The sequence below is a fragment of the Protopterus annectens genome, chromosome 4.part1, assembly GCF_019279795.1.
Source record: "Protopterus annectens isolate FY-2018-M chromosome 4.part1, PAN1.0, whole genome shotgun sequence".
NCBI classification, from domain to species: domain Eukaryota; kingdom Metazoa; phylum Chordata; order Ceratodontiformes; family Protopteridae; genus Protopterus; species Protopterus annectens.
The window spans coordinates 195245511-195317599 of NC_056734.1; positions in this window are offsets into that span (position 1 = coordinate 195245511).

Sequence of the window (72089 nt, forward strand, 5' to 3'; positions counted from 1 at the left end):
GAATAGAAGGGTTTTCATATTCTACACAACTTCCATGATTAATGTGCTTCAGTGACTTTACGGTATAAAACTGGCTTGGGTTAGGAACTATCAGTAAATTCTGTTGGTCTTCACAGTATGCAGTCTACTTTACCATTTTACTTTGCAAGACTTCTCGTGGTTGGAAGGGGATGTGATGGGGAGAAAATGTTTTTTTCCCCAAATTTTGTACAAGGCTAATGATTCTTGCAAGACTGTAGTAACATCACTTATATCTAACACTTCACCTAAAAACCTGACTTAATATGCCCAGTAGCTTATGTTACTCTTTCAGGAAATGTGTGACCTTCTTTGACCGTAGAAGGTCACACACATTTCCTGAAAGAGTAACATGCATAATTTTGGAAGACTATTTATCAAGATGTGGGATTAAATGGAATAAACACACTGCTTCGTCTTGTGAAAGTAAGCATTTTTGCAACAGTGTATTTGTGATGATACTAAGAATTTTTTTTGAAGAAGTGAAAGGGTATGTTATGTGGAAAAAATAAAATGACATTGTTTTTAAGCAACTTAGGCCAGAAAGACATATTTATACATTTGTGTTCTGTTAGAAATCATGTTGCAGCTATGTATTGCAGGTTTAGATGAAGCTAAACTCTAATTTGAAATTAAAGGAATATTTCCATTTATTTCAATAGTGAGACAGAGAGAATATTTGAACTTTGTATGCAAAAGCTGCAGAGTGAACAAAAGAAACCGTTGAGTGTAATCAGACAGACTGCCATTGTGCTTGCAAACTTGGATGTAACAGATGCTGCATGAATAAATGTGCAACAGAAAATTACTGCACGTGAGTTCATAGGGAGGCTGCTCAGAGTCTGAGAGCATTCTAAAATGTAACAGTCAGGGCTGTTATTAGACGGCTGCATGATGTTGCTGTCGTCTTAGGAATCTGAATTATGACTGGAAGAATATTAAAGAAGGTAACACCTAAGCAGAAAATACTTTGATTTATGTGTATATGTTAATCTTTCTAATCTGCTGCGTTAGATTTGCTTCTTGTGCAACCTCAGTAGTTACTAATCTATTCTGGAAAATAAAACGTGTTGCCTCAACATGACTTTATATCTCAGATAATTTATTTTGAGGCAGACAAAATTCAGAATATTTTACAGGCTAGTAAATTAGACTTTTCTTGGTTACAGACACACCTCAATACATGAAAACACCATAATCTTAACATATAAACTGTTAACACATAAGTGCAATTTGTGAATAAATAAATGCAGTCTGTTTTTATTCATTCATCAGTTAACTGGGTTGGTCCAAGGATGCTTTACAGCCAAGACCCAGGCCACAGGTCAAATGTACTAGTACAAATTTATTAACAAAACATGCTAAACAGTAACATAACACATGCATTAGATACAGATGCAAACAAATAATATACAAGGGGAGTGCAAATGAATACTCATGGCACAATGCAAACCTAAAACAAGCAAGTGTTTAGTTCAAATTACAACATCAGGAAGTAACATACACTGAATAGTCAAGTGGAATCATGGTACTTACCTAGAAAAAAGTGTGGGAATCTTAAGAAGAAATACATTAGATGAGTAAGGGAAACAGAGTTTAAAATTAGTTACCCACTGGGTTTAAAACAGCGAAAAAAGGTAAATGTTGGGGATTTTTATGTACAAAAGAAGAGAGTTACAGAATACATGAGCCAGTTTAGAGAAATCTTCTGAAGTACTTAATATAAAAAGAGGCCTTCAAAGTGTAATGATATCCAGCTGGTTTAATCTAGGTGCATGAAAGAGTGCTGTTCCAGTAACTGAAAGAGTGTTTGCAGCTTCAAGCTGGAGGCAGTGGTCCAATGTACAGTGTAGTAGTGTTTGGCAAGCTGATGAAATAACACATTTTATATATTACATTTTGAAAAACAACAGGACTGTCTGAAGTACAAAGGGTAAAGCTATGTTGTCAAGTTCCTGATTTTGCCTAATATTTTTGCCCTGTCCCTTGTGCACATTTTGATTCCCTGGTAAATCACAGGAGATTATTGTCTGTCAGCCATATCAGACATGACAGGTTTTATACAGCTTATTGTTTAGAAAATGATGCTGATTTAAAATATTTTGTTTTATTAGCTTTTTAAGGTTCATAAGTGATTACTGGGCTAATGACCCCAGAAGGCCTTTTTAAGTCTATCAATGCTTCCAAAGGCGAAAATCAAACCCTGTACCTTGTGTCTGTGACGTAAGCACCTTATGCATTTATGACAACTCCCAACCCCATAACGGTGTCTTTCATAACTCTCATAGGCAAATACTAGGCTAGGTGCTATTGTGGGTCATTTTAAGCCTAGCCAATTTCCCTCAAATGCGAGAATCAAACCCTGTACCTTGTACTTGTGAGATAAACACCTTAACCATGCCAACACGAAAATGAAAATATTTTTTGTAAAAGTTGTCCCTGATGTTGGGCCTTCATCCTACCATTATTGGCTCTGTCCCAGATTCTTGACCAAAGAAGTTGAGAGCTATGAGGTAAAGAGCTTGGCTATTTATAACACATTAAGATGCCTCAGTACTATATAAAGCAATTACTTCTGAAAGTCTAAATTAAGCCACGGTGGTACAGTGATAGCATTGTTTCCTCACAGCAAGAGGTTCTCCTGTTTGATTCGCGGCTGGAGTGCCTTCTGTATGGAGTCTGCATGTCCTCCCCGTGGTCGAGTGGCCTCCAAAAGATATGCATGAATGGGCATGCCTTCGCTGAAGGTTGGGCGTCGGGCTGGCAACTCGGCACCATAAAAAAATCTACTGCCAATCATTAATGGACGGGAGTTCCGCTGTGGCGACCCCTAACCGGGAAAAGACAAACAACTTCTGAAAGACTAAATTCACCCCTGGGATCACTTCTGTGGCTCTGCTCGACAGGGGCACAGGAAAATAACTTTCTTGGGTGGGGAAAGCCAGTGAACCTTGCTGGCTAGGCTTACATAGGCCAGTGGGACGATAGCCTAGTATCTACCTATGAACCTATAAAACAGATAACCAAATACTGGGACAGATACTGGGGTACCAGTCCTGAAGCAGAAAAACAGCAAAAAGTCAAAAAAGTGAACTGCGCAGAATAAATTCCTAAACTGAGTACTTGGGAGGTATTGAAGGAATTAAATGTAAGATGTGTTCTAAAAATTAAATTCTGTGCATTACTTGACGAAAACATCTAGGTTACCCATCTGTCTGTTGCCAATGACAGCCCTTCTTAAAAGGTCACAGAAAAGTATATTCTGAATGTTTACAAAAACACAGTTCAACTTTCAACTCTTTCGTGCATTAAAATTACTAACAGTACGTATAAAATAAACCTATTAAACCTTACCCTCCAAAAGGAATACTGTGGATTATGAAAGACTTTAGGGTGCCATTCTATGGTGCACAATCCTACACCGGAGTACACTATGTTTATAAATACCATTATAAGCAAAAAAAAAAAAAGCAGTATTTCTTCAACCACAGAAAGTTAAAGCTGCAGGTTTAAAATCACAAAAAGATGTAACTAGCCATGTCGGGTATTTTCAGTTAAGTGAAAGCAAAAATGTCTAACTGCAGTTCAAAAATGGATAAGTGATATAAGCATAAGCAACAGACAAAAGACACCATTTATTTACACTTAGCACCCCACTGACTCAATAAGTGAGTTTGAGAAACAGTTATGAAAAGCTGAGCCACAGATATGGGTTCCCCACCTCTCAGCATATAGGTATTTCCCAAACACTGTAGCAGATTTATGCAACATGTCAGTACCACTGTTCTAGCTGCCCTGTACAGCCACAGTGAAATCCAGCAATCCATTTTATTTTTTTACCCTTTTATTGGTCAAGGTGTGCGAAGCCAAGGGACTGGTGCATGCCAGTCTGACTAAAGAGGAAATGATTTCAGCCTTAGTCACAGCTGTAGCCCAGCAACCAGGAAGATAACCTGTCTGTCAATGGGGATGTGCAGCCCTCAGAAACAGGACTGTTCACCTTTTCCTCACAGGACTTAAAAATCCATCTGAAACTGATGAACTGGGGGCCAAATATTTGGAATTAGAATTGGCGGAGAGACTGCGGCATTTGGAGGCTGAACAAAATGAGAAGCAGCGTCAACATGAGAGAGAGATGCTGACTTTTCGTCAGGATCACAGAGGTAATGGAGACGGGAATAACCAAACCCCAGAAGCAATAAAGGCCAGTAAATTTCTTCCACAGTTTACAGAGGGTGATCATTTTGACAGCTTTATTCATATTTTTGAAAGAGTATGTAAAAGCTGTAATTGCTGTTTTTAAATTGTTGGACACTGGTTGTTTAAACTATGATAAAGTTAAACAATGTTTATTGGAATATTAAAATTAACACCTGAAGCTTACAGATAAGTTTTGTGAGCACAGACACAAAGCACACGAAAGTGTATTTGATTACATTGCTGAGTTAAGCACTTATTTTCATAGGTGGGTGAGTGGGGGTCAGGTCACCACTTTTGAAAGGCTAGCAGACCTTTTGGTGAGGGAACAAGCCCTTAGCACTTTTCCTGAGGACATGAGAATCTGGTTGGCAGACCAGGAGTGTAACTGCAGATGAGCTGGGGAAAAAGGGGATCTTTACTTAGCAAGCAGGGCATCACTGCAGAAAAAGGGGATAACCAGTGCTGCACATGGATATAAGGGAACCCATGGTGGGCAGCCTAAACCACCCCAACAGAGTCCACCAGTTACAGGGGAAACCACTAGTTCAGGTACATTGCCAGGATCAAGGGTTAGATGTTTTAAATGTAACCAGTGGAGCTATGTAGCATGCATATGTCCACAGAAGCAAGAGGGGAACAAAAGGTGGGTGAGCCAGCAAGTGGGAACAACAGTATGCCAGTGGTAAGTTATCTGGAGACAACAGGGGTACCAGACTATCACCGGAGTCTATATCCTATCTTGGGGTATGGAAAACAGCCCACTGCTAAGACAGAGACAGCCTCTGACAATAACCATTGTGAAGCCTGCAGTGGTTAGAGAGGAGCAGTACTTATTTGGGCAATCTACTCCAGTCAGAGCTTTAGGAGGAACCCAATTCCAAATGCCTTTGGCCAAGATTCATTTTGGAAGGGTGGAAAAGGAAGCAAGCAAGTAGGTGTGTTTGAGGATATCCCTGCCGATGTTCTAACAGGGAATGATTTTGATAATGCAGTACCTTGTGTGCATGCAGCTGCATGCAGTCAAACCTGGAGACAGGCATGTGGGGCTGGTAGCCTGGGGGAGACCCAAACAGACCCCACACCTGAAGCTAGGGCTGGTAAGGTAGCTATTTCAGGGAGGAAGCTACCCTGTAGCAGTGAGCCACAGCTGCTGGTAGATACTCATGTTCCTTGGACAGAGTGACTGCAAGGGCAGAGGTGAGTGGTAGTATCAGAGCATACCCATATCAGGGGTTTCCAGAAAGAAATACTAACTGACAGAGGTGCCAATTTCATGTCAGACCTGCTGGCTTGTCTGTGGGAGTGCTGTGGGGTGAAACACCTAAAAATCACCCCTACCACCCCCACACTAATGGTCTTGTAGAAGGTTAAACTCTACACTAAAGACTATGCTACGGGCATTTACAGACCAGTTTAAGAGAGCGTAGGACAAATATTTGCCCCATCTGCTGTTTGCATACAGAGAGATACCTCAGGAATCCACAGATTTTTCACTCTTTGCATTGTTGCATGGGCATATGGTGAGGGGGCCTTTAGATCTGATGTGTTGATGAGTGGACAGTGTGAATCCCACAAGGAATCTGTTGTGGCACATGTCTTAAACTTCAGTAAAAGGCTTAGGGAGTTCATGGCCTTTGCCCAGGAGAATCTGGCAGGAGCCCAACAGCAGAAAAAAGGGCTGGTATGACATGAATGCTTGAGCCCAAGAGTATGCTGTGACACAGCAGGTTATGGTTCTCATTCCTGTCAAGACAAAATAATCTGCAGGCAGCTTGGCAGGGACCCTTTGAAGTGGTAAGAAGGACAGTGATGTTAACTACATGGTAAACCTGCTAGGTAGGGGCACAAATTGTACCATGTTAACATGATGAAGCCTTACCATGATAGGGAGGCCCTGGTGCTGAGTATTTGCAGTGGATGGCAGGAGGAGTCTGAGGGGGATCTGGTGACTGATCTCTTCAGTGAGGCTCAGACTGACACCTCCGTGGAAGGGGTAGCAATGACCGAGCGGCTATCCCTTACCCAGGTTTGAGAAATCTGAATCAGAGTTTGGAGACATGTTCACAGGGAAACCTAGTATCAGGAGTGCAGTCAGCAATGCCAATGCAGATGGGATCTCAAGCCAGGGTATGGGATAATTTATTCTCAGACAGGCTCATTCCTCTCAAGCTTCATTTCTTCAGGGTCACTGGAAAAATGCTAGCTTGAGTCTTCAAAGGAGGGAGAGATGTGACGATATGAGCTATTTCCAGCTATGCCAGGAGAAGTAACTCAAGGCAGTTGGTGTGTAACATATGCCAGCATAGCTGGAGTTTTGTAAAGAATTCTATGTCATTTGTATATCAAACTAATTTGTACAGGTGCTTGTGTTGAAAATGTATTTGTAAAGCTGTTTGTGTTAAAAGTGTACCAACACTCGGTCCTGCTGACAGAAAAGAAATACACCTGTATAGCAGACTGCATCATAACTGTTGAAATGAATATATTGTAACAGAGGATAGTGGAAGAGAAGATGTTTATCTCAGTCTAGCTAACTTTGAAAAATAGTCTGAAATTAAATTACCTGGTTTAGGTCATAAAGATTGGTATCTTACAGGTCTGACTGCAGCCAGAGATATAATGTATGTAAAAATCAGGACTAGGAATCCTACTATATTGTCCTTAGAGATGAACTAATTGCTACTCTGGAAGGGTGGAAGTTTTTGAAAGTTTTATAGCTTCCAGAAGCTATAACACATCATAGCAAAGCTCTGTGTGTGTATTATGACACATATGTGCTAGATTCTGGTTCAGTTTCTAGTAAAGGGGGTAGTGTTGGAACCAGAAGTCAGGTAATCAGATGTATGAAATGTCATTCTGTAATCCAGCAGTGAAACAATGTTTTAATAGTAGATGAGACCAAAGTCTCAGGGCAGTCTGTTTGTGAAACCTAACAAAAAGGAAGACCACTCACCCACATCAACCTGCCTTGCTCTAGTAAGTGAACTAGGGGGCAGTAATTCGTTGGATCAGTCAGGAAAATATAGTGAGATTAGTTAAGTATTGTTTTTCTGTATCTGTGTGAACCTTTCCATCTGTGTTATTTTTAACATTTCTTGTGCTTGAAACTCTGGTGTTTATTGTACACAAATATTTAGATTTTCATCTTCTTTTGTTATTATTAAATATATTTAAACTTTTCATTGTGGCTGTTTTTTATGAGGTGGAGTTCAGGGAAGAGTTAAGACAGGCACTGAGGGGCAGTGAAGAGTTATCAAAGAGCTTGGTAACTACAGCAGAGCTGGTAAGGCAGATAGCTAGAAATGTGTTTGGAGTCACATCTGGACAGAGGAAAAGAAGGAAGACAAGGAGACCTGGCGGTGGAATGAGGAAGTACAGGTGAGCATACAGTGAGAAAGGTTAGCAAAGAAGAAGTGGGATTGACAGAGAGATGAAGAAAGTAGACAGGAGTGAAAGGAGATGATGCATTCGGTGAAGAGCGAGAGGTGGCAAAGGCTAAGGATAAGGCGTATGGAGAGTTGTATGAAAGGTTGGAAACTAAGGAGGGAGAAAAAGACCTGTACCGGTTGGCTAGACAGAGGGACCGATCTGGGAAAGTTGTAAAGGGTAAGGGTGAAAGGATAACAAGGAAACAATCACAAGCGAGGATAGTGTGTTGAGCAAATGGAAAGAGTGCTTTCAGGGGCTGATGAATGAAGAAAATGAGAGAGGGAGAGAAAGCGACAGGGTTGGATGATGTGGGGATAGTGAATCAGGAAGTGCAATGGATTAGCAAGGAGGAAGTAAGGACCACTATGAAGAGGATGAAGAATGGGAAGGCTGTTGATCCAGATGACATACCCATGGAAACATGGAGGTGTTTAGGAGAGATGACAGTGGATTTTTTAACCAGATTGTTTAATGAAATCTTGGAAAGTGAGAGGATGCCTGAGGAGTGGAGAAGAAATGTTTTGGTACAGATTTTTAAAAATAAGGGTGTTGCGCAGACAGGTTCTCCAGTTTGATTCTTGGCTGGTGTGTCTTCTATGCGGAGTCTGCATGTCCTCCCTGTGGTCAAGTGAGTTTTAAAGACATACAAGTAAGTGTATGTTTGTGGGTGTGCCTTCTCAGAAGGTTGGTAAGAAAGGTTTTGAGCTTTACTAGGTCACCTTAATCACACTACCAACTTTCTTATTTTCACTGCTCAATGCTCCCCTGTAAGCACAGAGTTCCTGGATGTAAAGATCACCCTGGATAAAGATAAAGGTATGGATACTATTATTCACAGGAAAGAAACTTGGAGAAATCACTATTTACACAAGACCAGCATGCATCCTAGGCATGTTACTAAGAATATAATGGAAAATTAAATCACCCGGATATCCAGACTATGTACAAAAGAAATGGATTGTGTGAAAGAAAGAAAGAAAGAATCTAGGATGTCATTTGTTGAAAAGGGGCTAAGAGCAGCTGTATTGAGATGGGACAAAGGGAAACCATATTTTCAGATGACTGTGCCCACTCATGATAATCCAAGAAGACAAAATATTAATGAAAGCAACCAGATGCGTTTTACATTAACATTCTCTAATGACAGTGAAGCAGTATGTAATATCATTAAGAAATATTGGCCAGTCTTAACCCAAGATGAGAGAATATGACAGATAGTAGGCAACGAACCAAAGTTCTCCTTTAAAAACAGGAAGAACTTGAAGAGACTTATGTTACAAAGATGATCACCCGAAGGATAGAGTTATGAACAAAGTAGGCAATTATCGGTGTGGCCACTGTTCCACCTGTAATCTTATAGACTCAGGCAATGTTTTTGTTCACCCTGTAACAGGAGTGGAATACCACTTTTCTTGCAGAGCTACCTGTCGAACATAGCATGTTGTGTATTTAGCAACCTGCACGCACTGCCCAGTATATTATGTGGGCAAAACTGATCAGATGCTGAAGAATCGAATTTTGAGACATCAAAGGGATATACGAGACAAAGATCAACACAATGCTCTGGCATGTCATATTGTGGCTTATCCAACTCGCAGCTTTGTTTTCAAAGCAGTAGAGAGCACCTCTGTAAGGATTAGAAGAGTTGATATCAAAAATCTAACTGAATCCAATGAAGTGAAGTGGATAATCAAAGGGCAGACCGCCCACCAGGACTTAACACCGTGGTTCCACTGAAACCCATTCTAAAAAGTAGGCAGATCAAGATTGACTGAAAGAAAGTTGTATATTAACTTAGAGAATTCATTAGACATGCAATAAAGGTCGTTGGTGACTTTTGTGAATCCTGATTGGTAGCTTTTTTATATGAATGAAACGGAGCTCCAAGTCTGGTATGATCTGAAGAAGGCATAGCCGAAAGCATTTATATTTGGAAATATTTCTTGGAGTTTTACTGTTTACCAGCCTTTTTTACATTTATTTGAGACACAAGGATTTTAATTCGAATAAAGGATTTTAATTAACATCTTACAGCCGTGGTGGAGTGGTTCGTTTTCTTACCAGTTGCATATTTTCTTACTTCTTCTTTGGCAGCTACAAGGTACTTTTAGTATTTTGTTCTTTGAAGGTTGGGTGCTGGGCTGGCAACTCGACACCAAAAAAAACACTGCCATTCAATCTGCAGACCAGTGATCTACTGTTGTGAATCCTAACTGGGATAAGCCAAAATATACTGCATTGCTTTTGACGATGTGCAGAGCTGTAGTAACTACAGAGGAATAAAACTGATCAGTCACAGCATGAAGTTATAGGAAAGAGTAGTGGAAGCTAGGTTAAGAAGGGAGGAGATGATTAGTGAGCAGCAGTATGAGTTCATGCCAAGAAAGAACATTACAGATGCGATATTTGCCCTGAGGGTATTGATGGAGAAGTATAGATAGAGTATGAAGGAGTTGCATTGTGTCTTTGTGGACTTAGAGAAAGCATATGACAGGGTGCCTAGAGAGAAGCTGTAGTATTGTATGAGGAAGTCAGGAATGGCAGAAAAGTATGTAAGAGTGGTACAGGATATGTACGAGGGTAGTGTGACAGTGGTGAGGTCTGCAGTAGGAGTGATGGATGCATTCAAGGTGAAGGTAGGATTACATCAAGGATCAGCTCTGAGCCCTTTCTTATTTGTAATGATGGAGGACAGGTTGACAGATGAGATCAGACAGGAGTCCCCGTGGACTATAATGTTTGCATATGACATTGTGATCTGTAGTGAGATCAGGGAACAGGTTGAGGAGACCCTGGAGAGGTGGAGGTATGCTCTAGAGAGGAGAGGAATGAAGGTCAGCAGGACTAAGACAGAATATGTATGATTTGTTGTGAGAGTAGGGAACCAGTTGAGGAGACCCTGAAGAGGAGGAGATATGCTCTACAGAGGAGAGGAATGAAGTTCAGCAGGACTAAGCCAGACTATATGTGTGTGAATGAGAGGGAGGACAGAGGAATGCTGAGGATGCAGAGAGAAGAGTTGGAGAAGACAAGTTTAAATACTTAGGATCAACAGTTCAGAATAATAGTGAGTATAGAAGAGAGGTAAAAAACAGAGTACAGGCAGGGTGGAGAAGAATGTCGGGAGTGACGTGTGACAAAACGGGTACCAGTAAGAGTGAAAGGGAAGGCCTATAAGAGGGTAGTGAGACCAGCTATGTTATATGGGTTGGAGAGGGTGGCACTGATGAAAAGACAGGAGTCAGAGATAGAGGTGGCAGAGATAAAGATATTAAGAAATGCACTGTGTGTGACGAGGATGGACAGGATTAGGAATCAGTATATTAGAGGCTCAGCTCATGTTGGGCGGTTTGGAGGCAAAACCAGAGAGGCAAGACTGCGCTGGTTTGGACATATGCTAAGGAGGGATGCTGGGTATATTGTGAGAAGGATGCTACGGACTGAGCTGAAGGTAAGCAGAAAAGAGGAAGGCCTAAGATAAGGTTTAGGGATGTGGTGAGAGAGTACATGCAGGTGATTTGTCTGACAGAGCAAGATGCAGAGGACAGGAAGAAATGGAAACAGATGATCTGCTTTGAAGACCCCAACGGGAACAGCTGAAAGAAGAAGATGATTGTGACTGGTCTTTTAGAAAATATTTTAACCTTTGAGAGTACTTATATTTATTTGGTGACACTATGTACACTCCTGAAAGCCTTGCTGCATTGGTCAAACACTACAATTTCTATTAGTATTAATTTTAGACAGTATAATTGGATACTCTGGCAAGTATCTTAGAGTAGCTGGCTTTGGAGTGTTCTGGCACAGAATCTACCTTATAGTCTGGGCAGAGGGGGCATAGCTGGTAAATCTATGCCAGCCTTTCCCATATATGTGTGTGCGTGTGTGAAAATCAAACCTCAAAGAATGTATGTCAGCTACATGGAGCAGGGACACACTGCACTGGTTTCACAGAAAGGGTAGTGGAGGACTTGGCTTGGAACACTCTGCTGAGGACTCAGCTCTATAGCTGTGTCAGTGGAGAGTCTTATTCGGGGCCTTGAGAGATACAGAAACCCAGCCTCAGGACTGAGCATGTTCCCTGTGTGCTCTTAAGGAAATTGTGGTTGGTGCAGAGAGATGCATCTGGAAATACTGTGTGTATCTATTTTTGTTCCAGGTAAACATCCCTCACCAGTGTCAGTGGTGAGGACTGAGGCTCCTTGATTACTGGCCTAGAGGAGGAATATCACACCATGCTTGTGATGGTAATCAACCATATCCATCCATGCAGAATAACTATCAAGGAAAAAATAACTGTCTGAATAATGCAATAATTTTAGAGAAATCATTTATTAATACCTCATCATCTACAAGAATTAAGCCTTTCACATTTCTTTTACCCTACCACTAAGTCAGTCTTCTAATTTCAAAAGTGCATATACAGTGGATATAAAAAGTGTACAGACCCCTGTTAAAATGCAGGTTTTTGTGATATATAAAAAAAGAGACCACAATAAATCATTTCAAAACTTTTCCCACCTTTAATGTGACCTATAACATGTACAATTCAATTGAAAAACAAATCTGTTAGATGAAAAAATATAAAAAATAAAAAACATACAATAAGTTGGTTGCATAAGCGTGCATACCCTTAAACTAATACGTTGTTGGAGCACCTTTTAATTACAACATTCGGTCTTCTAGGGTACACATCTGCCATTAATTAGAGAGACTCTGATTAACCCCAAATAAAGTTCAGCTGTTCTAGTAGGATTTTCCTGACATTTACTCAGTTGCATGGTACAGCAAAAGCCATGCTTCGCAGAGAGTTTACAAAGCATCAAAGGGATCTCACTGTTGAAAGGTATCAGTCAGGAGAAGGGTACAAAAAAATTTCCAGAGCACTGGATATACCATGGAACACAGTGAAGACAGTCGTCAAAAAATGGACAAAATATGGGAAAACAGTGACATTGCAAAGAACTGGACATCCCTCCAAAACTAATGGAAAGACAAGACGAAAACTGGCCAGGGAGGCTGCCAAGAGACCTACAGCAACACTGAAGGAGCTGCAGGAATTTCTGGCAAGTACTGGTTGTGTACTACATGTGACAACAATCTCCCGTATTCTCCATATGTCTGGACTATGAGGTAGGGTTGCAAGACGGAAGCCTTTTCTTACACAGAAAAACATCCAGGCCTGGCTAAAATTTCCAAACAATACATCATGTCTCCCAAAAGCATGTGGGAAAATGTGTTATGGTCTGATGAGGCCAAGGTTGAACTTTTTGGCCACAATTCCAAAATGTACATTTGGTGCAAAAATAACACTTCACATCACCGAAAGAACACCATCCCCATGGTGAAGCATGGTGGTGGCAGTATCATGCTTTGGGATTGCTTTTCTTCAGCTGGAACTTAGTCAAAGTGCAGGGAATTATGAACAGTTCCAAATACCTGTCACTTTTGGCCCAAAACCTTCAGGCGTCTGCTAGAAAGTTGAAGATGAAGAGGAATTTCACCATTCAACACGACAATGACCCCAAGCATACATCCAAATCAACAAAAGAATGGCTTCACCAGAAGAAAATTAAAGTTTTAGAATGGCCCAGACCTAAATCCAATAGAAAATCTGTGGGGTGACCTGAAGTGGGCTATGCACAAGAGATGCCCTCGCAATCTGACAGATTTGGAGCACTTTTGCAAGGAACAGTGGGCAAATACTGCCAAGTCAAGATGTGCCATGCTGATAGACTCCTACCCAAGAAGACTGAATGTTGTAATTAAATCAAAAGGTGTTTCAACAAAGTATTAGTTTAAGGGAGTGCACACTTATGCAACCAGTTTATTGTGCATGTTTTTTTTTTATATATTTTTCCCTAACAGATCTGTTTTTCAATTGAATTGTACAGGTTATAGGTCACATTAAAGGTGGGAAAAGTTTTGAAATTATTTATTGTGGTGTCATTTTTTTATATCACAAAAATGTGGCATTTTAACAGGGGTGGGTACACTTTTTATATACACTGTATACTTGAAATATTGAATCATCAGTAAAAAAGAACAAGTGCTTAACAGGGCTTTTGAGTGGAATTCACTATCAGCACTTCTTAGATAATGCAAGTTGCAATTCTCAGAATTAACGTGATTCAGAGACATGCAAACTCTCCTTGGTGCTGAACAGCATTAAAAAACAAAGATAGACAGATAAAAGTTGCAAAGACATGCGTCTGAAGCATTTCTCCCCGGGCCTCCGCTGGAAATTGGCTTTGTTCCTGATTGGACTTTCCAGGTAAACAAATGTTAAATAAATAAATAAATAAAATTAAGCTCTAATCCATATATCTTAAGAATTGCTCACCCAAGCAATGCGTGTGTGTGTGTGTGTATGTAAACCAATTCCACAAAGCAAAATTTAACACTGTAGTACTCTTCTGACTGAAAATGTTACATTCTACATTGGATGACAATCTACCTCTCTCAGTGGAGCTGAAACACTGGAGGCCAAGTGGAGTAGTTTCACTTTCTAATGTATTTTATAGTAACAAAGAGATAAACTACATATATGCACACACATACACACAAAATACACTCAGACACTAACAGTTTAAATGAGTCCAATGTTGTTGTTGTTGTTTGTCTTTCGGCTTTTCCCAGTTAGGGGTCGCCACAGCGGAACTCCGGTCCGCTAATTATTGGCAGTAGATTTTCACGAACGCCGAGGTGCCAGCTTGATGGTCAACCTTCAACGAAGGCACACCCATTTACGCATGTCTTTCGAACGCCCACCCAACCTCAGGGAGGACATGCAGACTCCACACAGAAGGCACTCCCAACACTCCAGCCGAGAATCGAACGGGAGAACCTCTTGCTGTGAGGCAACAACGCTACCGCTGCACCAATTTGTGGCCAAAAATCCAGACTTCTAATATTAAGTCTGAAATTGTCAATATTCCACTTTCTCAGACATGTGGTGATATCGAAGTGGGTATATAAGTTTTAGGGGTATGAGGGATTTGCACCTCACACTGCTGATACAGGGAACTTGTCCACCTGCAAAACAGAAGTTTAAAGAAGAGTGATATTTGATATTCACTCCTCTCCTGCATTTCCGGACTTTTATTTTATTTTTTTGCAGTGTCAGGACTCAAAATTTTGAGTCTCAACATTTCAGAAGGTAGCCATCACACAAACACTGATACAAAACAAAACAGGTTTTATTCACATGCATGCCAAACCTGCAAGGTGCTTTCAACTTTAGCTGTCAAACTACAGCAGGTTAGTTTGACAGTTATTTACTTAGCTGTCAAACCACTGCATTTAAGCAGCTAGTCCGACAGCTACATGACTGTAGACTTGATATTCTCTCTGCATTTTATTGGATAGGACAGCAATGTAACACTATACCATTTTGTACTTCTCCAACTGAAGTTGTGACTTTGGGGAAGTTCCGAATGGCACTGTGACATTTTGCAGTGCACTTTAGAGCAAAGGGGAAATACAGAGCAGACAGACACACACACACACAGAGCACAACAGTACTCAAGAGGATCAGGAAGATGAGCAGAACAATCCTGCTCAGACTCTGCCATCAGGATCCACACAAGTACTAGATGAATACATTTATTCACTTTTTGAACTTCTCTGCAGAGATTTTGTAAAGTGTGGCCATTTCTGAACTGCCAAACTACTCAAAGCTCCATGTAGAGTAGTGCATTGGCATATGGAAGAGACTATTGTCAGCAACAGACCACTGCATTTACATGCACAATAACCCTTGCTGCTCTGTAGATAATTATTGTACTATACACCAAAAATACCTTTCTGAATCACAAGTCTCTTGCACAGCTTTGCATAGCATGCAAAATGTTTATGAATTCCACCTTGTATGTTTTTGGCTAATGTCCCAAACATGGCAACTGTATTTTTTGTCTAAGTAAACTGGATTTTTCAACTTGCAGCAGGACTCCATTTTACAATGCTACTACCACCATCAATGCCATCACTGAAGGGATAATTTAACAAGCAACTGTGCAAAGCTGCGTGAAACAGACATTTATCTCAAACACAAAAGGAAATTCTGTATGTTTTTGACTATGCAGGACTTGCATACATAATTTTCTTTTTTCACATCACTACTGACAGTCAGTAAATGATGTATAATGATGCTTCTGCAGCTTCCCTAATGCCTTTTAATAACCAAGTGAGACAGACCTTGTGTCACATGCATCAGTTAATGTGATAATGTAGCTCTACAAAACGCCCACTTGTTCAAAGCCAAGTCTGCCAAGAATACAGTATACCATAGTTTTCTCAAGTTACAGAAAAACATGTTCCAGGTGCACTGAGTAGTACCTGCATATCTCTCAACCTTTTAAAGCAAGAAATCTGGACAAAGCCATAAATAATGGGAGGACAAAGGCCCAAAAATAGGGACAATTTTTTAAATATTGCTCTTATAAACTTGGAAAGTTGATACAATAACAGGTTTTGCATTTGTCTGAATTTTCTAAAGGGTATAAAACCAAACTCAAATGTCTGTCATTATTTTCTGGCTTCAATCCTTAATAATTTGCCAGAAAAAATCCAAGTTTTATGAGGAACAAACCAAAAATATTAGGCAAAAATCTGGACAGTTAAGAGGTATGAGTACCAGCCATGGCAACTTTTTGTTTTCTCATGGCCACCGCTCCTTTTCAGGACACAACACACATCAAGACGGGCCCATTAGCTCAGAGATAACACTACAAGCTCCATACTCTACTCTGATGAGTCCCTTTGTTACCACCTGCAAACTGTGTAACTGACCAAGTCATTTAGAGTTCCTTCGGTACACCCAGAGAAAATCTGTGCACAGCTCTCAACTGTCCAGATTTTTTACTCATATTTTGGTACGTTTCTCATAAAAACTGTAGTTGTCTGACAAATCATTGAGAACTGAAGTCAGAAATAACAGACGTTTGACTCTCAGACTTCATATCTTTCAGAAAACTCATAGGTTCATAGGTAGGTACTAGGCTATCTGCCCGAGGGCATTTATAAGCCTAGCCAGAGTGTGTCGGCGTTCGCCACCCCATTGATTAATTAACTGATCCTCTGTCAAGCAGAGCCAATGAAGTGATCCCAGGGGTGTAGTTTCTGTTACCCATCCACTCGTCAAGGTTTCTCTTGAAGAGTGTTAGTGAGGGGCTCTGCCTGATGTAATTTGGAATTTTGTTCCAAAGCATGGGGAGTCTCTGTGACAGGACTCTATCCCTCCAGCATGTTCTATTTATTGTTGTGGTGAGGTTTAGCTCACTAGAGCGCATGGCTTGAAGTGACTTGGATTTCTTTAGGTGGAGCATGTCCATCAATTCTGAGTTGGACATGGCTTTGTAAGTCGGACAGGGATCACTTCTGAGTAAGCGATATGCCACTGAGTACAGCCAGAGTTTTTTCAGTTGTGCTGTATAGGACATAAGTTTGAGGCCAGTAATCCTCTTGCTGAGGTACTTTTGTGGTCTTTCCAGCTGTTGGAAGTGTCTTGTGAGGTACATCCCAAAAGGGGCATTGTACTCTATGATGGGTCTAATGAGTGACGAGTAGAGGGGCACTATAACCTCTTTATTTCTAGATGCGAACCCTTTAGTAATTAGATGGGCCACATAGAAGGATTTCCTGACTACTCTGGCAATATGATTGTCAAAGGAGAGATTACTATCTACCTGGGTCCCCAGATCTCATTACCTCTTCTGTATTAAGGGGCCTGCCACCTATATGGTAATTCGTGGGTGTTTTGTTTTTCCCAAATGGGATGACTATGCATTTTTTGTCATTTAGCTTGAGGCCATGACTTTGACACCAGGTGTCCATCTCAGTAAGGCCCTTTTGGAGAATGTCCATGTCAGCCGGGGATTATGGCTCCCAGTTTGCAGTCATCGGCGAACTTGGTCAGCCATAGTCCTCCTGTGTTTGCCTGTACTTCTGAGAAGTATATGCCAAACAGTAGGGGTCCCAGGACCAAGCCTTGCATGACATCACTTGTGACTGGTTTAGAGTCAGACCTGGAGCCCGCTGTTCTTACTGTGTGAGTTCTGTCTGTAAGTCAGTTGGCAACCCATCTCGTGACATAGGGGTTTATGTTCAGGCTGGTGAGTTTTTCTGTAATACCCGAGTGGGGAATGGTGTCAAAGGCCTTGGCGAGGTCAAGGTAGACTGTGTGAACCACCTTTCCCTCGTCTATGGCCTTGGCGACTGTCTCGAAGAAGTCAACCAGGTTTAGTAGGCATAATCTGCCCTTAACAAAGCCGAACTGGATCGGGTCAAGTGTTTGGAGGTTCCCAATGTCTTTGTTAATGAGTTCCATGATGATGCGCTCCATAGCCTTGCAGACTAGACTAGTCAGGCTTATGGGGCGTTAGTTACCAGGGTCAGTTGTGGCCCCTCCTTTATGGAGAGGAATAACAGTTGCTGTGTGCCATTCTATGGGCAGGTAGCCTGTGGACAGGCTGAGGTTGAACAGTGTGTTTATGCTAATAGAAACCCTGTTATTCTATCAACTATCTATGTTTTAAAAGCAGTATTTAAAAAGTGTCCCTATTTTTTGGTCCCTTGACCACATTATCTGTGGCTTTGTCCAGATTTCTTGCTCCAAGAGGTTGAGAGGTACGGCGGTGCGTTAACTGCGTTTACAGTTAATAAAATATCTGGAACTATATGAACTTCCCTTACTGACTTAAAAAGATGGTCATAGTTTCTTTCAACAATGTTTTAAGGATTGTATTCTGTGTTACTGGCTACGTGTCAGGGTAGTCAAAAGACTTTTTTCAACTCAAAGATCACGCATTATTGATTTGATAACAATTGTATAGAAACTGCTCTCGTGACACCTCTTTTCAACCACAACAAACTGTAAGAGCAAGGGTAAATGCAATACACCACAGCATTTCGTGAGGCAGGAGGAAACTACAGTAAAGGGAGAGGGGCAGAGAATAAGCACGCGGATGAAAACGACTAAACCACAATCTTACTCTCCCACAGAAACTGCAAACTGAAGATGTAATGGGATCCTATCTCGCCTACATTCATAACTGATGGGCTCGGAGCTGATCCATCGGCTCCGACTCGGCCAACTAATACACTAGAACGAAGTCTCTTATTGGCTGGGCTACTCCCTATCCCAGGATGCACTACACCTGCTTCCCCAGATCTCGTTTGCCGCTTTACAAGCTGGACGTGGTCTCGACTTGGCTGGAGCTAAGTGGTTTCTTTTACCTTTACTGGTCTTTGACCTTGGGTTTTTTCCTCTGAATATTCATAAAACAGCTGTTTTAACAGCTACTTTCTGTAAATTGTGTATTTTAGTTATATAACTTTGTGTGTGAAGTGATACTGGTACTTTATTTCGCTGTCGGGCAAGGCCCGTTTAAGTTAGAGGGCCTTTGCCCTATTTTTGAGAGTTGGTGTTAATTTTATTTTTTCTTCGGGCTAAGCCCGTTTAAATTAGAGTTTTTTGTGGTGTTGTGTGTGTTCACTGTGTTCTCTTGTGAGGTAAATTTTCCTCTCAGAGCTCGTGCCTTGTTTCTCGTGCTCTACAGTTAGCGCAAATCTTGTCAGTTATATTGCTTGTCATATCTCTTCTACTTTCATTATGTCAAAAGAGCAGAAGTCAGGATTTAAGAAATGCACTCGGTGCAATTACAAAATGTCTATTACAGACAGTCATTCCATTTGTGTGTACTGTTTGGGGCCTAAACATCTACAGGAGACATGTAGTGTCTGTCATGCTTTCTCCTCTAGGGTTCTTCAAGAGCGCAAAAATAAACTCATCTTGAAGGGTCTTATTAAGCCCTCCTTTGAAGAAGCTTTAGAGCCTCCTGTTGCATCCAAAAAGAAAAGATCGTCGGCTCCGACAAGTCCGTCGGAACCGACTGCTAAAAAGCAAAAGTCGACCTCTTCTTCCTCGGCTCCACTGACTTCGGGGCCGAGGGTCGAAGGGTCTGCCTCGATACCTCTTTCCTCGGCTCCATTAGTTTCGGAGCCGCAGGTTGGAGTATCGAGAGGCGAATCACCTCCATCGGTTCCAATGGCTTCAGAGCCGATGGAGGTGTGCAGCTCAGACTCTTCCCCCTCGGCTCCGAAGAAAGCTCCTTCGGCGCCGATAGTGGTCCATGCTGTGGTGGAACCGGCGCCGATAGTGTTGGAGCCTTTTCGGAGCCGGTCCCCTACTCTCTCGGAGCCAAGAGGAAAGTCTTCTCATCTGTCTACCTCCTCTAAATCTTCGAAACTGTCTGATCAGGATCTGGATAGGGTGATACAGAGGCTTTTCCAGTCTCCAGTTTTTGCTCAAATGGTCTCGGCTCCAGCCCAGTTGGCTTCGGAGCCGATCCCCCCTCCGACACATTCGATTCCTCCTCCAACCTCCTCAGAGCCATTGGATTCGGTGATGGTGGAGCAATGCGGAGCCATACGGTCGGAGCCGAGACCCCTTCGAGGTCTGTCGGCTCCGACTATGGTTCCTACCCTGTCCTCGGGTTCAGGGTTTGGTACTGGGACTTCCTCAGTCGGGCCCGAGGGGAACACTTTGGGGCTGGGTGCCTCGGTGCCTAGTCTTCCCCTCGGAGCATCGGCTGCTGGAATTCCCAGTGCCATCGTGGCCTCTAGACCAGTGATCTCCATGGAGTCTGGAGGTCCGGCCTTTGAGGCCATGAGGAGCACGCTGGCCATGCCTTTGCCGGCTCAGCAGGCTTTTACCTCACCGTCCCTAGATCTGGAGACTGGTGCTTCTGTTGTGTTGCAGTCCCCCGGCAGCGGGGCCCCAGGGCCTGAGGATACCCCCATCGGGGGTTCCCTTCTTCCGGGGGGTCCGTCCGAAACTGCTTCGGATGAGCCCCCACGGAAGAAATTGTGCAAGAGGAAGCACGTGGACTCCCAAGATGAGTCTGTTACATCAGATACTGACCTCGATGACGCAGAAGGGTCCCCCAAATCATCTTCAGATGATATCTCTTTCTCAGATATCCTGGAGATTCTGAGACAGAGAGGAGATTGGCAGGCCAAAACCCCTTCAGCTGAGGAGTTAGTCTTCCTCAAGGCCTTCGGGGCCCAGCCCTCCGCCTCCTGGGTGTCTCCGCCCTTCGATGAACTCCTTGATTTGGTTTCTCGAAGGGCGTGGGAACATCCAGATTCTGTGGAACCGGTGCCTGCGAGACCCAATAAGTTTCTTTCAGCCCCCCCCCCAGAAGGAATTTCTGACAAAAGGTGTTCCAGTAGATGCTATGGTGGTGGCTTCTGCCACACAGCAGGACGTGGCAGAGGCTTCAACGTCTGTCCACCCTCCTAATAAGGATTCCAGGAGCATGGATAGGTACGGGAAGCGTACCCTGTCGTCAGCGGCCTTTACCTTACGGTCGCTGAATTATTTATGTCATTTTACTAGGCTCCAAAGGGACCTCCTTAAAGAGCTAAATTACTCCCTCACTGGTAATCTACCTGAGGCGCTGGCCCCGGCTGTTGGCGCCCAGATGACTACCCTGTTATCCATCGTGAACTCGTCCATGAGGCTCATTTCGTATGCGGCCGAAGGGGCGAGTAGAGCAGCGGGAACGGGCGTTGCCCTCAGGAGACACGCCTGGTTATGCTTGTGTTCATTTGCGGAGGCCTTCAAGTCTTCCTTCGCCGACGCCCCCTTTGATGGGTCATCTTTGTTTGGACCCAAGGTGAAGGACACACTAACTCGGTGCGAGCAGGAGGGCAAGACTTTGACTGCCGTTGGAGCCCGTTTTTCCGCTCCTTCTAGGCCTTACCCCAAGGCTCAGAGAGGAGGGAAAATGTGGTTCAGAAAATCTCAGAAGTCTTTCCCTACTCCACCCAGTGATTCCCCCTCCAGAGGCGGGGGGGGGGATTCTGGAAGACGCCGCCCCAGAGGTGGCAGAGGCCCCCGTAACTCTGGAGACCGCGATTCCTTTCGTGGTTCTTCATACAACCAGCGTCCCTAAGTTGTTGCCCGACTGTGCAGCTCCGGAGCCAGTCGGGGGTCGGTTTGCGGCGCACCCACAAGCTTGGGAATCCATAACAAGCGATCAGTTGGTGCTTCGCATTATTACCGGAGGATATATCATCCCCTTCAACAAGCCCCCCCTTTCCTTAAGGGAAATCCCGGACGTACCACCCAGTCAGCGGGATCAGGCAGCAATAGAGGTTTCAAAGCTGCTAGAAAAAGGAGCCATCCAGCCTGTCCCCACTGACCAGATCGGATCAGGAACTTACTCAAGATTATTTTTGGTACCAAAAAAGACAGGGGACTTCAGGCCCATTTTGGACCTCAGTTCATTGAATCGTTTTGTGCAAAAGTCCAAATTCCGAATGGTCACCCTTCAATCCATTCTTCCATTGCTGGAGAAAGATGCATGGATGTGCTCCATAGATCTCCAGGATGCTTACTATCACATTCCGATAGCTCAAGAGTCCAGGAGACACTTACGCTTCCGCCTCGGAGTCAGTCATTTCCAATTCCGAGCACTGCCCTTTGGTCTCACCACAGCCCCCAGGGTGTTCACCAAGTGTCTGGCAGTGGTGACTGCTCACCTGAGGAGTCTAGGATTCCAAGTTTTTCCATATCTAGACGACTGGCTCCTTACTGCCACCTCCGAGCATCTACTATTCCAGGCGCTCAACGCCACGTTCACCTTGGGCCGTTTCTTGGGGATTACGTTCAATTGGCAAAAATCTGTACTACAGCCATCTCAGCGTATTACTTTTATAGGCGCAGACTTAGACACAAAAAGAATGCGCGCCTTTTTACTGGCAGCAAGAATTCAGGTTCTACAAAACCAAGTCAAATCCTGTCTTCCCCTATCAAGAGCTCCGGCCCATCGGATTCTACAACTGTTGGGTTCGATGGCGTCAACCATACTCTTAGTCCCTTTAGCCAGACTTCACATGCGAATATTACAATGGCTCCTGTCGGTTCAATGGTCCTATCAGGAACTTCCCTTGAACCATTTAGTCATGATCACGGAGAGTTGCCGTCGGGATCTGCGTTGGTGGCTCCTCCAATCCAATCTTGACCAGGGGCGACCCTTTATTCCTCAATGTCCCGTTGCCACTGTGACTACGGACGCCTCCCAGGTAGGTTGGGGGGGGTCATTACCTGGACAGGTCGGTCCAAGGCACATGGCAAATCCAGGAAACGCATTTGCATATCAATATCCTGGAAATGAGAGCGGTACTCTTGGTGCTGCAAGCTCTCCATCACGCTCTCCCGCATGGTCCGATTGCTATCCTTTCCGACAACATGTCGGTAGTTTGGTATATAAACAAGCAAGGTGGAACCAGATCTTACCTACTGTGCAGAGAAGCCATGAGACTTTGGCACTGGGCGGTAGCTACCAACCGCTTTCTAATGGCAACGCACATACCGGGGAAATCCAATGTGATTGCGGACAGATTAAGCAGAACCATTCTCTTACCCCACGAGTGGTCCCTCAACCAGAGAGTAGCTGCGAAAATCTTCGCCAAATGGGGCCTCCCTTGCTGCGATCTGTTTGCCAGCCCTCACAATGCGAAATGCAGAGAGTTCTTCACGCTGTTCCCCTCCCAGGGACAGATTCCCAGGGACGCTCTGACCCACATTTGGCCCCCCGGTCTTCTTTATGCCTTCCCTCCGGTTCCCCTCCTACCGAGGGTGATACAGAAGGCCATTTACCTGGAGAGCGAGATGATTTTGATTGCCCCGCACTGGCCTCGTCAAGTTTGGTTCCCTTTCCTACAGAGGCATGCGGTAGAAGGTCCATGGTTTCTGGACCCGGTGCCAGACCTGTTGACTCATCAGTCAGGACGGCTTCACCCGTCTCTCAGGTCTTTGAAGTTGGCGGCATGGTTACTCCACTTCCATCCTTAGTCCGAGACAATTCTCTTTCTCCGGACGTGATCCACATATTGTCTTCTTCTCATAAACCTTCCACTGTCAAACTTTATTCCAGCAAATGGAAAAGGTTCACCTTCTGGGCTCAGGAACGAGGTATAGACCCCCTTACTGCACCAGTATCGGAGGTTCTGAATTTCCTGGCCTCCCTTTTTCAGTTGGGCTCTTCAGTTTCTACCATTAAGGTTCAGCTAGCGGCTATCTCTAATTTTCATGCTTCCTTTGAACCTTCATTGATGTCTCACAAACTTTGTAAAGCTTTCCTTAAAGGAGCATGGCTCCTTAGGCCTCCAATATCTCACCCTGTCCCCCCTTGGGACTTGAATATGGTTCTTGCTGCCCTAACTGCCCGCCCTTTTGAACCAGCTGCTACCTGCGATTTGAAATTTCTGTCCTGGAAAACGGCCTTTTTAGTGGCCATAACTTCCGCCAGGCGGGTTTCAGAACTTCAAGCTCTTTGTTCTGATCCTCCCTATTTGATTTTTCACAAACATAGAGTGTCCTTGAAATTAAACCCCTCCTTTTTACCAAAGGTAGCCTCTTCTTTCTGTATTCAACAAACTATAGAGCTCCCTGTGTTTTTTCCAGAGTTCTCTAATAACGCAGAATATATCTTGCATCAATTAGGCGTCCATAGACAACTGCGTTTTTACTTGAATAGAACCGCTCAGACGCGGAAATCAAATCAACTGTTTGTTTCCTTTGCAATGAACAAATTGGGTCAACCAGTAGCTAAAACCTCCATAGCTAAATGGATTAAAGATTGTATCTCTTTCATTTATTCACAGGCTAACAAAGAGCTTCCCTTTCCAGTCAAGGCTCATTCTACCAGGGCAATAGCTACTTCTGTAGCTTTTCACTCCAAATTATCAATAGATGATATTTGTGCTGCGGCTACCTGGACTTCTCCGCACACTTTCATTTCTCATTACAAATTGGATGTGGTTTCTCGAGGCAGGGCTTCTTTTGGTTCCACAGTTCTCAGGAGTGTTTTCCAATGAGCCACCCGGGATTTAGGTGCTAGGGACGCTGTCCCATCAGTTATGAATGTAGGCGAGATAGGATCCCATTACATCTTTTAGTTATGTACTTACCATAACTTCGGATGTATGGGATCCATCTCGCCTACATTCATAAGTACCCACCCTCCTTCCCCCTTCCATTCGGATTTAGAGGAGATGTAGTTCCATTTGGAGATCTTCTCTTGAAGAACTTTAGTTGGTTGTAATGACTACTAGTTTTTCTGTGTTTGCATGGATGTATGAAAGCGAACAAACAAGATCTGGGGAAGCAGGTGTAGTGCATCCTGGGATAGGGAGTAGCCCAGCCAATAAGAGACTTCATTCTAGTGTATTAGTTGGCCGAGTCGGAGCCGATGGATCGGCTCCGAGCCCATCAGTTATGAATGTAGGCGAGATGGATCCCATACATCCGAAGTTAGGGTAAGTACATAACTAAAAGTTAAAATATTGACCCTTCGAGACACACTCTCAGTGAATCTGATTACCATGTAACCAGTTAAATATTACAAATGGTTCAACAACACGCTATACTGAGCGTTCCCATTTGTAGTCTAAGTACAAGGTCTAAAAAACAAAGTAGGTTGCTAGTGTAGCCCGATGCAACATTTCCTCCTACCTGTCTGAAGTTCCTAGTTCAGTACTTTTCACGTTTCAGTTGTCCCTTCTCTTCCTCTGTAAGCAGAAAACAGTGACGATTGTGTTTATGGGATGTACTACGTTATTCTTGGGCTCGGATTGTTATTGGCAAAAGAGAAAGGAGTTACTTTTTTTGCATGTGTTGGCATAAATGCCACTTTTCGGCCAATGCTTGAAAATAGTTCCTCTATACGTAGTACAACCAAAATCTTTGAAGTTATATCAAAAATGACAGGCAGAATGCAATTAAAATAAATGTTGCAGTGTCGAAATAATAAGATAGCAGTAACAAGTTTATTGTGACACGAATTAGTAAGCTCACGGGATAGTTAAACTGTGTTATCTTACGCTTATAACAAGTTATTTTGATGAGTAAATTCATTCGGTATTACTTATCGTGGATATTAGCTTATAAAAGACGGACCCTGACAGGGTGGAACATGGAACATCCATCACAGGTACTTGCGTATTATCGCAACCACATTCGTACCGCATCGTTTTTTGCCATTCTGCTGTTTGTAGTACAGTATTTTCATACAAGTTATAAAGTCCTTGTACTGTGGACAAAAGTACTCAATTTGAACATTAAACTGAGGTTCCTTTATCCCTGCATCCTCTGTGTTATTGTATTCATTTTTTAGTTTTGAGTTAGTTATAATGATACATTCAACAGGTAAAAGTGTAGGCGTGTAGCATGGAGTGCACTGACAGTGGAAAGGAAATGAGTGAATGTAGTGGGAACAGTGAGGCAGGTACTGGGGAGATTCGGCCGCAAATGTCTGCATAACTGTCGTGGTGGTGTTTTGGTAGTGGAAGTGTGCGTTAGAGTAACGGAGCTAGTAGAAGACGGTCTGCCACTACCTGTAACACAGTAATTGTACAGATTTTTGCTTCAAAAATTCAGTCTGTTCCTCATAAAAAATGATGTTTTCTTAGGGTTGCCACCTTTTAACAAGGCCAAAGTGGGACATGGGGGTGTGGCCAATAGGACAGGGGTGTGGCCAACATGACACTGGACACCGCCCCCCCACGACATCACCAGAGGTGTTAAAGGAGATGCAGTATTACAATTATGGATACAACATTGTGACATTACAGCATACTGAAAACTCAAACCATTTAAATGAAGTGAACTATTACTACAAAAACACATTACTCAGTTGTAATAGTAAATAAACTTTAAAGGAATAAAAAACACACTACTCAATAAACAGACACTTGTTTATTTAAAAAGTTAAAAAAATTCATAAACCAACCATGACTATTCAGAAAGAAAAGGTTCATAGGTTCATACTAGGCTATCTGCCCTGGGGCATTTATAAGCCTAGCCCGATTGTGTTTGGCTTACGCCACCCCTTGATTTGAGTTTACTGTTCCCTTTTTAAAGTTTAGTTTACTGTGCCTCTGTCTAATAGTGACAAGGAAGTAATCCCCGGGACAAACCTACGATCCCCCAGCCACTCATCAAGATTCTTCTTGAAGAGAGTCAGTGAGGTGCTCTGCCTAACATGAATTGGAATTCTATTCCAGAGCGAAGGGAGCCTCTGGGTTATGAATCTGTCTCTCCAGCATGTTCTATTTATTTCTGTGCTGAGGTTCAAGTCCCTCGAGCGCATGGCTCTAAGGGATTTAGATTTACTGAGGTGGAGCATGTCCATTAATTCTGGGTTGGACATAGCTTTATATGTCAGGCATAGATCGCCTCGAAGTAGGCGGTATGCAACTGAGTAGAGCTGGAGTTTTTCTAACCGAGCAGCATATGGCATCTGTTTGAGTCCCTTGATCCTCCTGGTGAGGTACTTTTGGGGTCTTTCTAATTGCTGCAGGTGTCGGGTAAGGTACATCCCAAAGGGGGCATTGTATTCTATGATGGGCCTGATGAGGGATGAATAAAGGTGCACGATTACCTCTCTTGATCTAGATGTGAATCCTTTCATGATGAGGTGGGCTATGTAGAAGGTCTTTCTGACCACTTTGGCAATGTGCTTGTCAAAGGAGAGATTGCTATCAACTTGGGTCCCCAGATCCCTAATTACTTTCTCTGTACTTAATGGGTTACCACCTATGTAGTAATTTGTGGGCACATTGTTTTTGCCAAAGGGTATGACTATACACTTTTTGACATTTAGATTTAGACCATGGCTCTGGCACCAGTTATCCGTCTCTGCGAGATCTTTTTGAAGGATGTTTGTGTCAGCTGGAGAGTCGATTGCAGTCATCTGCGAACTTGGTGAGCCATAGTCCTCCCACGTTGGCCTGTACCTCAGAAAAGTAAATACCGAACAAGAGAGGTCCCAGGACAGAACCTTGTGGGATGCCACTTGTGACCGGTTTTGAGTCTGACATGGCTCCAGCAACTCTGACTCTGTGGGTTCTGTCTTTGAGCCAGTTTGCGACCCATCTTGTGACATAGGGGTTTATATTTAGGCTGGATAGCTTATCTATGATGCCCGAGTGGGGTATTGTGTCAGATGCCTTTGCGAGTTCCAGATAGGCTGTGTGGACTACCTTCCCTTCATCTATGGCCTTGGTGACTGTTTCGAAGAAGTCGACCAGGTTCAAAAGGCAGGATCTGCCCTTGACGAAGCCAAATTGGGTAGGATCTAGTGTCTGTAGGTCCCCAATGTCTTTGTTTATGAGTTCCATGATGATCCTCTCCATAGCCTTGCAGACTAGGCTAGTCAGGCTTATGGGGCGACAGTTTCCAGGGTCCCAGAGGCCACCTTTGTGGAGTGGGACCACTGTTGCTGTACGCCATTCTTTGGGCACATATCCTGTAATGAGGCTGAGATTGTACAGCAGTTTTACTTGAGGGATTAGTTCTTCTTGGAGTTCATGTAGGACGCAACCCGTGACACCATCTGGTCCCATGGAAGCAGTGTTTTTTGCTTTGGAGAGGGTGGCCTTCACCTGAGCATCAGAGATGTTTGGGAGGCTGCACTCTGCTGGGATAGATACTTGCTCTTTTGGGGGGGGGAGAAGTTTGCACTGAACCTGTCTGCCAGGATATTGGCGATGTCTGTGGGTTCAGTGTATTTTTTTGCCGTTTAGAATCAACTCAGAACAAGTCTGGGAGTTGCATCCCAGGTTCCTAACATAACTGAAAAAAGCCTTATGATTGTCTTTAGTGTCCTGTGCAATTTTTCTCTCGAAGCTGGCCTTGGAGGATTTTATGAGGGATCTTAATTTTTTGCTAGTACTGATCAGAGATGCCTTCCCTTTAGGGATTTTGCTCTATCATGTAGTAGCTTCCTCCTTCTGTTGTACACTTTATTTATGGCTGGGGTCCACCAGACTGGACGGCTGCCTTTGGATGATTGGGTCTTGATTTTGTTTGGGATAGCATGATCCATGCATTCCTGGAGATGTCCATAGAATGCGTTTATATAGGATTCTGCAGTTTGGGCCGTAGATTCCACTGGCCCTGGGGCCTTGAAGGATTCCACTTCTGTTTTGAGAAGTGTGAAGTTCGCTTTTGAGAAGTTTTTCACTGTGGTTTTCTGGGCTGGGGGTGGGGGTCGGGATGTGGATATCCAGTGAAATTAATTTATCGTCTGATCTTACCAATGAGGGATATACTTCTGGTATGGAGCATAGAGTCCCCATGTTGGTAATGATCAGGTCTAGTATGTTTTCCCCTCTTGTGGGAGTGGTGACTAGTTGTTCCATAGCATTTGAGTTTATAAATTCCAGGAACCTTTGGGCTAAGGTGCTGGGGCTTGAGTAATGCTCCCAGCCTATGTTTGGGTAGTTGAAGTCGCCCAATATAATGGTGTTCGGAGAGATCTTCATGTTCTCCAATGTTTTCAGGAAAGCCGAGTGGGATTCCTGACTTTGAGAGGGTGGTCTGTAGGATGCTATAAACTGAAAAGCAGTCTTGCCCACTGTCAGTTGCACATGGATGGTCTCCGATACTTCATGCAATGCCACTAACCTGGAGGTGTGGATATCCTTGATAAATATGGAAACTCCCCCTCCTTTTGTGGGTCGGTCCGGGTTTTGGGGCCGAAAAGCATGATATGGGGTATAACCTGGTAGTGCTGGGGTGCTCTCTGGAGCCTTGAACCAGGTTTCTGTCACTGCACAGATATCGATGTTCTCCATACCGAGGAGAGTTTCGAGTGCATGCATCTTGAGGTTAAGACTTCTGGCGTTTAGCAGCATTACCCTTAGTTTCTTGTTCCTTGTGCTGTCTATGGAGATAGGTTTGACTTTTGAGCCTTGCCTAAAAAAGGCACTATGGGGGTGGCAAGAGCCTTTGCCAATATCCAAAAGCCTAGGGGTGACAGGTGCAAGCCGTCCCTAGCGAAGCAACGTGGCTTGTCGAGCATGTCATCCCAGGCTGACAGACACTGGATCCCCTTTGAATGACACCAAAATTTTAGCCAATTGTTAAAATCGATCATTTTGTCTTTATACTGTGGCATCATTCTCGGTGAGGGTAAGATGCTGCTTAAGGTCAGGGTCATACCGGCCTGGGCTACATGATCAGAGAGCTCTTCTATGTCTCTTTTCATGTAGTCGAGGGAGGTACGTCTCAGGTCATTAACGCCAGCATGTACAATGACTGAGTCATATTTGTATTTGCTTTGGAGTGATCTGAGTGCTTGCGTTATGTGGCGGATCCTAGCACCCAACAGGCAGCTCACTGTGACCTTCTCTTTATTCAGCCTGGTGAGCGGGACGTCAGTGTGTCTGACAATAGAGTCACCTATTACAAGAGTATCAGGTGTGTTATTCAGCCTTAAGGGCTGTGACTGCTTGGCACACTGATTTTGTGTGCTATGTGTTGTACATGTTTTGTTTTGGGGTAGTGTTTGCTTGGATGTCTGCTTTGGAGGTCTCTGTTGCTTAGGTAGATTTTTATTTAGAGCCTCCGAGTATGTTTTTGTGTTTTTATGTGTTTGGTTCGCTGTTGTGGTGGGACTATGTGATACTGGAATTGTGTTGTGTGAGGTTACCTTCTCCTCCTGACTGGTTACACCAGTTTTGAAATGAGAGAGCTCAGCCTCCAGTTTGGCTATATGGTTGCATCTCTCACATATATTTGAACCTGTTTGGAGGAGGAGAGGGTTGTCCATGTACATGAGACAGTTGTAACATTGCCTCAAATTTCCCAGATTCACCAGCTGGACTGGAGAGGAAACCATTGACTGACTTTTGGACATGTTAGAGTAATATAGGGAACTGAATTAAAACGGACCAATAAGGGACAAGGTAACCGTAGAGAGTATAAGGGTAAGTAGTGCCTATGGTTTATTAGTGCTAACTTGTAAAATTACTTATTTGGACCAGTGAGGGGCCTTAGAATGAGAATATGGTGTTTAATTTGAGAGATAGAGCGGTTCTAAGGGAAAAAGTGAAGAGCAGACTTTGTGGAGCCAGGAATAAGTGGAGCCAGGAATAGTTTAAACCCAATTAGGCGGTGCTGCCCGATGTTGCGCTATGCGCAAAAACGCACAAAGCCGCGCAAAAGAGGGTTTTAAGAGAGGGAGATCAAGGAGTTAGGAACTGACCCAAAATGGCCAATAAAACTACAGTTTCAAGGCAGTAACCACTCCCACAGGGGCAGGCAGGCTGCTCAATGTTTATCACTGCCACTGATGAACACAGAGACTTCCCTTTAGCCCAAGCAAACAATGGCCTCCAAGAAACTTACAAACAGTTCAGAACAGCAAATCTGTAACTGAACTTTTTTAAATCTCAGAAAAGTGGGAAAAAGCAAGATTTTTTTTTTGTTGTTGTTTTTTTTAAGGAAAGCAGAGGTTCACAAGTATCAACAAGTTAGAACAGTGCAGTAAATGACCCCACACTTGAGTGCTAGGCCAGAGACAGATAAAATGCAAGTTTTAAGAAAAAACGATTTTAAAAATAAGTGCAGGCAGGAAAAAAATCTGCATACCACATACAAGCCAAGTATAAAATTATGACTTTTTATTATCAATTAAAGCTAAAGCAAAGAAAAAACACAAAACTACATACTGTACCCTAGTACTACATACTGCACACTAGCAAATTTAACGCTAAACAAAGAACACAAAATTAATAACTGCACCCTAGTACTTTATACTGCACACTAGTACACTAAATCACTTTTTTTTAAAAGTGTATTTTGAATTGGATTTTATGGCTTGAAGAAGGGCCCGATTTGAAATAATATTTGAGTAAAAGTCACAACATTTCATCCGGTAATACAATCATCATTAGTTCGGCTTTTAACAAGTCCACCCTACATCGGTTTTGCACATCCGTCCATTTACTTTTCACCAAAGAAAAAAATCTTTCTGCAAATGCGTTTGAGGTCGGTATAGATAAAACCCTAGCAATTACCGGATATAGTGTAGTCAGTTCAGGCTCTTCTTTGAAAAGCTTCAGCCACTTCTCTCCTGGGGTCAAGCTTGTGTTACATAACTGTTCCAGAAAGGGCCTAATAGCCAAGTAGTCCCTAAAAAGATAATCTTCATCTACATCCTGCAGACTCAGGGCAGTGGTCACATTAAGTAAGTCACTGAAAGCAAAGGGCTCATTTAGAGATAATTTAGATAGTGTAAACAAGTAGTTGCTTTCAGTATAATCAAACCACTGTTCCAGGTGTTTCACTGCTGTCTCCAAGAACACAATGAAGTCTCTTTTCAGTTTGTTAGCAGAAGTGCTATCTAATGCAGGGACGTCGGGAGGCATACGCACTGTACTGATTTCAGTACAACTTCTTAGAAGAGGGGGTAGCATTTAAAAAAAAAAAAACGCATTTAAAAAAAAAGTACATATTTTTTAAAGGTTGTTGGCTCCTTTAAGGGGGATACGAGCCGGTCAGAAGTGAGCCACGTCATGTCCGGCTGGCCGCGAGCGGGAAAGAAGACAATCGCAAATGGATTATTTATCGCGCGCAGGAAATGTGAAGATGGAAGGCAATCGAGTGTTACGAACAGATTATCAGGTAAGGTGTGTGTGTGTGTGTGTGTATTCTGAAGACTAATTTTTAGATGAAGAAACTATTTTTTTGTCAAAGTAATATATTAAAAGGTTAGTTACAGAAACAGTTCTAAAATCATCATTATTCTTTTTCTGGTAGTTCCTGTTTCTGAAATACAGTAATAACCACCAGGGCAGGTTTTGGAGGGCATAATGGAATGGTTAAAATGGACTCTGCCTCTGGTATTGCACTTCATCACACACCAGGTAGTCCTTAAACTCCCGGTAATGACTCCATCTTTCCGTGTTATTGCTTTCCTAATACACAACCTCTCTTGCCTTACTGTTCACTTATTTTGAATCTGCTTCAACTTCCAGGTGAAATAATGTCTTTTATAATTCTAACTAGCTAAACTAATATCTACCTGCTACGATCAGTAAAAGTCTCAGCAAGAAGCACAGATCGTTTTGCAGCACTACATTTACTGTTGCAAAGTTTCAGGAATCAGTATTCTTCATCAGTTGTACAGTGGGTGGCCCATTCAGTTCTTTACTTTGCAGAAAGAAACTTTATGCTCTGGTCAGTTGAATTCAACTTTTACTTACACATAATAGATCAAAATGCATGACTTGCCTTCAAAAACATTTGTGTTTGCATTTTCTTGAAGCCTATATTAAGTTTCTTTTTCCTTCTTTTGGAAAAAAAAAGCTGGTTTTGCTAAGTCATCTTTGTCATAGAAGTCAGACTGTGTCACTGTTGTAAATTCTGAATGTACAGGTCATTCAGTTTTCACCTGATTCATGAGAACATATTTTCCTCTGATATCCTGAAGTTTTTGTTCAAATCCATAGTTTCTTCTTTGTAGCTTATGCATCTTTTTTCTTTCTTTCTTCACACAGACATATCTTTTTAGAGGCGCAATATTTGAGTGTACAGTATGTATTGGAACATTACACTGAATTGCATTATGATATCAGTAAAGAAAAGAAAATCTTTTCAAGATGTTTAGTTGTTTGTATAAGCTGTTCCTCTATATAAATGTTATCAAGCTGTTTAGTTGCTATATAGGTACTTTGTCCCAGTGTCTGTGTGTGTGTGTGTGTGTGTGTGTGTGTGTGTGTGTGTGTGTGTGTGTGTGTGTGTGTGTGTGTCACAGTGATGTGTAATAAGAAACAAAAAACAAAATAAAATAAAATTCTTATCTTGCTTGCCACACTAATCCCACAAGGCAATTGTCTTCTGTAAAATTATAATTTAACATGAACTGCAGGCTTTGTTAAAATCACTGTAGCCTTAGCAACACCAGGATCTGCTTGTCAACATTCCTAGTCAGATAAGGTCAAAAAGCATGACACCAATGAAATACAAATGTCCAGGTCCATTTTCATTTGGTGAATTGGCTTGAGGACCATTTTTAGCCATGGCTATGGCTAGAGGCCAGCACAGTAAAGTTCAGGAATTAATGTAATTGATTTTAGCCATAGTACGGACAGTTACAAAGCTGAACAATTATAGGGCAGGTATTAGTTCATTTAATTGACATACAAATGCAATTAAAGTCTGAAAAAAGTGTATGCTTGCTAAGAATACTCAAAGTAGAATTCCTATTGTCAGCAATTTTGTAGACAAGAGTTGGAAACTACATAGCATGGCTGTGTATGTGCTTAAAATTAAATACGTTAGAAATTAATGAAAAAAAAAAAACAGGTAGTGGATTAAATGAGTGGTGAAATAAGTTGGTGAGGGGGTTTTATTAAGCTGACAAGGAAAAAAGAGAAAATGGAAAGCTATTCAAGAATGTAGGCATACTCACTGGACTCAAATGAGTACTTGTTTGTGAGCATCTCTTGTATACTGTTACTCAAGGTGTACTGAATACTAAGAACTTTATAATATTTGCAGACATGCTTAGCTGATATGAAATAGCAATGCACCTCTAAAAAATCACTATTTTATGGTTTTAAGTGCCAGCAGCCGAAAATAATGTATCCCTTTTCTATATGTATATGTATATATATATATATATATATATATATATATATATATATATATATATATATAGATATATATATATATATATATATATATATATATATATACTATCTCACTCTCTGTATTTATATATATATATATATATATATATATATATATATATATATATACTATCTCACTCTCTGTATATATATATATATATATATATATATATATATATATATATATATATATATATATATATATATACTGTCTATCTCACTCTCTGTATATATGTATATATGTGTGTATATATATATGTGTGTATATATATATATATACATATATATATATATATATATATATATATATATATATATATGTATATAGGGACAACATCATTAGGACTTGAATACATTTTTAAATGACAGGTGGGTTGTAGGGGCAACGACCTTAGGTTTGAGTACAAAATATACATTTCTAGCTACAACTCAGCAATAGGAGATAGAGCAGGATGCACTCCCGTGTGAACCTGGTTGCTGAGTAATTTCCTCATCATTCTGTCCATATCAGCTTCTGACAAATGTCTGTTAGACCTGAAGGATGAAGATGAGAAAGGGTGTCCAGAAGCTCTCTTGACTGGTGCCACCTGGAAGAATGGGAAATGTGGGAAATGCCACATGGAAAATGTCAGCTCTGGAAAAAAATCATTGTTCCCTATGAAAGGGAGGCCTGGAGGTTTTAGAAAATGGATCCAATGCAAAAAATGGATCCAAAGCTTTAGATACCTGAGCTGCTAGAGCTGAAGAGAGAGCTGAGGAAGAACAGCGGTCAAGGGAATCACTTTCTAGACTTTTTAGCCTTTTCTTTTTTTTATCTCTCTTGTCCCCTTTGTGCTTCTCTGAAAGCCTCTTTCTGAATAGTGACACACCAGAAGCAGAAGACAGAGCAGGTGGAGTGATGAGACCTTTGAGGACTGGTTTGTTCTGATGTTTGACCACTGTCCTATGTCCAAAGGAAGTGCAGATGTCATAACCCCTCATCTAAGCGACAAGTCCCCAAACAATAAACACACTTGGCACTGTTGTTTGAATTGGACATTTTATTACCACAAGATGCATACTTCTTGAACCTTGTAGGTTTATCTGCCATGTCAAAAGGGAAAACAGCCACAATAACAAACATGGCATGACAGTTGGAAGAATAATACCAACTATGGTATAGAGAAAACCCTATAGAGCAGAGGACAGCAAAAGCAGTATACCTTCAATGGGGATACAAGATATCAGGTAAAACACTGGTAGGAGAAGTAGAAAGGGCCATGTGACCAAGAAAGGCAACAACAATTAACTAAACTCTTTTTTGGGGGGGGTGAAGAAATATGAAAAATTAGAAAATGTTCATCGTGTTTCACTGTTGCAGTCCATGCAAAATGGGTTATCTGGTCCCCCGCCAGAATACCAAAGTCCATGAGTGTGTGAAAATGCCCCCACAGAATACACCTGCTAGCTACAGGTGTGTGTGAAAATGCCCCCACAGAATACACCTGCTGGCTAATGTTCAGGCTCAAACCCTGTACCTTTGCTTCAGGGTAAGAAGAGCCTAAAGTCCTTAACCACCACCATTTCTGAACTTTGTTCATATTTGTTTTTCTAATGGTTGTTAGCTATGGTGAGAATTGAGAACTGAGAACTGAAGTTGTATTTCCCCCATTATTTTTTTTTGTTGTGTGTCCAGGTTTTTTGTGCTAAGGTGTGAAGTGAGAACTGTATTTGTATTCCCTCATTATTGGCTTTGTTTGTCCAGGTTTTTTTCTGCTAAGTGGTTGAGAGCTATCTAAATGATAGCCATTAAGTTTGTCTTCCTATTTTTAAACTGCTGATTTAGTATAGTGGTATATTGCACTGACTGTAATGCATATGGTTCTGGGTTCAAGACATGCATGGTGATAACACAGCATTTTATTCTAGCAACTTTCCAAAATTATACAAGCAATGTTTAAAATGTGTCCCTGGTTTTTGGGCCCCCCCCCCAATAAATGTTGGCTTTTTCCAGATTTCTTATGCTGCAAAGTTCAGAGATACAGTTGAGTGTTGACATTTTACAAGGAGCTGAGAGCTGCAGGGGAACTAAAGTTTAGTGCTGCTTATGCTTGTCTGCTTGTACTGTTAATAGCACAACAGGTAGTGTACTTGCTTTTGATGCAGAAGGCTGTGGGTTCTTCTCCCACAGTAGGTAGATGCATTGCTGATACTGTACTGTGTTGTATAGGGGGGTGGACGCTGTAGTCCATTTTGGCGAAGATATCTAGTAGTAACTATGAACCTGTTATCAGTTTGCCATCCATTCCCTATTGCAATATTACTAGCTTATCATTGCTTTTAATGCAACATAGGCAATTTATTCCTCAAGAGCAACAGGCACTTTATTTGTAGATGAAACCATGAAATATAAAGTTGTTTGCTAGCAGCAGCCTCTTCATTAGTTACAGATTTCTTTAATGTGGAATTATGTAGATGGCTTTTACTAGTTCAGAGATTGTGCATATTTACTGATACTGGTGGACTGTAGAAGTTTGAGTAGACTTTTATGATGGAAATGTTATGAATTGGGCTGTTTTGTCATTATTGGTGCATGCATTTTGTTTCATTGTTTACTGGAAAAATGTTCAAACCAATAAATTTAAAATGCTCTCTAACAACTATACTGTCTTGTACAAGGAATATAATTTAATACAATCAGGAAGGTGTATCAAAGAGCACGTGTATGTTTCATGTGCAAGGGGCCTATGATTTGAAAACAGCCCAAAGTTAATCTTTATTTGCCACTGGCAAAATTATTTTCTTTGAATGTGGGTTTCAATGCTGTTTCAATGAATGTGAGTTTCAAGGGCAGAGAAGTTTTAATGCTAAGTCTAGTTTCATTGTGAGACTACATTGCTTTGTTTAGCAGATATTTATTGGTGTTCGTGCTGTAAAATGCAAAATAATACTTTTCTGGAAAATCATTTAGGAATGAAGTCACTAAATAATGACCGAAATTAAGTTTCAGACGTCACAATCTTCAGAAAAATGCATGCTAAAGCAAGACCTTTTACTCTAGCAACTGTCTTATGTTTATACAAGATCAATTTTTAGTACTGTTCAATATATTTGGCCTTGTCCAGATTTCCTGCATTAACAGGTTGAGAGGTATGTGCAAATAAATCGCTTTATACAATTAGGAATATCCAAACCTCTCAACTGTACCCAATTTTGGCTCAAAATGTTGCTTTCCCCCTAATAATCTCTCCGCAAAATAGCAATTTTGGAAGAAAACGTGGTGGGTTTACAATTATAAATAATTGTAATGATCAGAGTTATACATTACTTTTATTTCAGAAATGCATGTAGATTCTCTAATTTTGTCAGCTGCTCAAGTTAACAGTGCTCATATTAAAATGGTGTCCCTTCTTTGACAGGTTCCCAGCTGTATTGTGTGGCAATTTTATATTTTTGCATCACATTTTTGGTGCGTTTTTCTGGCAAATTAGTGGCAAATCATTAAAGACTGAAGTTAGAAAATAATGGCAGACATTTGAGTTTCAGATTTCATACCTTTCAGAAAATCTGTACTAATGCAAGACCTACTACTATTCTATTATCTTTCTAAGTTTATAAGAGCAATATTAAAAAAAAAGTCCTTATTTTTGTGCCTTTGCCTCATTTTTATTTATGGGTTTGTTGCTCTAAGAGGTTGAGAGGTTTTGTGTGTGTGTGTGTGTGTGTGTGTGTGTGTGTGTGTGTGTGTGTGTGTGTGTGTGTGTGTGTGTGTGTGGTAGGTAGGTAGCATACCTCTCAACTGTCCATATTTTGCAGAATGTCCAGATTGTTGCCCCATATTTTTTGTCTGTTCCTCATAAATTTTGTGATTTTCTAGAAAATCATTGAAGGCTGAAGTTGCTAAATAATGAGACATTTGAGTTTCAGACTTCATGTCCTTTAGAAAAATTCATACTAGCACAAATCCTGTTATTTTAACAACTTTCTCATACTAGCACAAATCCTGTTATTCTAGCAACTTTCTAAGTTCACGAGAGCATTATTTAATATCTGTCCCTGTTTATTTTAGGCTTTGTCCATATTTCTTGCACTAAGAGGTAGGTAGGGGTGTGTGTGTGAATGAAACACCCTAGTTAGGGGTAGCAGGTAGTTAGTAATTTACTCAAGCTCAAAACCTGTACCTTAGTTACAGAAAACAAAAGCATGAATCCTCTACCCCAACTACCTTGCTGCATTTTTCAAAGAACTGACTTTCAGCTTCATTTTCAAGTCAAGGAACCCAGTTTGAGTGAATCTAAATTATATTACTGAAGAGGCATTACAGCGAATGCCTCTTCATCAACACTAAAAGAGCAAACCGTGAATTACGAGAATGGCCGTAGCTTGGCTGGGGAGGGGGGTAGCAGTTTGAGAGCTGTGAGTGCAAATTTGAAAATCCTAGCTACACCCCTGATCTAATGTGCTCATAAGTGCCCTAAGTTTCCCTTCAAAGAAAGCACCTTCAGCTCTTGCCTGCAGTTTTTGCTTCAGAGAGACCATTACACAAAAAGTTTCCATGGCAGTAAGTGCTGATTTTTCTAATGTACTTATATGTTCATTAAAATCAACAAGAACAGCACAGAGAAAGTGCAAATAGTACTGGGGCAGCATAGGCAATTCATTCTCACCATGTTCATTAGCTGAAAAGTACTGCCATATCTGCCAGGGGGGGGTCTCCTCTTCTCCCTGGGATAGGAAATAGGACTGGAGCACTGGGAGATTTTTCACTACTCTTTCAATGGCTGGGAGTAGTGACAGCCACCTTGTTGGCACATGTCTTAACAGACTCTCAAATTCCATGCCACAAAGCTCAAAGAAGTCTTTCAAGTCTCTGGTCCTTGTGGCAGAACCTGAGAAGTGGCTGAAAAGTTTCATTACAAATACTTCCACGTCGTACGGTAGTTGTGCTGCAGCTTTTTTGGCTGCATTGTGAATGATGTGGGCAACACAGTTAGCCTTCTGGAGTGATGGGCACTTTTCTTTTAATCTGGTATACGCACCAGATTTCTTCCCATAGTTCACACTGGCATTATCAGCCCCATAAGCTGAAATGCTGTTCCAGGGCAAGGAGTGCCTTTCCATAATGTTGAAAATTTGCTGTGAAATAGCCGGTGCAGATTCATCAGGGTTTTCATAGAAGTCCAAAAGGCCATTCACCACCCCTTCTTCTTTAGAAAAATACCTCACAAGTGGAAATAATTTTATGTTCCCCTTGTTGGAAGCATCTGATGAAATTGCAAATGAAGTGCCTGGTTTTTGAAGGTCATGCAGGAGGCATTCCAATGAGTGTGGTCCCAAAACATTTTCAACTATGGCTTCAGCCTTGGTTCTTCCACAAGATAGTTTCTTTGCGGTGTCCGAGTCACTGTACAACTGGCTGGCCAACTTTACTGCGCAATCCAAGCTGTTATAGGAAATATTGTGCTTAACAGCATGGAACACCTCAGAGGCTTCTGTTGTAATGATCCTAAGTTCTGGTCCCTCAAGGTTTGCGTTCCTTGCCCACTTTGTCAGCAGGTGAGTAGATTTAGCTTGAAGAATAGCAGTCTTATGTTGTTCAGTTGCCTCATGTCATGCCACATCGTTTCTTCCACCGTGGGTCACCAGAAATTCTCTCTTGCAGTACCTGCAGAACGCTTTGACATCACTGCATCTCTCAATCCAGTCAAATTCTGTTTTCCAAACATCCTGCCACTTGCACATTCTCTTGCTGCTGGTTGACTGAGATGAAGCTGCTGCTCTCTTTATGCTTGAATCTGTACTTACCTGATATGCAACATGTTTACCAAAACTGTGTTAGTAGGGTGCAGTATCATACTGGTGCACAGCACAAATCAACTGGCTCAAAAAACATTGGCACACGAAAGAACTGGCTCGAAAAACATTGGCACACAAAAGAACTGGCTCGAAAAACATTGGCACGCAAAAGAATTGTCTCGAAAAACATTGGCACGCAAAAGAACTGGCTAAAAACATTGTCACGCAAAATAACTGGCTTGAAAAACATTGGCACTTGAAAGAACTGGCTTGAAAAACATTGGCATGTGAAAGAACTGGCTTGAAAAACATTGGCATGCGAAAGAACTGGCTTAAAAAACATTGGCATGCGAAAAAATGGCTTAACAGTGGCACTCAAAAAAATGGCTTGAAAAACAGTGGCCCTTGAAAAAACTGTCTTGAAAAACATTGGCACTCAAAAGAACTGGCTCGAAAAACATTGGCATGCAAAAGAACAGAGGAATGGAGCAGAAAAGAGGTATTACAGTTTGAAAAAGGTCAAATAGTAAATGAGGTAATGTAGGGGGCATTTTGGCCATTGAAAACTAACATTAACACAGCTTGTAGAAAATGAAATGCATTATTTTTACCACCGAACATGCCCACCTCACCCCACCCCTCAAGAAAAAAAGTTAACCACATTCACTGAACCAAAAAAACACTAAAATGAATGAGAATGCACAGTGGATACCATAGACCTGATTTAACTTTTGACCACAGCAGTTAAAAGAAATGTATGACACTAATTTACACAGTGCAATGATCTATTAATGAACATGCCCAACAGCAGCACTGGTCGTAATCGGATTATAATGAAAACAGTACATTGTAAGTTTATTGAAGACATCACTAAAACACAAAATACAAACTTTGCTACTTATAAAAGCAAACTACCCTGTAACAACAACATGGTTTAGCACAATCTCAAATACACTGCATTAACTTCTGAGCATGCATCTGCAAAAAAAAAAAAAAACAGGAAAAAAGTCCGTAAACATTTTAACTTTTAAAAATACTTTTTGCAAGAGAAGTAAAATAAACTACAATGTACAGCAGAGTCCATGGGCTCCTTTTACCTCAAAACATTACCCAGCACAGCGATGCAATAAACGGGCCCAAGTAAAAGCAGCACACGCATATTCACATTACAAGCAAAGCAGGACATTTTAACCTTATTAAAAATGCATAAAAAATTAAATGCACACATTTACAAGTATAAATGAAAACAATCTTGAAACAGCTTCAGCTAATTGGCAACATGTACCTACTAGAATAATAAATGCACTACATTAACTGTTAACATTCCCCCTCAAAAGGTAGTCTTACACCACATACACATTGACTTGCAAGAACTAACAGGAAAAATTACCCAAACAGTATATCCCAACTTCATGAAAACAGCATTAAATTGCACACATTTCCACACAAAAAAGTGCAAACTATGCTCGAACATTTTCTATCTGCAAACAGAAAATACCCAGAAAAAGCTACGACAATAGAAATACATCACACTAAATTTATATTTCACTGCCCCCCACCAGAAATAAACAACTTCTATACACACAGTTCAGCCTTTTAAAAGTAATGCTTCCAAATCATACCCCCAAGAAAAATAACAATTACATATACATACAGGTTTTATCCCTTTAAAAACTACTACTCAAAAATCTCAAAATAACCACTGCACAGATTTAAATACTGCGTACTGCAGCCCCATCTACCTCTTAACATTAAAAAATTAAACCACAATATATTCCCATTTTAAACTACTACTCAAAAATCTCAAAATAACCACTGCATAGATTTAAATACTGCATTCTACATCCCCATCTACCTCTAACCATTAAAAACTTAAATTGTTTGTGTCTTTCGGCTTTTCCCGGTCAGGGGTCGCCACAGTGGAACTCCGGTCCGCTAATGATTGGCAGTTGATTTTTACGTACCGGCTTGCCAGGCCTGACGCACAACCTTCAACCGAAGGTATGCCCATTCACGCATGTCTCCACGCAGAAGACGCTCTAGCTGAGAATCGAACCGGACAGCATTTTACTGTGAGGCGACAATGCTACTGCAGCACCACCACCGCGGGTACCAAACAAGTACAATATTCCCATTGTAAATAACTAAAGCCACAAAATACTATGTTATGTACTTACCACTATCACAGTTTTTGCTGGGCTAGCTTGCTTCCTTCCTGCTGGAATGGCTAGTTGGATGACTGGCTCTGTCTGCTCAAGTGGCTGGGCTGGCTGGCAGGCTCCCTTGCTGGCTGGCTTTTTGCTGGCTGGCAGAATTTTCAGATCTTTTTTCCTTCACAGCTGTAGAGCACTAAAACAAACTGCTCTACAGCTGCGACCTTTATTGGGCTTTTCAAGGTAAATCTCTGCCCCCTCCAATCCCTGCAGCCAGTTACTGTTTAAATTACACCACCCGACCTAGCAGGGAATCCCTATAACTGCAGGTTCGGGTTGGTGACGTAGCCGCATTGCCGTGGAAAAACCGGAAGTATTTTCGGCTTTTTTACAGCAATGACAATTTGCGAGTGCGAAAAGGGGAAAATGGGACTTAAGTCCCACTGTTGGTGAATGTGGGAAGCGGGATGAGAAAGCTGACAACGGGACGGGTGGCAACCATATGTTTTCTGGCTAATCGCTTGGATAATCTAAGGAATAAAATTACTACATAATGACACACACTTGATTTTCTGACCATACCATTTAGAAAATACATTGTAACACAAGACAAGTTATTTTAGCTACGTTCTAAGTTTGTAAGACACTGTTTAAAGTCTATCCCTATTTTGACCCTTCGTCCCACAATTATGTATGGTTTTGTCCAGATTCCTTGAGCTAAAAGGTTTAGAAGTATGAGTTTACGCGAGGTGGCGATCCTCATTTTAGAAAAGAAAGGTTGACAGCGATGGCTATCGCTGCTAACATATTATCGAGTTGTTTGGAATGTGGTTGCGATGATATGTAAGTACCCCGTCACACTTAAGACGCAAACCTCTCAACCTCTTAGCTTAAGAAATCTGGACAAAACCTGATGTAATATGGGACAAAGGAACAAAAATGGGGACAAATTATAAATATTACGCTTATAAACTTGGAAAGCTGCTAGCCTAGAATAAAAGGATTTGTGTTAGCATGACTTCTCTTAAGATATAAAGTAGGAAATTCAAATGTATGCCATTATTTAGTCACTTCAGTCCTTAGATCATCCTAATGATTTGCCAGTAAACAAGAGATTTTATGAGGAAAGGGCCAAATATATGAGGCATAAAAATTTGGACAGTTGAGGGGTATGCTTGAGAGGTATGCCCATCTACATTTGAATGTTACTGGATTTAATTGAAGAAGCCATAAATAATGCTGGTTGCACCATATCCATATTTATAGCTACCTAATACAAATTTTATATAATTATTTAATTTTGTTTACCAAAGTAGAACAGCGATCAAACAATGAGCAATTACAGGCTTAGCCCAGAGTCATGAGTTTTAAATGAATACCACAATAACTCTAAAATTCATGCATGCATCATCCACGCTTCAAAATGCTTAGATACCTGACAAAGTTAATTCCTAATCTCAACATGTCATGTAGGATTTCAAAAGGTTTCCTTACATACGATGTACAATTCCTGTCTTCCTTTAAACTTTTCTCCTCCTCCTGCCCATTACATTGCATGTATTGTTCCCACAAATTCCATTTATTTCCATGTAGTTTGCTCCTTCCCTTTTCTAAAAGATCCAGTTTCCAGTTCTTTTCTCTCTTGTACAATATTCAATACTTCAAATACAGCTAGCTGGTTTACATCTTGATTTCCATTTTCTCATAATTTTTTTGTAGGCAATAGAATTCAGTTTAGGAAGGCCGTGCTATGTCCAGGCAATTCAGAGCCCGTGTCCCAGTTCAAAAGAATCATTTCTTTAGTTACAGCTCTTTGGTCCCCAGTATTTCTGACAGAGAAATCTGTAGGAAAAGTTTAAAATTTGGTAGCTCATTAAATTCTCAGAAAAGGTGTTCCCAGGTCCTTCTGTCTTCTCCATCACACCTCCAACATTTGTTATCTCCCCGAGGAAAAACACCTGTGCAAACCCTTTCATGGAACAATTGTAAACCTACTGCATACTTGGGAGCCATACGTATGTCCTCCAATTCTTCCCTTGTAAATTGCATTTCCAGTCTCTCTTCCCAATCTTTTCTAACCTCCTCTGATTGATTCTTATAGTTATTGCACAATGTATTATATGCCCTACTAATTATCCTGTTGGGGAGGATACTATTTCCTATTCACTCCCCATAATTTGAGACTTTATTTTTTACTGATCTGCTTGCCATTGTACCTTTGAATCATTCATTTCCCTCGGCAAAAAATGTTGAGAACTTTCAAGATTAGTTACTTGCACCTACAGATAGCTTGACTCTATGTAAAAGTAGTCAACAGTGAGAAAAAAATAGCAATGCATTAAGGAATCTTTGTAAATTAAACTCAGAAAAGAAGTTCTAAATTCAAATAATAACTACTAGACCAGGTCTTTTTCTTAGGACTCCTCTAACCCTCCCTGGTAAAGAAGGCAGTCTCTTACCTGCGGTCCAAACTTCTTCTTGGCCTCATCCCACTCCTTACTTTTCCCTCTCTAGTTATTTGCTCCTAATACCTTGGTTCCTTTGCTAGTTTTCTTCAGTAAATACCAGGCCCTCAAACCTGTCTTCGTTATTCCTACTTCAGTCACCCTTAATTGGAAAAATTTCATGTTTGCTTAATTCTTAGAATACTTCCTGCAACTTTATGAATGTAATATTCTGTATGGTCATTGTTATTCTCCTCAAGGATCTGCATCCAAAATCCTACTCTCCCCTTATTTCTTGAACTCCCCCCAACTTTATCATCATCCCTTTCCACTTTGAATTATAACCTTCTGCTTGTGTTATGTATATTAGTTTTAATGCATAGCTCTAAAATATTTCTTTAAACCATGTAATCCTAAAGCACCTTGCTCTATCGGGAGGATAAGCTTATTCCACTTACCACTTTCATTATCAGACATTATTTTTCCTTCAACTCTTTATTAATTAATGCCCAGATCTTCTCCTCTAGTTAATAAAAATGTGCCTGACTAGTACATAAAGTTAAAGGAACTATGAAAATTTTCACTGCGTGTATCTTGGTATCCATATTCATAAACAAGAGCTTCTAGTTTCTCAGTTTTTGTATAATATTTTATGTAGTCTCTTCCTGCACATCCTTAACAGCTATAACAGAAGTATTTTTAATCAGTACTCCTAAATACTGCATCTTATTTTGTCTCCATAAATATGGGTACTGCTGAACTAGTGTGTGTGTGTGTGTGTGTGTGTGTGTGTGTGTGTGTGTGTGTGTGTGTGTGTGTGTGTGTGTGTGTGGACGCACATAATTTACTGGTATAGCCTTTGTTTTATCTACATTAATTTTATATCCTGAAAAGACTTGAAACTGTCTGAAAATGTTACACAACACAGAAATGTCCATTTCTAGATTTATCAAGAACAGAATAATATCATCTGCAATTAAGGCCAGCTTTTCTTTAGTAGCATAATTAATATCTTTGAATTTGTGAGTCCCTTATTTTCTTTGCCAATGGCTCTAAATATAAAGCAAACAACAAAGGGGAAAGATGACACCCATGTATGGTTCCTCTGTTCAAATGCAACTTATTGGAGAGGAACCTTTCCACTTTAATTTTTGCATCCAGTCCTTCATATAGCCTCCTAAATAACCTTATTATTGTATCAAAGACTACAAATACTTCCATTTCCCTTCTCATAAAATCCCAGCTTACTCTGTTGAATGCATTCTCTGCATCAAGACTCAACAACATTGCTTATTTTCTTACATTCTTCTTCCCTCTGGGTCATAATTGTTCTGTTAAGGTTGTCAGATGTTGGCCTCCCCTCCACAAAAACCACAATGATCCATATCTAGAAATGATACTTTTTTAGCTAATATAGATGTAAAATTTTATCATCATAATTTAAAATTGAGCTATATGAGGCTGAGTCGTCTGATGGGTCTTTATCTTCTTTGCGTCTAATACCTTGGTTCCTTGGTTATACTGCCACCATAGCTTTCTTCTAAGATGCTTGTGCTTTTTCTCCTTTTAAAATGATATTAAACAAAATCTTCCAGATCGTTATCATTTCTTCCCTCCTAACCTCCAAACTTCCACATGAATACCATTTCTGCCTGGAGACTTCTCTTCCAATTGATTATACATCACCATTTTTATCTCATCTATACCCATCTTAACTATTACTTGCTTCCTCTAACCTTGGTATAATTAAGTCTTCCATAAATATTTCCATTTGTGCCCTTTCTTGGTTTCCACATTCATCTGCTTTATACAAATTTTCATAAAGTTTCTCTAATACTGCTATAGGATCTTGGGTTACTTTTCTTGTCATAGCTTCCCTAAGTTTGGTGATATCCCTTTCTACTTTCTGTTGCCTAAGTCATTGTGCTAAAAGTTTTTATGCTCTATCATTATCAAAAATAGTTGCTTAACAGCAATCTTTCTAAACTCATGCATATTATCTAAATACTCCCTTATTTTCTATTTAGCACTTTGCAGTTCTTTTGCTTTTTATTCTGTGAGAATGCCTTTATTCTGTAATAATTTAACCTTTGTCAGTCCCTCTAAATAATTTCTATGATTTATTAATCAGATCTCTTTCTCTTTTTTTCTATCCTATTCTCAACTCCATTTCATTTTATCCCACTCTGTAGCTGTCATTTCTGAATAAATTTATATTTTCTCTATTATCTCTCAAATAATTTCCACTACTCATTCCTTGAATTCCTGTCTTTTTAACAGATAGGTGGGAAAGTGCCAATACCTCATTTGTACTCCATTACAATGCATTTTATCTTAGTTTTTTATCGGTGCATGATCTGATATAGTTATTGGGTGTGTGTTGAAAGTTTTCAATTAAATGCACATTACCCTGTGAAATATAAATTCTATCCAATATAATCTAGTTATTGTACTTTGGGGAATAATATGTAAATTCTGTCAGAATTCCAGTCACTGAATCTATGCCTTCCATATGAACTATCTTCATAAATTCTTCAGAAATGTACCCTCTTGTGTTACGTTTTCTTTCTAGGTCTCCCTGATAAATCCTCATTATTGCAAATCAAGTTCTAGTCCACACTTATAAATAATACTCCCTGCAGAAAGCTGATAATTTCTCCCAACATTTTCTTAAGTTCCATAATAGCAGTTTTTGGTGGAATGTAAATATATGGCAGTGTAATCATCCTCCCTTGCCAAGAGCCCCTTACTGAAGAAATGTCCAAATGTGACCAGACAACTGTATCTGTTATACAGAGTTATTTCAATTCTTATTATAAGACAGCTAGACAGATGATGATACTGATGCACTCTCAGTAAAAATGTCACTAAATGAAAAACAAGCATTGTATACTTTATATACTTTAAACACTGTTATTTCTATTTATTTTTATTTATTTATTTACATTTGTTGACCAGGAGTGTCCGACTGGACATAGGTCCATTTTCAGCGGAGGCCCGGGGAGAAAAGCTCCACAGTTAAAATAAACAGACAGTAGTTACATTGGATTACATAGTGATTAACAATTTAACATAGCAATTACTTACAACATATTTACAGATAAAGAACATAGTACATCAGTGGACAACTAGAATCTTTATCTGTGAAGTACATAACAGACATTAACAAATGTTACAATAAGACGTTCCTGCTGTATAATAAGTACTAGGCTTATGAGCATCTGAGCTTGCTATAATCAAGGTAGTTAATGGAGTGGAAAGAAAGGTAGTGGTTGGATGGGTTGGGTGATATTAGAGTGGGAGTTGGAAAGTCCCTGTAATGCAATGCTCATGTTATTTTTGATGCAAATGTCATGCAAAGCTAATTTAAACATCATGCAAAGCTCATGTTATTTTTCTCATTTCTGTTATACCAAAATCATGTTATTTTTAAGATAAAACTGTCCCTGTGGTTCTAACGTCTCCTTCTTTCATTGCTAAAATGCTATTTTCTATATAAAAAGTCCCTGCAATGCAAATGCCTCTTTCTGAAGTGCTGACATGCAAAAAAAAAAAAACAGCTATATTAATGGTAAATCACATTGTCTATGGTATTTAGGGTTCTGGGTTCGAGCCTAGCAGAGGCTGTGGATTTGGGGAGGGGGTTGGCATAATGGTTAAGGTGTTCACCTTATAGACACAAGGTGCAGGGTTCAGGTCTCACATAGGGTAATTGGCTAGGCTTAAAAAATGGCCCACAGGGGCAGTTAGCCTAGTACTAATCTATGAATCTATGAAATCCATGTTATTTTTTGAGAAGCAACAGTCCATGTGATACAAACGTCATTGCTGAAGTGTTATTTTTGATATGGAAAGTTTCCTGTGATGCAACTGTCTCTTTCTGTTGCTAATATGCAACAGTTCATGTTATTTTAGATGAAGCAGTCTCTGTAATGTAAAATCAATGATACTTTATTTTATAACAGGATGCCATGAGCCCATAGCTATATGTTATTAATATCGAAACTAGACATTTCTAATATATCAACAGCTAACTGTTCTTGCAAAGCAAGCTATATTATTTTGAAAACCTGCTGTTCAGCCTTGCATACTTTTCCTTTCTGCACACACAGTATTTTTGGGAAAAGCATTTTAATTTACACAATATCATCAATTTCCATTTTATTTAAGACCCATGAAAATTGTAAGACAATTTACAAAACAATACGATCTTCAGTGCTTTGCATCTCTCTATCCAGTGCTGCATACAAATCCCTTGCATTTATTTCTATTTCTTCATACACTGTACTAGTGTTGACAGTTGTAACTTGATTAATACTTTTATTAACACAGATTTTAACACACATACAAACTGTTGCGATTAAGCAGATAATGACAATAAGAGCAATTAATGAGGTAATTATAGTACCCCCCCATCCTGAGAATAATCCACTTAGCCAATCTGACCATTCTGTACTCCATGTTTTTCTAACTTTTGAGGAAACTTCTGCAATCCTCTCTAGATGTTGATGTATAGATTCTGATTTATCAGGAATATATGCACAGCACTCAGTTTGAATTAAAGCACAAACATCCCCCTGGCGAGGAAGTAGGTAATCGAGAGCCATTCTGTTCTGGAGGACCATTGTCCTCATTGCTACCATTTCCTCTGTTATATCTGTGATAGCCCCATATGTTGCATTTGTTAAAACTTCCATTAGCTTTGCAACCTTTTTTAGTTCCCATATTGCTTTGGCAGAGCCATACCGTGGAAAAATCCCAGCCCCTGAGATAACTCCATCCCCTAAGTCCAACTATTTTAAGTCTTCTCCAAGCTTGGAGAAACTATCATGAACTTTCCTTTTCCTTCTGTGATTTCTAACCTTTTCATTTGGCAATGTATGAGTAATTCTCATCATTGGAACTGCAAATCCTATGTAACATGGCCCTTGCCAGCCTACTGGTAACCATTTATATGCAGTTTTTCCACAGATGAAAAAGAAAGTGCTAGCCAGAATTGTAACATTTTCTTGGCCTATTAGGTTATTCATAGCTCCATTTTTGAAAAATTGTTTCATGTCTTCCTTAAAGGAAGTATTGTGGATTGCTTTCCAAACTGTTTTTATTTTATCAACTTCCCCATGGTACTTGAGTTTATCTCGTGACCATAGGTGATGTAGGGTGATGGAATAGTTACAATTACTAATACCACCCTAACTGTCCCTTTCTATTGAAAACAGAGTATTCCTCTTTCTACCTCCATTAAATGTAGATGTTCTTTTATGACTGACTGGTTTATAATTTTGTTTTAAAAGATCCTTTAAACATAAATCCTGTGTTAGTAATATCTACTGGAACTGCATGTAATGGCATTTTTCCCCTGTAAGGAATGTGGCTTCAAACCCAGCAGTTTGATGTGATATGTGTTTTTGCAAACAATCTTTGCATGGACAAAAATGTATTAATCTTAGGTACCCAGTCATGGTGGCCCTGCTTTTGTGACCTGTTATAGTGGAGTATTTCTCCCCATTTTTTTCTTTACAACCCTCTTATTTACATTGTGTGTTGTATGCACATCTCTTTTTTGAATAACATTTTCTTGATTATTTTCCTTGTCTACATTACACGCTTCAAGCATTGTAATTTGTTGTTTGTTTACTTGATACGCTTTTTCAAGCATTTTAACTTCTTCAAAAATATGTAAAACATATAAAATATAAAGTACAAACATTATAGTCCTTCTTCTTTCGGCTTTTCCTGGTTAGGGGTCACCACAGCGGATCACCTGTCCGCTCATGATTAGCAGTAGAGTTTTACAGTATCAAGTTGCCAGCCTGGCACCCAACCTTCCATGGAAGGCACACACATGCACGCACTCACACCTAGGGCCAATTTAGAGTGTCCTATTCACCTACAGCATGTCTTTGGGATGTGGGAGGAAACCGGAGCACCTGGAGGAAACCCACGCGACCACAGGGAGGACATGCAGACTCCGCACAGAAGGCATCCCAGCCAAGGATCAAACCGGAGAACCTCTTGCTGTGAGGTGACAGTGCTAACCACTGCACCACCGTGGTCACCCACAAACATTATCGTCCATAAGACCGATATTATAGGGCACACCCATGGCTTGCATCTCTGCATACAAGATCTAACTTCTTCTGTTTCCTCTGGCTGCTGCTCAACTGAATTAGATGGCATCTAAAAATGAATTTAAATAGACTATTACTTTCTTACACTGTTAACAGAGTATTTTAGACTGTCACTTATTTGATTCTGTTTTAGCTTTCAGTAATTTACACTGATCTCTATGAACCAACATGGTACATTTCCTTTGTTTAACTGTTGTCTGTTGTCTTGGATTTACTTTTCCCTTTTCTATCTTCTGGAGTCTGTACACTAATGGTCCTATTTGCTCAATCACTTTATAGGGTCCCTTTCAATTACTGCCCCATTGTCCTTCCTTTAAGAAGTTCTTTACCAGGACCTCATCTCCTGACTGTAAGATCATTTCTACAAGAAGCACTGGCATTTCTTTCCATGGATGGTAAGCCTGTTCTCTGGCAATCATGTCACATACCCCCTGTATGCCCTTTAACCATTTTTGGTGTTCTACTGCTGTCAGTAATGGTCAGTTTTCTACCACTTCTGGGTCACAGGGGAGAGTTACGGGCATTTTCCTCCCTGTCATTTTTCCAGGAATGCCTTTTTTAATCTTTCCTTGACTGTTCGATTCATTCTTTCAACAATCCCATTGGATTGTGGATGGTAGGGAACATGAAACCTGTGCTGGATCCCCAGCAGTTTGCACAAATGCCACATTATTTGACTTGTGAACTGTGGTCCATTATCTGACTCAATAATTCAAGGCCATCCCCAATGGACAAAAATGTTTTTCCATAACACCTCTGCTGTAATTTTAGCTGTCATACTTTTCGTAGGTATTACTTCAACCCATTTTGAAAACACATCATCTGCCACTAAAAGGTGTCTGTATCCTCCCTTTGCAGTTGGGAGGGGCCCTGCATAGTCTACTTGGATAGCATATCATGGCCCATCTGCCACTGGTACCCTATGCAACTGAGGTTTCTTTGTATTGGCATTGATTTGTAAACAAACCAAACATCCCTCTAGAACTGTTTTACACAACTTTTTTCAAACATGGATTCCACATCTTCTGTTTAACTATACTCCATAATTTTTCTCTGCCTATGTGGCCCAAAATTTTGTTTTCGACCAATTGTTTGGCCAATTCCCCTGGTAGATAGGGTATTTTCTTTCCATCTGGCATGGGATATACAAAAATGTTTTGATTACCATCCCCTTCCTGAATGCACTTATCCAATTCTTTGGGAATCCCTCTTTCTTTCTGTAAGGTTGCTAAATCCTGCACTTCTACAGGCGCAGCTGTTTTTACTGACAATACCTGCTCTGCAGGTTCAAACCGCTCATGTGATTCTAACCAATAACCTGTTTCTGCAGCCTGTTTTGCTTTGGCATCTGCCAAGGCATTTCCTCTGGCTTCTACTGTATTACATTTTTGATGTGCCTTTATTTTTACAAAACTGAATTTTCCCTGTAAATCATTTTGGGTGATCAATGCCCATAATTCCCGTAATACTGGAGCATGTTTAAGAGGTTTACCAACACTGTCAACAAATCCCCTTCTGGCCCAAATTGCCATGTGTAAACGCAATGATTTTACCACATAAGCACTTTCACTGTAAATGTTAACTGGTTTAAAATGTTGTAAAACATATTTGACTTCTTCCAGTTCTGCCCTCTGGGCTGACATATAACCTGGCAGCTTCTTCAGGATAGGCTCCTGACCATCTCCTGGAATTACTGCAAATCCTGTTAAATATTTTCCATCTTTCCAAAACCTGGCCCCATCTGCATATACTGTGGGTATGTTACTTTGAAAATGTGCATTTAATGGTGAAATTTCCGGATGTTGCAAGCTTTGAACACAATTATGAGGTCCTCCCTTGTAGTTAACAAAGATCAGAGAGATAGTACTTATCCCCTGTCAGAATTTGGACATTCTTTGTACTGAATAAAGTTATCTATTTTGCAAAAATGGTCCGACTCACTCCTTCTGTGATTTTATTCATTTCCATAGAATTCAAAAGAATTTTTATAGACTGATGTGGTGTCTGTACAATTATTTTGGAAAAAACTGTCAAGTATTCTGTCTGTTTAATTCCCCACTAAATGGCTAGCAATTGTATACATGGGTGATATCCTTTTTTAACTGGAGTTAACGTTCGGCTGCAGAAAGTCACTGGATGAAGTGTTCTTTCTGCCTTGCTCCCATTGTGCTGAGGCCAATACTGCAAGAGGACTACTGAGATAGTTTCACTACCTGCTGCTGCCTGTAAAATGAAATCTTGCTGTCCCTCAGGTGCTACTAACTCAGTAGCCTGTGTTAATTTCTGATCTAATAAGTCAAAAGCCTGTTCTTCCCTGCGTCTGCAGCTTAACTGAGGTTCTTCTTTTTGTTCCACTAACATTTTATTTAGGGGTGCAGCAGCCGCTGCATAATCTTCTATGAATTCTCTGTTATAATTCATGATACCTAAGAATTTATGCAAGTCTGAAATTGTCAATGGCTGAGGCAATTCTAAAATTCCTTTCACTCTCTCTTCACAAGGGGATCTGCCTGTGGGACGAACAATGGTTCCCAAAAACTTCACCTCTTGTGAAAAGACTTGCACCTTTTCCTTGTTGACTTTGAATCCTGCATCCTGTAAGGTACTTAAAACCTTTTTAAGAAGATCTTCATGCTGCTCTATTGTTTCTGACTGTATTAGGATGTCATCAATGTAATGAATGGCAGTGTCATCTGTTTCTAAGGGTTTTAAAATTTCCCCTACTACTTGGTGAAAGATCACAGGGCTATTTTGAAATCCCTGTGGCAATCATGTCATCACATACTGTTGATTGTCAAAGGTAAAAGCAAACCATTGCCAATCTTCCTTTTGTAAAGGAACTGCGAAAAATCCATTAGCTAAATCAATAACTGTAAACCATTTACTTTGAGGTTTTATTCTTACTGATAATTCCAGCACTCCCGGAACCAAATGTGCACGAGGAGTTCATAGGTTCATAGGTTCATACTAGGCTATCTGCCCTAGGGCATTTATAAGCCTAGCCAGAGTGTGTTTGGCTTTCACCACCCATTTTAAATTAATTTTGCTATGCCCTTTTTCGAGGTAAGTATACTGTGCCGCTGTCTAACAGTGACACAGAAGTGATACCCGGGGTAAACCTACAATCTCCCATCCACTTATCAAGATTCCTCTTGAAGAGAGTCAATGAGGGACTCTGCCTAACCTGGACTGGGATTTTATTCCAGAGTGAAGGGAGCCTCTGGGTTATGAATCTGTCCCTCCAGCATGTCCTATTTATTTCAGTGCTGAGGTTCAAGTCTCTCGACCGCGTAGCTCAATGGGATTTGGATTTTCTGAGGTCCAGTATGTCCATTAATTCCGGGTTGGACATGGCTTTATACATCAGGCACAGATCGCCTCTGAGCAGGCGGTATGCCACTGAGTAGAGCTGGAGTTCCTTTAACTGGGCAGCATATGGCATCTGTTTGAGCCCTATGATCCTCTTGGTGAGGTACTTTTGGGGTCTTTCCAGTTGCTGCAGGTGTCTGGTATGGTACATCCCAAAAGGGATATTGTACTCAATTATGGGCCTGATGAGGGATGAGTAAAGAGGCACGATGACCTCCCCTGATCTAGATGTGAATTCCTTCATGATTAGGTGGGCTATATAAAATGTTTTTCTAACCACTTTGGCCACGTGGTTGTCAAATGAAAGATTGCTATCAACTTGGGTCCCCAGGTCCCTAATTACTTCTTCTGTACTTAATGGATTACCACCTATGTGGTAATTTGTGGGCACTTTGTTTTTGCCAAAGGGGATGACTATACACTTTTTGGCGTTCAGCTTGAGGCCATGGCTCTGGCACCAGTTGTCTGTTTCTATGAGGCCCTTTTGGAGGATGCTTGTGTTGGCTGGAGAGTCGATTATGGCGCCCAGTTTGCAGTCATCTGCGAACTTAGTCAGCCGCAGTCCTTCCGTGTTGGCCTGTACCTCCGAGAAATATATACCAAACAAGAGAGGTCCCAGGACTGAGCCTTGGGGGATGCCACTTGTAACTGGTTTGGAGTCTGACATGGCTCCAGCAATTCTAACCATGTGGGTTCTGTCCTTGAGCCAGTTTGCAACCCATCTAGTGACATAGGGGTTTATATTTAAGCTGGTGAGCTTATCTATAATGCCCGAGTTGGGTATTGTATCAAAGGCTTTTGCGAGGTCCAGGTAGGCTGTGTGGACCACCTTCCCCCTTGTCAATGGCCTTGGTGACTGTTTCAAAGAAATCAACCAGGTTTAAGAGGCAGGATCTGCCCTTAACAAAGCCGAACTGGGTAGGATCCAGGGTCTGTAGGTCCCCAATATCTTTATTTATGAGGTCCATGATGATCCTTTCCATAGCTTTGCAGACCAAGCTCGTCAGGCTTATGGGGCGATAGTTTCCAGGATCCGTTGAGGCACCACCTTTGTGGAGAGGGACCACTGTTGCTGTACGCCACTCTTTGTGTACATATCCTGTAGTAAGACTGAGATTGAACAGTAGTTTTATGTTTGGGTTTAGCTCTTCTTGGAGTTCATGTAGGATGCAGCCCGGGACATCGTCTGGTCCCATTGATGCTGTGTTTTTTGCTTTGGAGAGGGCAGCTCTTACCTGAGCATCTGAGATGTCAGGGGGGCAGCATTCTGCTGTGATAAATATTTGCCCTTTTGGTGGGGAGGGGGGGGGAGAAGTTTGCGCTGAACTTGTCAGCTAGGATATTGGCAATGTCTGTGGGTTTGGTGTATTTTTTCTCATTTTGGACTAATTCTGAGCATATCTGGGAATTCCCACCCAGGTTCCTAACATAACTAAAGAAAGCCTTGTGATTATCCTTAGTGTCCTGTGCAATTTTTCTCTCGATGCTGGCCTTAGATGATTTTCTGAGTGCCCGTAGTTTTTTGCTAATACTGATCAGAGATGCCTTCCCTTTTTGGGATTTTGCTCTATCATGTAGTAGCTTCCTCCTTCTATTGTATAGTTTGTTTATGGCTGGGGTGACCAGACAGGACGTCTGCCTTTGGAGGATTGGGTCTTGGTTTTACTTGGGATTGCATGATCCATGCATTCTTGAAGGTATTCATAGAATGCATTTATAAAGGATTCTGCGGTCTGGGCCATATTTTTCACAGGCCCGGGGGCTTTGAAGGATTCCACCTCGGTTTTAAGGAGTGTGAAATTTGCTTTAGAGAAGTTTTTCACTGTGGTTTTCAGGGCAGGGGGTGGAGTCGGGTTGTGAATATCCAGTGAGATTAGTTTATGGTCTGATCTTACCAGTGAGGGATACACTTCTGGTCTGGAGCATAGAGTCCCCATGTTGGTGATGATCAGGTCCAGTATGTTTTCCCCTCTTGTGGGAGTGGTAACAAGTTGTTCCATAGCATTTGAGTTTATAAATTCTAGGAACCTTTGGGCTAGGGTGTTGGAGCTAGAGTAATGCTCCCAGTCTATGTTTGGGTAGTTGAAGTCGCTCAATATAATGGTGTTTGGAGAGACCTTCATATTTTCCAGTGTTCTCAGGAAGGCCGAGTGGGGTTCCTGGGTTTGGGAGGGTGGTCTGTAGCAGGCTATAAACTGGAAGGCAGTTTTACCCACTGTTAGTTGCACATGGATAGTCTCTGATGCTTCGTGCTGTGCCACCAACCTGGAGGTGTGGGTATCTTTGACGAATATTGATACTCCCCCTCCTTTTGTAGTACGGTCCAAGTTTTGGGGCTGAAAAGCATGGTATGAAGTATAACCTGGTAGTGCTGGGGTGCTCTTGGGAGACTTGAACCAGGTTTCTGTTACTGCACAGATATCGATGTTCTCCATGCTAGGGAGAGTTTCGAGTGCGTGCATCTTGAGGTTTAGACTTCTGGCATTGAGTAGCATTACTCTTAGTTTCTTATCCCTTGTGATACCTATGGAGGTGGGTTTGTCTTTTGAGCCTTGCCTAAAAAAGGCACTATGGGGGTAGCAAGAGCCTTTGCCAATATCCAAAAGCCCAGGGGTGACAGGTGCAAGCCGTCCCTAGCGAAGCATAGTGGCTTGTCGAGCATGTCATCCCAGGCTGACAGGCATTGGATCCCCTTTGAATGACACCAATACTTAAGCCAATTGTTGAAATTGATCATCTTGTCTTCATATTGTGGCATCATTCTTGGTGAGGGTAAGATGCTACTCAAGGTCAGGGTCATACCGGCCTGGGCTACATGCTCAGAGAGCTCCACTATGTCTCTTTTCATGTAGTCCAGGGAGGTACGTCTCAGGTCATTCACACCAGCATGGACAATGACTGAGTCATATTTGTACTTCCCTTGGAGTGACCTGAGTGCTTGTGTTATGTGGCGGATCCTAGCGCCCGACAGGCAGCTCACCGTGACCTTCTCCTTGTTCAGCCTGGTGAGCGGGATGTCAGTGTGCCTGATGATAAAGTCACCTATTACAAGTGTATCAGGTGTGTTGTTTAGCCTTAAGGGCTGTGACTGTTCGGCACACTGGCTTTGTGAGCTATGTGTTGCACAAGTTTTGTTTTGGGGCAGCGGTTGCTTGGGTGTCTGCTTTGGAGGTCTCTGCTGCTTAGGCAGATTTTTATTTAGAGCCTCCGAGTATGTTTTTGTGTGTTTATGTGTTTGGTTTGCTGTCGTGGTAGGTCTATGTGAGATTGGAACTGTAGTGAGTGTGGTTTCCTTCTCCTCCTGACTGGTTTCGCCAATACTGAGTTGAGAGAGCTTAGCCTCCAGTATGGCTATATGGTTGCATCTCTCACATGTGTTGGAATTTGTTGGGAGGAGGAGAGGGTTGTCTGTGTACATAAGGCAGTTGTAACATTGCCTCAAGATTCCGAGATTCACCAGCTGGACCGGAGAGGAGATTGACAACTGACCTTTGGACATGCTAGAATAGTATTGGGAATTCCTTTATAATTGAAAAAAAAGGGCCAAAGGGGAACGAGGTACTCAGGAGTTTGTGAGGGTGTAGTGCTTTTAATATTTTAGTGCTGACATATAATTGCTTTAGTGAGCAAGTGCCAGGTAACTTAAATGCAATGTGTTTCAGGTAACTTAAATGCAAAAACGACAAACAGTAACTTTCTTTCAAGTGAAACAAGGAAATAAGTACAGTAAGCAATGCAGATATCACTAGGGATCCACAAAAGCGCTAAAAAGCCGCATTTTAGGTGGAATTAGCGTTTCAGGGAAATAACAAGCAAACAAACAAGCAGCATACAAATAAAGCTAGATTCAGCAGGCCTGGATCTAGTCTATGCTACAGCAAACAAGTTGTACCAATTTCAGTAAGAAACAGTTCAAATATGCAGGCACTATAAGCCTTTAACCAGAAATTCCCAGCTCAGAAGGGCAGAGTCCAGCCTCTCCTCCCACAAGAGTGCAGACCACGAACCTTCTTAATGTAAAATAACTGGCCTGAAGCCCAAGTGCTTAAACCGGAACTAATACACTTTTAGAATAACAGACACTGAGCCCTCAATCAGCAGTTCACAACTTAGAAGGATGTAAGCTATCTGTCCTGCCACCACAGTGCAGGCCACAAACCTTCTTAATGTAAAACAACTGGTCTGAAGCCTAAGTGCTTAATCCAAAAGACAGAGTTGTGAATTGATTTACCTTACGTAAGTCATTAACTAATCTGTAACTACCATCCTTTTTTTTACTGGCCATATTGGCAAATTTGTGGGGCTGTGACCCTTCTGTATAATGCCTGCATGTTCCCATTGTTCTATACACTTTTTCATGTCTTCTCCCGCCTCTTTGGGAATTGGATATTGCTTCTGAAAAGGAGGAATGTAATCTGTAGGACTGCCTACACTCACTAGTACTGCTAACTTACCACAATCTGTTTTTGATGTAGCCCACAAGGGCTGAAACTGTGATGTGATTTGCTCCCACTTATCCTGCATTTGTGAGTAGCTGTGGGTACTGTCTTTTATATAGTTACTTATGTCTATTACAAAGCAGGGGAATTGCTGAGCTGTATCACAACTGTCGTCTGCCATGGCAGACCATAACATTTTGTAATTGAAATCAATTACTATCCCCAGCTTTCCAAGGATGTCAACCCCAAGAATTGTTGTTCCACAACTGGAATTCATAAGAAATGTGCCCTGTACTGAGGAACCATTCTCTTTGAAAGATATGTTAACTAACTTACTGCTGATGGCCATGCAAGCGCTGCCATCAAAACCTTGGATATAAGATTTTTTAAACGGATTGACTGTTAACTGTTTATTAGTGACTGAGACTGCTGCCCCTGTATCAAGCAGGACATCTTTCCATAATGTCCCCTCCACCCATACATCCACTAATGGGCGTCCATCTTTTCCACGTTTAAAATTTGTCAGAAAGGTTACTTGGGTGGGGGGGGCACACCCCTAACTGGACTCACATTCATTCTGATCCACTTTCCTGGGTATATCTCTGATCACACAGACTGCATGTTCTTTTCCCTGTTGGTTATTAGAATCTGCACTGTCTAATGTGTACTTTGTACTCTCTATTTCACGTTTCAATTCTTGACTACAACCATGTGAGGGATTATATGGTGGGCTTTCTGTGTATTCTGCAGGAAATACTTTATTTTTTCCCTAAATCCTTGTGACTTTGAGTCTGTGACTGGTTATCCCATGATGCATGGTCTTTTCTTTGATTTCTTTCCTTGTACTTGGGTTTGGAAGAAGCAGCGTTGTCTGTATAGATACCCTTTTGAATTTGACTTTCCTTCCATCTTTTATAATATGGACAATCCTGTTTGACATGACCTATTTTTTTACAAGTAAAATACATTACCTGTCTTTATGTATTGTGCTGTGTCTCTGCCTGTAATGTGGGTGGAGCAGAGGCTGCTCATGTGTCCCCTGTACCTGTCCTTTCATCAGACCATGTATTGTGTCCCCTTCCTTTCTCAACGAAATCTACACTTTGTTCTCCCTCTACAGTGAAAATATGTGTATAAAGTTTGCCATCATCTCCCATTGTCTTGCCTCTAATGGGTTTTTGAACTACTTCCTCTAGGGTTTTTGATCCCAAGCCATAAATATGTTTGATATCATCTGAGACTCCTTTTACCTGTTTTAAAAAGGTATGTATAAGCAATTGTTGCACCTCTGGGTCTGTCATCGGGTCATCGCTTTTACCATATACAACTTGATAAGTGAGTTTAAAATGGTCGCTCTGTTCTAGGAGTTTATCACTGATGCTGATTTTTAAATAATCAAGCAACTCAGGAGTCAGGGGTTGACCCTGAGTATATGCTTTTAGAATAGCTGCCATATGTGCTGTTCTGCTGTCTAAAGAACATTTTTCTGTTTCTATATATGACTTGAAACATTTTGGAATAAATGCAAAGAAACATCTGCACAAGGCATCATTCCATGTAGACCCTGCAGTATATGTTAACCATTCTTCAAATGCCAACATATTGAAAAAAAATCGTTTCTTGTCTTGCCACTGAGGCAATGTCTGCATTAAACGTGACTGTTGATAAATTTCAACAGGGGAAACTGCCATACTTTGTGCTTCCTGCCCTATATCAACTGGCTTGTATTGTACCTGTAACTGTGTTTTTAAATGTTCTATCTCATCCTTCAAAAACTGATTTTCAGTCTGTAATACTTTAAAATCTGCTGTGGCAGGACCTGAAATGCGTTCCCTCTCTAAATCTTTAGTAGCTTTGTCAAACTGCTGCTGCAAAGCACGATTATTGTCCTCTAGATGGCGAAATTGCTCATCCCCTGACATTGTCTGAAAAGCCTATAAAACATCATTTAACAGCTTAGTTTGTTTGTTTGTTTCTTTCTTTCTTTCTTTCGGCTTTTCCCGGTTAGGGGTCGCCACAGCGGAACTCCGGTCCTCTAATGATTGGCATAGATTTTGACGTGCTGGCTTGCCGGGCCTAACGCACAACCTTCAATGTGACAGCCTGAATTAAATCAAGATGCTCATCCTGTGATTTTGCAATTTTTTGTTTATGATCATCCTGAATTCTTTTCAAAGCATTTTTAACTGTGTAGAATCAGTCATAACATCTTGTAATATATTCCATTCTATAGAGAAATAAGATCAAATTTATCTAAACTTTGCATATGTGCTAAAAAATCAGTAACTGGCCACACCATATCAGACACAGGCATGACTGCAGAAGGTGATTCTATCTGTTGCATATCAGAAGTTGCAGTAACTTCAGACTCAGCTGTTTCCTTTGTAATAACAGGGTATATTGGTTTATATGCCTTACATACTAGACCTTTATGGCAGAAGAGACAAATTTGTGGATATTTGCTATCACATAAAATACAAGCTTTTGACATAACCTTTGATTTAGTAATGTATTGAGATTAAACATGTATCCATTTGCAAAGATAGCTTTTATTTATTTTTGGGCATTAAAAATGCCAGATTTACATTTCATGTCAGACATAGAAGATTCAAACCATTGCTGTAAATATGACCAAACCTTATCAGGAGACTCATTAATATCAATACTAACAGTATGGCTACACTTTAAGCTGGTATCCAAAATGGCATCCATGTTATAAAACCATAAAGAAAGTACCATAATTTATGCAGAAGACAAGCAGGTGATCAGGCTGAAGTCAATCTGGAAAAGGACGGTGTTTCTCTACAGACAAATTGTAGGTGGTCCAACGCAGGACAGCTTCTACAGCGGTGCTCTGTGTCCACCAACGAAATACTGGAACTGTCAGTCTGTTGAACTAACGTAGTAAGTAGTAGGGCCCCTCTGTAATATTAACTGCTGGTAACAGATATATGGTCACAGCCACTGGCCAAGGCTCGCCACTGAAGTAATGTCCAAAAGTGACCAGACAAACTCTGTAATACTGTATCTGTTATACTTTATTTGTCTCAGAACAAATTTGTGCCAAACAGTTAATTCTTTCACAGCTATTTCAGTTCTTATAAGACAGCTAGACAGGTGATGATACTGATGCACTCTCAGTAAAAATGCCACTACATGATAAATGAGCATTGTATACTTTATATACTTTAAACACTGTTATTTTTGATATATGGAAAGTACCTGTAATGCAATGCTCATGTTATTTTTGATGCAAATGTCATGCAAAGCTAATTTAAACATCATGCAAAGCTCATGTTATTTTTCTCATTTCTGTTATGCCAAAATCATGTTATTTTTAAGATAAAACTGTCCCTGTGGTTCTAACGTCTCCTTTTTTCATTGCTAAAATGCTATTTTCGATATAAAAGAGTCCCTGTGATGCAAATGTCTCTTTCTGAAGTGCTGATATGCAAAAATCCATGTTATTTTTGAGAAGCAACAGTCCATGAGATACAAACGTCATTGCTGAAGTGTTATTTTTGATATGGAAAGTTTTCTGTGATGCAACTGTCTGTTTTTGATATGGAAAGTTTCCTGTGATGCAACTGTCTCTTTCTGTTGCTAATATGCAAAAGTTCATGTTATTTTAGATGAAGCAGTCTCTGTAATGTAAAATCAATGATACTTCCTTTATTTTATAACAGGATGCCATGAGCCCACAGCTATATGTTATTAATATCTAAACTAGACATTTCGAATATATCAACAGCTAACTGTTTTTGCAAAGCAAGCTATATTATTTTGAAAACCTGCTGTTCAGCCATGCATATTTTTCCTTTCTGCATACACAGTATTTTTGGGAAAAGCATTTTAATTTACACAATATCTATCACTTACTACTACAAATCTACCATTGTCTTTTGTTCTTTTATCACAACTGGCACCCACCTAGCAATCAGTATTATTGCTCTCCTTTCCTTTGTCCTTGACATTCTGCTGAATATCCATCCTGAAATCCCTTCTTTATCAAATTCCCACGATCATTTATTTCCAAGTGTGGCTCCTACAGCATTGCTGTTTGCACTCTGCATTTCTTAACATAATTCAATACTCATTTATTTTGTCTGTAACTGAAAGGCCATTTATATTCCAAGATAGTATGGTGAGAGTAGCCATTATGTTAAAAAGCTGTTGTTCCTACCTATTATATATGAGATTTTTTTTTTGAATATGTATTTCCAACTTTTGTCTTACATGCACACACTGTTTAGCAGGCTGATATTTTATACAGTTATTTTGTCTCATCTCCATTTGAACCTACTTTTTGCTTTAATTAAAACCATCAAAAAAAAGTAAATGCATATTAAGAACAACCCATCCCAAATTAACTTAGAACAAACACATAAAGCCATGCACATTTTCAATAAATTAAGTTTACCCTTCCAGATAGGATAAATGCCTCAAATTAACAGTTGCACACATAGGCATTGCCTAATCTAAAATTAAATGCACCCATGTTAAATTAGCACATATTACATACTGTGTTCTTGCTTACACTAATTGGTGTCTTTCCTGGTTCATTCCTCTCTAAGATGTAAAAAGCAGCTTGCATGCTTTCAAGAAAACATTAACTTTTAGCCCTAAGAAAAAGTGCTCTGGCTACCTTTAAATAAAACAAAATTGTGCACTGTTCTGTTAAATACATTACATTATTAAGGCTGCTGGGGAGGATACTATCTCTTATTCACCTCCCATAATTTGAGACTTTATTTTTTACAGCTCTGCTTACCATTGTACTTTTGAATCATTTATTTCCCTCAGCAAAGAATGTTCAGAACTTTCAAGATGAATTACTTGCATCTGCAGACAGTTCAACTCTATGTAAAAGTAGTCAGAAGTGAGAAAAAAAGAAATGCATGAAGGAATCTTTGTACATTTCACTCAGATAAGGATGTACAAATTCCCCTGGCCAACTGGGCACAACTGCAGACTTCATGTCTCCCACTGAGAACAGGTGCTAATGGATAAAAAACAAGAAGCTAATTATTTGTACATGCAGTAAACATAGCATTTTCATGCCTGTCATCATTTTGTCTTATTTTTCAAGTATATTTGCTTACAAAAACTTGGTTATGACTTAAGCCAAGGACATTAATCTAAACATCCACCTTGGGAACAAGGGCATAATATTTGGCTAGGCTTATAGGCTTATAAGGGCCCCTGGGCCAGTAGCCTAATAACTTCTTATGATCCTATAAAAACAAAAAAAAGTATCATCTTAATTCTCAATATGATATAATCAGTACTCTTCTACACCCCAGCAGCCCAAAATCACATCATTATACTAATTTAAACTTGCTTCTTTCCAGCCTTTTTATCTTATTATAGTGCAAAGCCTATATTTCTTACAACTAACAAAACAGACTTATTTAGTTTAACATCTTTAACATGTACAATAATCACTGAAAAGACCCCCCACATTTAAAATATCTTCTGTACTCTATACATAACTGCCTTGTAATATAGTATGCAGTTTATATATTAAAAATACCTTATAAAATACTAATAAGAACAAGAATTGTTTTATTTACAGATGCTTCTTTTTTCCCTTTAGTGTTTTTTTAAACATTATTGACATTGAGAGAGGTATATTCTGTATAGTCCACCCACAAGTTTAACAAGTCAACAAAATTTCAATCTTTCTCAGTCACTCTTTCTTGCATAGCCATATTTCACAAATGTGATTGATGCTTAACAGTCTCCCATTTATTCACTAATTTTAGAGTTGCTGGTCTTCTTGATCATCTTCATCTCCCAATACCAGGCTATGGTTCAAGTCTGATTCTCCTAGTCAAATTCTATACTTTTTTTTCCTGTCTCTCAAGTATTTTCCTTTGGAACAATGGAAAAGGTTTCACTGGCACAGTTTATGAGCTTTATTGTCAGAAGAATGAGAAGCATAATCAACTTCTGCTTGCTGGTTCATGTTTTGTTGGATAAACTTTATTTCCTTATTAGCATGTTCTGCATCCAAAAATGGCTTTGATCTTACAGGAAAAATATTCTGAAGACAGCAAGATACAGCAGCTTGAATCTCACGCCTTTCTCTTGGCATTCCCTGGTTGCTGGAATAAATCTGCTTCTGTTCTGCCTGATGTACAGTGAATAATCATTTTCCAGAAACATTCTGCTATCTCCAGTTTGTAATATTTTCCTTTCTGCTACAGCTTTGTCAGGATCAACTCTTTCTACAGGTATGATTGCATCTTACTAATATAGACCTTGGCTGCATTCTCATGAGCAGGTTTGGAGCATGCACTTAACGTGCCTTTTCAATTAGCAAATCTTGCTGTGGAACACTTGTTCAGTTATTTATTTGTGTCCTTATAAAATTAATATAAACTGTTCCTTCCAGGTTCTCAAGTAGATAAAGTTTTAGATTTTTTTCTAGGTACTCTGTCTTCTAACACTGCAATTCATTCATTTATTCATTCAGTTTGGTAACCAGGGTAGAGCACTGCTTTGAATGGATTATTTCTGTCACACCCAAGAATAGTTTTTGAAACAGCTGTTCATGAAAAGTTTCATACTCAGCCAGCCTTTTCTTAGTTTCAACTTTTGTATCAGTCCATCTAATAAGCTATTTAAAGCTGCTTCTATTTTTCCACCCTTTTGCTGTTTGAGGTGATATACTCCTTCAATGTTTCATTTATTTTAAATACCACTAAGTACATTTGATTTAGAAGCCATTTCTTTTACTAAAGCTAAAAGAGCTTGAACTGTTTTTTGCTGAACAGCTGCAGGATTCTTCCCAGCCAATGTATTTTCTTCAGCTTTTCTGATTGATTTTCTTTCAGGTTTTCTATTTTGTTTTTCTTTGCTGGCATCCAGGCAGTGTACTTTCTAGCTAGTAACTGCATTATAACAAAAATGACAATTTCACTGGGTCCCTTTTCTCATTTTCTTTTTTCACACTGGGAGAAGTGAAATAAAGCTGTTAATCAATTAGCAGCCATCCTAGAAGTCTTAAAGGGCTCAGGCTTTGGTTTGCTGGATGGATGTAAGGCTATCCTTGGCAGGATATTCCACTTGTAAGAAATACTGCAACAGTGATTAAGGAAGGTCATCTATACATCTCACCATTCCCCAATTTTGACTCAAATTGTTTGCACTGTTACTGATTTTCTGGTAAATCACTGAGGATTATAGATGAGCCAATGTTAGACATTAGAATTTCATATTTCTCATTGTTCAGAAAATGCATGCTGAGTAATATTAAAAATTGTCCCTGACTTTGTCAACTCATTATTTCTGGCTATGTAAAGAATTCTTGAGCAAACTAGTTGAGAGGTATGCGTGGGATCCCCCCTTCCCCATGTTGATCATAATAAAGTGAAATATATATACACACATGTATGTGTGTGTGTGTGTGTGTGTGTGTGTGTTTTATATATATATATATATATATATATATATATATATATATAAATGTGTGTGTGTGTGTGTGTGTGTACATGGTTCTACTTCAAAACATCTATTTCCCATAACATTGAATCTCAAAACGCTGAGACCATAATACTGAAAACCCAAAACACTGAAAATTCACAAGATCAAAAACTCAGAACACTGAAACTTTGCATCACAACACTGAAAACTATAAAGCACATGTAAATATCCCCTCCACCTATAACAACACCAAACTAACAAACACTTTTTGCTACATTTTTGCAGGGAGGCAAGCCTCCACATCCTTCATAAGGTAAATATACCAACTCCAAGATCCACTACAGTAGAAAAAAAGTTAATTTCCTAACCCCACTGTATCGCTATCACCATACAGAATTTACACATAATGTCTAAATCACTTACCTGTATGGTCAGATTGGCAAAATAAACACTATATCAGCAGTATAAATAATAACTATATAAATAAAAACTACAATATTTTATATTGACACCACAAGATTAAAAGATTAAACTATAACATTTACATGTTTGATGATACAGTACTTGATGATATCCATGTTCAATGTTATGAAATTCGATGTTATGAGTTTTCAGCGTTTTTGTTATGGTCTAAGTGTTTGGAGTTTCGATTTTATGAGAATTAGATGTTTTGAAGAGGAACCGTATATATAGATATATATAGGCTCCTTTCAGAAGCTTGAGTTTTCAGAAACTTTAAATTCATATTGTTGAGTTTATATGATTGAGTTTCAGAAAACTCAAAGCTTTTGAATGGAGATTGCAATACAGGGAGGATCAGGGAATTTACCTTTTTCCCCACTGTTTTCGGAAACACAATCATATCATCTCAACAATATGACTTTCGAGTTTCTGAAAACTTGAGCTTGTGACATAGACCCATACATATATATATATATATATATATATATATATATATATATATATATATATATATATATATATATATATATATATATATATATATATATATATATTGGGCTGTGGATACTGTTGACTATTTTCATTGCTCACATATGTGTTCGCTCCCTGCCATAAAAAGGGAAAAAAAAGTAAACAACTCTATAATTCATGGCAGTCTGTAGTCTAATGATTACTTACCTAAATATTACCTGGAATGTACTGTGATTAGTTGAGGGCAACTGATTGCAGGTAATTAAACTGCACAGTGTTCATAATTCTCTAGTCATAGCAATTGTGTGATCAGAGACTGCTAAGGACTGAAATCAGTTGTTAAAGGCAACTGATCACAGAAACTTAAGACTGCAAAGTAACAGGGCATGAGTTATTAGTATGATGAGAAGATTGCAAATTGATGGCCGCTGAACACATTTATAGATTAATGCAGTATAGAAATCAGAATTAGCCCTTGTTAACACATACTTTCATAGGGCACCTCCTGCTTCCTGGAGGGGGAAATAAGTAAAAGAGGGTATAAAATTTAAGGTCATCTGTCGAATCATCAAGGTTTACCTCAAAGCAAGCAAGAGTATCACTCTGTTTTTAATGTAACTTATTCCAGAGTTGGGGGAAGAATTGAGTAATAGATGTGTCCCTCCAGCATGTCTTATTTGTTTGTTAATAGAGATTCAAGTCTTTACTTAGAGTGTTTGTGGAACCAGTTGTTTTGTGGAGGTATAGGAAATCCAGGAATTTTGAGACATAATAACACAGAATAGTACACTTAAATCACCATACAGGATTCTATATGAGACAGAATATAGGGATAGAGTTTCAACCCAGTCTTATTAATCAAAGCACTTTAGTCTGGAGATCATTTTTACTTATCACCACTGGAGTCTCTGTAACTATTGATGTGTTGGGATAGATGAATACAGAAAAAGACATTATGTTCTATAACTGGCCAGATCAGGTTAGAGAATAGAGGAAAGCTAACTTCTTTTGACTTACATGAGATACCTTTACTTAACAAGTGGGCTACATAGAAGGATTTTCTGACTACTGTTGTTACATGGTGGTCAAAAGATAAGGAATTGTCTACAAGGGTACCACAGCTTGTAATGTCCATATCATTATGTAACAAGATGCCAATGTAAGCTGCTGTCATTTTTACCAAAGATGACAGTACTACACTTCACTGTATTTATCTTGAGCATATGTCCTAAAATATAGTTTAACCCTTGCTGGTATCAGATGCTGAGTGAATGCCAACAACCATCTTGAAGTCATTGGCAAATGTAGTTAGCGATATGTCTGGGTTAGTGGTTTGTAGATCCAACAAGTAGATACTGAACAGAAGGGGTCCCACTACTGAGGCCTGAAGATTGCCTATAACCCCCTTTTTGCTTTCTGAAGAGCCACCTAGTACTTTATTTATGTGGGTTGTATCTGCCAGTTTGCTATCTGGCTTGCAATACAAAGGTCTACATTTAGGCATTTAAGCTTACCTGGAATATCAGCATGAAGAACACTGCCAGTGATCTTAACTAGTTCCAGGCACACTGTATGAACTGCATTGCAGCTATCTACAGCTTTAGCAACTTTATTGAAGGTTATTAAATTAAGTAGACATGATCTCCATTTAACAAAATCATATTGTTGTGAGTGTAGAGCATGAACATTTTTTTTTATCAGAGCTTATGAAAGCAGATTTAAAGTAATACACTGCATGGCTTTGCAATCTGTGCTTATAAGGCTGATAGTTCTGTAGTTCCTGGAATATAAGGTGGGGTCCCTTTCTGGAGGAGTATAATAATAGTAATTTTCTATAATTCAGGAACAAGCCGCGGTGGTACAGCAGTTGCGTTGTTGCCTCACAGCAAGAGGTTCTCCCGTTCGATTCTCAGCTAATGTGCGGGGAGTGCCTTCTGTGTGGAGGCTGCATGTCCTAACCGCGGTCGAGTGGCCTCCGAAAGACATGCATGAATGGGCGTGCCTTCGCTGAAGGTTGAGCGTCAGGCTGGCAACTTGGCACCAAAAAAATCTACTGCCAATCATTAGCGGACTGGAGTTCCACTGTGGCGACCCCTTACCGGGAAAAGACAAACAACAACATGTGTGCGCTTAGTCAAGGGATGTGGACTCCTGAGGTACTGGACTCTGTGGCTGTGCTTAAGTTGAACAGTTTTAGGAGGCATTCAGAGAGGATGTGTCTGGTGATGTTTGTTCAACTGCCAGGCATAATATTGAAGCCCATTCAGGTTGTATTTTAAGCTTTGGTTCATAGGTTGGTGCTAAGCTATCGGCCCTAGGGCCTATACAAGACTAGCCATAACAATTCTCTGGCTATTTCTTCCCACACTATTTGCTTCCCTGGGCCCCTGTCTAGCAGGGCGACTGGCGTGATCCTTGGGGTGAATTTCCTTTCTCCCATCCAATCATCAAGGTTCCTTTTGAAGAGGGCCAAAGAGGTGCTCTGCTTGACATGTATGGGCAGTCTATTCCAGAGTCTGGGGAGTATCTGGGTCAGGAGCCTATCCCTCCAGCATGTTTTGTTTATTGTGATGACAAGGTTTAGATCCCTGGAGCATGTGGCTCTGAGGGATCGGGATTTCTTTAAGTGTAGCATGTCCAACAGCTCTGGGTTTGACATGGCCTTGTATGTTAAGCAGAGATAGCCTCAGAGTAGATGATATGCGACAGAGTATAGCTGGAGTTCTTTAAGGTGGTCAGCATAGGGATCTGCTTTAGGTCTGTGATTCTTTTAGTGAGGTATTTCTGTGGCCTTTCCAGTTGTTGCAGATGTCTTGAGAGGTACATACTAAATGGGGCGTTGTATTCTATAATGGGTCTAATGAGGGATGAGTACAGTGGGACAATGACGTCCTTTTTTCTGGATGAAAAGGGCTCTTAACACATTTCATAATAACCTTTGGTGATGGAAAGGTCTCAGGAATTTTCTGAACTTCAATAACTGTTTCCCGCAGAGCTGTAGCCATGTCAGCTGGCATCCAGTGCAACCCCCCCTCCCCAGTTGGTGCCCATTCCTCAGAGATGCAAAGATAAGGACCAAACAAAAGTCCTCTGAACAAAGAGCTATTCTGTTTCTACTTTGATAAATCATTCAGAAGCTGTAGCAAAGTGATATACTAGTTTCATGCTACAGCTCCTGACACACATACACACACACTACAAGGAAATAATTTTTAACTACCACAGTCTCAGTCATGGTTGCTTAAATGACTACACATACTGTTATCATGACCATCTATCCAACAAAAGAGATTGCATCAATGACTTGCTAGGACCAACTGGCACATCTTCTGCATTACTGATTGGGTCTCCTAACAGTTTGTATCCATGGCAGTGTCTCCCTGTGCCCCATCAAACCATGACTTTGGTTTCTAGTGTGAGGTTGGCACATTTTTATTTGAAAATATATTAGCAGCAGCTTTAGAGTCAGAGTGAGTAATGCCTTATACTTTGTTGTGTGTTATTTCTTAATTATCTGATACAGTTAAAGAAGGATTTATGAGCATCTTTGACTGTGGTTGCTAATTTTAATTTATGTTCCAGTACATCCTTCCTCGTGGTAACTTTCAGTTTTTTGCTGAGCTTTTTAGCAGTATTTAAAGTGGTTAGAGTTTGATTTATTACAGCCTTTAATTAGCTTTTTTTATTATATAGCTTATTAATGTTGCATTCCACTAAGAAGGCTTATTTTTATGTTCCCCAGTATAGTTGATGCTGATTGTGGCAGTTTGTGTCTATGCTGTTTCTTAGAATGGAGTAAATACATTGGAATAAGGGACAGCTGAGGCTACAATTTGGACTGGAAATTCTGCATTTGAATTTTGAAAGCTTATCATATATATTTTAATAGGTTTGTCTTTTTAAAACCCATGCATTTGGAGGGCCTCATTCTGGCGGTCTTAGATGCATTAATGTTGTCAATTTGGTCATGGGTAGAGTGTTAAGGTATACTATATGTACTGGTCTAGCTTGAGGGCAGAGGATGTTACTTTATGGACCACCTTCCATACTGTAGCACAGAGGCTTGTTAGTGTCACATATTGATGTCCTTACATTCACCACTGCAGTATTCATAAATTATGGGATTCCCTGCCAAGAAACCCATCGTCCAGCCAGTCTACCAAAGCCTACCATTGCTTTAAGGTATGCTGAACGTCACCTAAACAATCCTCACGTAGTGTAGGGCATAAAGGTGACATTCAGATGTACCAATCTTCAGACCATCTTCACCACCAGTCTGAACACTGTTTTTAACCATCGGTCTGTTTGCCTCCATCCGTTTTTTGCCATATTTTTCTGTTTGCTGGAATTCTAATGATTATTCCTCTTTGCTGACATCCTCACTGTTGTAGATAAGTACCTAGTCGGGTTTTTTTGTTCTTTTTTGATTTTTTTTTTTTTTTTTGCTGTTTGGGGTGTTAATGTCATCCAGGAAGGGTAAATGCCAGGGTGAGAGACAGATTCCCCATAAAGACCACCACAATAAGTGCCTTTTTTGCCTAGCAGCTTCTCACGACCATATGTCTTGTTCTCTTTGTCAGGCATTTGTCCCAAAAACCCTTCATAGTAGGCTTTCTTCCCCTTTCATTGTATCTTGAGAACCAGTGTCTCAAGTTTCTTGCTAAAGATACTGTGCATCGAATTTCCTGCCCCAAGGTTCAGCTGTTAGGGAAGAAGGTGAAAAAGGTAAGACCAGAATCTTCCACTTTCCAGCCTCTGCTTGGTGTTTCTCCAAGGTTTTTACAAACCTGAACACTTGCCTGGCTGTGTTGTCGGATTTCTCTGCTTCATCCAAGTTGGAGGCCATTGAGGATCTGGTGGGCACACATCCGACAAGGCTTTGCAGGCATCCATTTCGGGCATTTAGGGGGAACCACGGTTGATTGTTTCCAAGTGGTCTAGGGAGATTCCGCAGTTTCTTCTTAGGGGAGAAGTTCCTACTATGGTTGTGGAATGCTGCCCTGAGTCAAAGCCTTCATAGTTTTCTAGTATAGACGTTCCCTCAAAAATGAAACAGAAAACTAAATATGTTTCTTCTGTTCCTAGAGATCCACAAAGTGAGTAGCAGGCCTTTACTCAGGGGTTATTTAATGCTTTACTGTCATTAAGGCCTCCTCAAGGGGTTTCTGTTCCTGCTCCTCTTGGTCCTCTTCTTCTAAAAGGCCCAGGGAATTGAATTCTTCTGAGAAATAGTTGGATTCTGATGAAGAATCACTTATTTTCTAGCCAGATTCCTTCTCC